The following is a 66,043-nucleotide window of genomic DNA, read 5'->3' on the forward strand; positions in this document are numbered from 1 at the left end:
GAAATTGTGCCATATCATTACCTCAAAATTTTTAAAAAATATTATTGCTTTATAATATTTTTAATATTTTTTATAGTTTATAATTTATATAAAATTTTTAGGTGATGATATGTCACAATTTTAGAGTACCACATCATCATACTTTTAACAGAACCCAAGTTTAGGGATCAATTTGAGAAAAAATTATCAAATACCGAGACTAATATGGACAAAAATTTCAAGGGCTAAATTTAAATTTTTTCCAAATTTAAAAACTAATTGTTAGTTTATCCTTATTTTTTTATTAAATTCACCAAATTCTTACATAAAATGGTGAAAGTACCATAGAAGCCTCCATACTAAGAGTAAGATTGAATTTTGCCCGTTTTACTTTAAAAAATGGATAAATTATCCCTTATACATTAAATCAAAAAACAAACTGATCATTTCTATTAAAAAATTCATCCATTTTTATTGTTAAAAATTAGCGTGGCTGACAAAATAACCAAACAATTTTACGTGGCATGCTATATGTACCTCATGATAATATACAGGAACTAATTTTTAACAATTAAAATGGATTAAATTTTTAACAGAATGACCAATTTGCATTTTAGTTAACATTCAAATATCAATTTATCTATTTTTTAAGTAAAAAAACAAAATACAGTCCGTTTCCTAATAAAAAAACTTTTGTAGTATATTTACCTATATAAAATATATAACATAATATTTTATTATAGTTATATTTTAAGAAGTCTATCATTAATACATAGATTCATCATAGATCCAATTATTGTTTGGAATTCAATGATCTCATGTTCTCTCTTCAAATCGCATCTCATTCCTTCCTACACTTATCTATCTATATACTCAAGTTCGCAATTTAAGATATATTTAAATAATTTGATTGACATCAATATTGTTGTCAGTATAGGAGGTCGTGAGTTTGAGTGCGTTGAAGTGGATTATCTTCCTATTTAAGAGTTGGGGAGGGGTTGTGGGTAATTCTAGGCATTGTATAAAAGGAACAAATATGATAAGAATCTATAATATGTATATATGCCAATTGAGTCTTAGTTTGATTGACATTGACATTGTTGCTAGTGTCAGAGGATGTGGGTTCGGGTGCGTTGAAGCACATTATTCTCCCATTTAAGGGTTGGGGAGGGGCTATGGATAGTTTTAGGCATTGTATAAAAAAAGAGTAGATATGTTGGGGATAAACCCAAATTCAACAACAAACAAGAATGAGAGTTATTAGAGTATAAGAGTATAAGATGGAGAAAAAATCTAAAAATAACCCTCAAATCTAGAAAAATACAAAGCTCTCTGGCTAAAACACAAAATTACCTTAAACTCTTTTCTTGTTGTGTTGTTAAATCTTAATCTCTAGGTTTGCTGGTTTGCTAAGAAATTCGTGAGCTAATATTATTAAAATATCTCTAGAGTTATTAGAGTTCGATTGAAAAAAAAAATCAGAGTTTAACTAAGAGAAAAAATATCAGAGTTTGATTGGAACACATCGCCACATCGTGACGTTATTTATCTACTCAACGGGACGTCACATGTCGCGTCATTAGGACGTCGGTTTTTTCTCGTAGAAACATCGTGTGTCGTGTCATGTCGTCGACACATTGACTCTTCCATGTCATGATGTTAACTCTGTTTCATCCAAAATATGAGACACACTCTACAAGATATAATAATAACTTATATTGAGATTAATGTTTAAAGAAAAAATATATTTATATATATAATAAAATTATTAATTATGAAACATCAAAGTTAGCAAGCTGCGTTTTTACCATTAAATAAAACCATCATCAATGCCTAAATATATATAAACTTTATAAAAATACTTGTGCTAATAGTTAATATCAACTTATACTCCCTACTCCCATTAAACCTTTGAATTTTTTTTTAAAGTCTATTCATAGAAAAATCAAATCTAATTAAGTCTTTAAACGTTAAAATTGTATCAAAAGAATTATTAAACTAATGATTTTTATTGTTGATCTTAACATAATTGTTAAAAACAGTGTTGTTTAAATTGAACTAGATTGATCGATTGGACCAAGTGGACTAAAAATCAATCAAGATATCGATCCAAAGAGAGGTGTAAAATTAATTGATTTATAAACTAATATGAAAATATTAAACTGGTAATTGAAGTGCCTGACAGATGAACATGCTATTAGAAGACTATTCCACAAATTACAAATATATGTAATGTAGCGATAAATGCACATTTATCCTATGAATGTCGACCAACAAACTCACAAATAAAATAAGAAAAAGAAAAGATTTGACTGAAATTGAATTAATTAATTAAACCAAAACAACCTATTAGAAGACAACTATCCACAAATTACGGCATGGCATTTACATTTTACATGCTACAAATAATGTTCTAACCTACCTTTTCAAACCTTTTTTTAATTTTAACTAGTATAATTTCCCCACCTTCTCCCGGGGAATTCCTTTTTATAATTTTTTTTCTTAATAATTAATATCAATAATTAAATATTAATAATCACTTATACTAAATAAATTAAATTGAAAACTATATTTTTCTATATAAATATCAAACTTTTTATTAAATCAATAGAAGAGATTGTATAAAACTGTGATTCCACGTCATCCATACACCTTTTCAATAGGAGAATAACAAATAAGATTTTTCCTCTTGATTATTAGTTTTTTTCTCCTGAAAAAATTCAAATCAAACTAAAAATGCTAAAAATCAGGAGAAAAAATCTAATTTGTTATTCTCTTATTAGAAAGAGATAGGGATGGCGTGGAATCACAGTTTCATACAATTCTTTCTCTGAAATCAAAGGACAAATGATTGTATTGAGAATAGATTGTTTTAGATCCAATTATGCTTATGGCATTTCGACTATGTTTTAAATTTAGAAATATCTATTCTTTAGTTTGATATATTTTGGTTCATCTACATAATATCATTAGTTTGTCAAAATAGTTGATATCATTAATTATTCTAATCCAATTGTTGAGGTCAATTTTTTTCTTTTAAAAAATACCCATTCCAACTTCATCCATATATATATATAGTGTTAGAAAGGTGCTTTTAAGAGAAATTCAAGAAATCATTTTAATCTATAAAGTTAACCATTGGACTAACTGATGTCATTATAAAAGTAGATGAACAAATTATGTCAAATTAAAATATAAAAACTAAATCCCAAATGTGAGTACAACAGAGAGATCGAAACTGCAATTCTACCATTATCTTATAACTTTGAAAAAAAAAAAAGTGATGCCATTAGTTAGTCCAAGTAATTAGCACCCTCAATATTTTTGATAGATGACGTAATTATTTTTTAATAAAGTATTTATTTCAACTCATTACACCGCCAAAATATTTTTTTGATAAAATAATTTTAAAAAAAAATTAATAAGAATAACTGAAAAGGTTAACTATTTAAATTAACTAACGTGGTTGTAGAAATAGAAAATTAAATTATGTGAAAGTAAAATGTAAAAATTAAATATGAAATGTAAGCATAGGGGATGAAAACTGAAATTTTACTATTTTAATTATAATGAAAAAAAAGAAGGTAAAGGTAGAAATTTCAAATTAAATTTTAAAGACTAAATGTATAGAATTTAATTGTAATTAATTAGCTTTTGCTTAGGAATAAAACAAAGCTTTGGGATTATTCAATTTCATTTTGAATCTTTCACGTGGTTGACTAAAATCGTAAACTCGAACTTACTTTCAATTTTATAATATATATTTTGTTAATTACAACATTTTTTCTATTTTTAAACTATTAGAGAATAAATTTTAATAAACTATTTAATTGATATTAGTTTGATCTCCGATTGGGGTTTAATGCAGTTTAAATTACAATTATAGAGAAAAAAAATTTTATTTCAATTTAACTATGTAAATTTTTAATATTTTAGTGTTTTAATTTCTTTTAAAAAAATTAAATTAAATTTATTTATTTTTATTCTTCTTATCTGTTTTATGGTCTATGTTTAGAGTTCGTAACTGCTCTTCCTCTCAACAATATTGTCTTTAAGGATCGAACTTGTATTTTCTCATTGAGCATTTTAATATATATAATGTTTTTCGATTGTTTAAATTAAATCAATTTCAGATAAGGTCAAGTTTGAGTTTTAAAGTTTCTTGGTCATTTTGAATAAAATCAATTTCAAAGGTCCCTTCAGGTTAAAGGGTTCAAGTTTGAGACTCTATTTTTTAGAGTCGAACCATTACCTATTCAGGTTCGCTCATTTTAGGTTACTTATTTAAGTCATTTCAAGTCTAGGTCAAATTTTATTTGAGTCATTTCAAATTCAGATCAATTTAATTTTGAATATGATGAGTTCGAGTTATTTCAAATTTGAATAAACTTTCATTCAAACCATTTCAATTTTGAATTGAATTAGTTCGAGTTATTAACTTTCCATAATCAAATCAAGTTAAAATTGTATATAAATTCACATTGATCGAGCCAAAATTTTAAGTACAGATTGATATTGAGTTTTCAAGTTTGAGTTCAGTTGAGTAAAAGTTCTCTAAAAATCCTTATACCAAAAATCAGACTATATTTTGTCATCTCTACTAAAAAAATGACAAATTAATTATTCTACAATAGATAAAAAAGTAAACTGGTTATTTTATTAAAAATTTCATCAATTTTACTGTTAAAAATTGATTCTATATATCATAATGAGTTATACAATTATTACATCAATTTTTAACATTAAAAATAGATAAAAATTTTAATTAAAATTATCGATTTAGTCTTTAATCTATCTTATAAAACTCATTTATTTATTTTTTAAATAAAAAATATAATTTAATTTTTAATACACAAACTTCAATAATACTATTACTTACGTACATTGTTTGTAGAATATTTGTTAGGAGAACAAAGGCCTAAAACGGAAAGCAAAGGGGAAAAAAGAGGGAAAAGGTCGGTGACGTGGGGGAGGCATCAGCAGCAGCAAAGGGTCACTCCCACGTGCCGCGTGGAGTGTGTCGGCTACGGTCAAATGCCGGTACCAATAATGCCACATGTATGCCTAATATTCCAAAACACTATTAATTGTTCTTCCAGTTTGAATGTTTGACCACCTTTTTGTTTTTTTGGTCTTATCTCACGGCCTCTTTCATCTGCTTCATCCTCCTCCGATATTACTTGTTTCTGCTTCCACACGCTCCCTTCTAGCGCGTTTGTCCCCTTTAATATTGTCATTAACAAGAGTTTATTTTTTCAACTAAAATTATTTTTTACACAAAAATCCAAACTACATTGTGTTAAGTACATCTAAACAAAATTACAAACATAATCAAATAAAATATAAATATTTTAATTAACTTTAATTTAATTTTTTTTAAAATATCCACTAGTTTTATAAATTATTGTAGTTTTTTTTCTTTTAATTAATTTTCTTTACGGACTATATATAAATATGTGTCAATTTTTGGTCGTACATAACAGTAGTACGAATTATATCTAATATATTTTTAAAAAATAATTTTTTTTCTTAATATAAATGTAAAGAGAGACAAAAAGAAAAAAATTGTTATTATATTGGGTAGTAAATGTTTCCATACTAGAAGCCACTTTTTGCTCTTCCAATTGGAAGGGTTTTTTTTTTTTTTGTCAACCCTCCTTTATAAAGTGACTATGAAGCCAAAGTACCATTCAAAGCTAAACACTCTTCCTATATATCATTTATATATACACATATTTCTGTATATATAGCTCAAAGAACATGAAATCAGATATGTAATGAAACCCTGAAATTACAAAAACCAAACACTTTGAGGCCCTTTGTTTTTCACTTTCCTTTGTTCCTAAAATTGTTGTTTAACCATGTCGGAACATGAATTTAGAGAGTTTTATTACCATGCAAGTACGATGTTCCACAACGATCATGTTGACGACATGTTTAGGGTTTCGTCATCAGCGTCGGTTGATCATCATCCTTCTTCGTATATGAGCTTCACGGATTGTTTACACAGTTCGGTTGACGAGTACGGTTCACTCGAAAAAGCCTTCGGTTTGTCGCCGTCATCTTCGGAAGTGTTTTCTTCTCCAATCGAAGGCTTGAATCAGACAACAAATCAACAAAGTAGTGAAGTTATGGCCATTACCCCTAATTCTTCTATTTCTTCTTCCTCAAGTGAGGCTGCTTATTGTGAAGAAGATTCAGAGAAAAATAACAAAGATAAGCAGCCAAAAGGGTCTGATGATGGAAGCAAAGAAAGCCCTAAGAAAGGGTAACTAACTAACCCTTTCTCCATTTATTTTTAGAATTTACAGACAGCATCAATGGAGTTTAACTGATGTTGTGTTTATTTGTTGTGTCTGAAAGGATGAAAGGGGCTAAAAAGAAAGACGAAAGAAAGCAAAAAGAACCACGATTTGCTTTCGTGACAAAAAGTGAAGTTGATCATCTAGAAGATGGGTATAGATGGAGAAAATATGGACAAAAAGCTGTGAAGAACAGTCCATATCCAAGGTTTGGTTTCTTTCTCTTTTCTTTAATTTCACAACCAAAAACAAACATTGAAACAAATCTTAGCAAATCACGTCTGAAAGTCAAACCTGTTTGAAGTCTTTGGTCTGTAATTGCATTATCTTTTCGCCCCCTTCTTTGACTATATGCCAAGATGCAGTCAACATATATGAAACTTTAGCTGTAAGTCATTAGTAACTTGATGGATTTGAATTATTGAATTAATTCCCTGTATATGTGACTTGCAGGAGCTACTATCGGTGCACTACACAGAAGTGTACAGTCAAGAAAAGGGTTGAGAGATCATTCCAGGATCCATCAACGGTGATCACAACATATGAGGGTCAACACAACCACCCACTCCCCACAACACTGAGAGGAAACGCAGCAGCACTGTTCCCGCCTTCCATGTTTGCGCCGGCGACGGCGCGGCCGAGCTTCCCGCATGAATTGTTTATGCAGATGGCGGCGCCTCATCAAATGAATAACCAGCAAGCTAATGGTGTAGCAGCAGCTTCGATGTTTGGAGAAAACTTTAGTCCTTATCATCACCAGTACCACCACCACCACCGTCAGGTTTCTGACTATGGGCTACTCCAAGACATGGTTCCTACCAGGTTCCTTAAACATGAACCATGAATATCCCATTCTTTCCGCTTCTTTTTTTACTCCTTGTGAGTGTACATATTTATATATATTTAACTGCTTTTATCGTTATCGTTTTCATCTAACTTATCTAGAGCCCAAGAATTATTCCTCAGTTATTGGTTTTGAAAAGGGCTAACATCGAGGACTAGATATGGGAGTGGGATTAAAGTTCTTCCTTTGTACTTGAAACTGGTGGTTCCATGTGTTCAGTGGACATGTTCGTATGCTTCTATGATAGGAAAAGAGGATCGAAGACTTGTAATATTAATGGATCATATTAGTTACATTTATGTTTGTTTATTCATATCATCATCCTTGATGTTATCATTAATGAAGAATGGGGGAATAGTTTCCTTTAGTTTTATTGACAAATTTTGTACAACAATGATATTAATGTTTTAAATAATATTCTTTTAAAACAATTATTAGCTACTTAAAAATCAATAGTAGAATATATCAAATATATTCTATAATCATCACAATAAATTTTGGGTAGTATCTAGTTTTAGTGACATAAAGGAGGAGGAGGATACAAAGGTTGATAAACATTAAGGAAAAGTAAAGCGTAGCTACTGCAGCAAAGGAAATTCGTAGCCTGTAATATGAACAATGTGAAATGGTGAATGGAGAATCAAATAACACGTTTAAACCGAAGATTAGGATTAACAAAGTTTTTACGTGGATGGGTTAGAATTATAATACCAGAGCCACTAAAGTAGCAGTCAGGGTCGACATGACGATCATAGATTTGGTAGTACGAATTCATGACTGTTGATCTTCTCTCCTGTACTCATTATTTGGTAGCAATCCGTCCATATTTATGAGGCATGGTTTTTGATGTAAAGTGATAAGGGGTAACTAAGTGCCATGCATAACGATACATTACTCCCTTAAACTCCCTTAAACTCGACACGTATTCTTAAAGTTATCACTACTGAAATCCCCTGAACTAACAAAGTGGACAGCTAACATTATGGATTTCAGGTTTTTGAAGTATTATATAACAATTTGTCCTCTACTTTATTAAAAAAAAGAAAAAAAAGAGAGTTATAATGTGACTTTTTGGAGATAGATTTATATACCTTAATAGTGTAATTGAGGGCTTTCAATAAGGCAAGCTGCACAGCAAAAATTTAACGACCTGAACCGCAAAAATACTTCACAAACCCGAAATCTGGAATGCTAGCTCGCCACACGCTAGCTCACCACCTCTAGCTCACCACCTCTGCTAGCTCGGGGGATCGCAACAGGAATAACCCTAAAGATACATATCGAACTTAAGGGGGTAAAGTGTTGCTATGCATGACATCTAATTGTCGCCTAACACGTCAAATCAGGAAATCGGGCCTTATAAATGTGGAAGGATTGCACCAAAGGAAGGGACAGGCGAGAGCATAATGGTTGATGAGAGTATCATGCTCCATATAATGGTTGCAGTTGAATCCCAAGGTTCTAACGCGATCACAGGCATAGTTAATGGTGGAGGCCAGTAATATAGTAGGGGGAGCCTCACATCTCATCTATATAAACTTCCACTTATATCACTAAGAATACTCCAAGACCCTATTTTATACACCGATACTATTCCAAACCTTCTTTTTCTCTTCTAAACTTCCTCATTTTTCCAGAAACACATCATGTAAGCCGTTTCCATTTTTCAACCTCACATGTTGGTAAACTTTCTTTTTCTTTTTCTATCTATTTGATACAAGTAATCTTAAACATGATTGTGATAAATTTTGATACATTTTAATACATTTTGAGATAATTTTGATGATATTTACTAGTTTTGATAACTTTTAAAATATTTGTTAATGTTGTTTGTAATAAGTTTCACGTAGTATATATAATTTTTGTATTTTTTTTTAAATTACAATTTATAATTAAATGATGAATTAATGTAAGTATTTAACAGAATAATTAATTCAACTTAAAATAATTAAATTGCTCATACATAATTTACTTAGGTGGGACTTGAACATATGTGCTTAAAGTTTCAAGACCTCGAATCTTAGCATTAGCTTTAATGGTTAAAAGTGTTCACCCCATTCTCTAAACGCAAAACAAATCTATGAGCATAACTTGTGCGATAATTTAATAATATGCGCGTGAAAATGTGAATTATACTCTTTTTTTATCATCTCGATCAAAACTTTCATTGATAATTTTATCTCTTAAACGGAAATTTTGACAATTTTTCTTAATAAATTTGAATAATATTGTACACTATTTTAATAATTTTGTATATAATTTGACAACATTGTTGCATCAAAACACCAAATAAAACATGTTTCAGTTTTTTATGATTTAAATAATTTTTTTTCTCAATCCACAAACAAGCACTATAAAGCAAAAATTAGTAAAAATTATATTTTATTCTATCATATAAATATCATATATGATAAAAACATAACTGTATTCATCATATATAAGCACACAAAGCACCTACTACAGAAATCAATCTCCTAAATGTAAATAAAATGTTGACACATTTATTACACGCTAAACCCAAAAACCTTCACACATGTAGAACATCTATTCCATTTCAGACCCTTCATGGATACTGGCAGTTTCCATAGCCTGTAAAAGGAAAAAAAAATACAATTACAAACAATGTCAAATGATAAATGGAGTATCAAAATAAAATTAGGTTCAAGAAAAGTTTTACTTGGATCGGATATAGTGATGAGACCAGAACCCTGGAAGTTACAGTTATGTTCTTGACGACCATTGGCCTGGTAATAAGAATTCATGACAGACGATGCATGGTTGATATAAGTGTTGGGATCATAGCATTCTCCACCTGGTTGTATCTGGCTGCAATTGAATCCAAGGATTCCAAGTTGTTCACAGGCATAGTTTATGTTGGAAACCAGTGCTTTATCATCAGTGGAAGGCTTTGCAACACACCATTTTTTGACCTGTTACATAACAATTTCATTACAAAAACTTGTGTATTTTTCTAATGAAAAAAGAATTGACTAATTTACCTGTCCATTGGCCAACTTCAGCAAGATCCCTGCATGAAAATGGTTGTTAATTATGATTAATGGGGAAGCCATTAGAAACAGTGAGAAAATGGGGAAAAAGATACATACCAGAGTTAAATGACAAAAGGAGGAGAAAATAGAGAAGGGGAAGTGAGACAGGTGATTTAACCATTGCTGTTTGTGTTGGAAGTAAAAATTGATTAAAAAGATAACTTGGACAAAAAGAAACGAAGATGAATGTCCAAATATATAACGGTGGATAATGCTAATTCCAGATAATTTGCTGCTTCCACGATATGAAAGACTAAAACATTCCTAGCACTAGCAAAGGTTTGTAAATGTCTTAAATGGGACAGTTTAACAGAGAAGTTGTAAGGCCAAAAGATGAAACAGCATAGGGTTTTTTAGTAAATGACTTTGTGAATTTGTCATAAAAAGGTTGTTTTTAAGTAATGATTATTGAAAATGCAAGTTTCAAACCCCAAAATTAATGATATATTAATCATAAAATGTAGGTTTCAAACCCCAAAATTAATTTCAGAGTTATGATACATTAATCATCTATAATCCAGAAACATAAAAACCGAGGAGCTGAACAGGTTTAGGACATGGTGAAATGATAAGGGAGTAAAATGTCTGAATCAAATATTGTCTCTGCTGCCATATTCCATCTAATTGAACATGTTAAATATTTAGAAGAAAATCAGAATTAAGTAAAATTTTTGGATTAGTGTTTTAATACTAAAGACTAGATTAGTTTTTTGGAGGAACAAAAACTGTGACATGTTAATGTTTTTCACTTATACCAGGTTGTCTTTAAATCAACAATATGATCATGGTTAAGTTGAAAATATTCAAGTTTTGGAAACTCTTTTTAGGAGAAGCTATTTTTGTTTGATTATGCTATAACTGCCAGACAGGACTTAATTTGTTTGTTTTTCTATTTTTCTATTAATGGTTAAGGAAAAGGTCTTTTTGGTCATATTTTGTATATTTTCCATTTAATTTCTTGCTTGATGATTAAGGAAGTACAAGAACGGCGTTATAATGCATGAGGACGTCTGTTGGTAAGCGTCGGGTGAGATTAAATTTATATATATATATACATATTAACGTATTTTATATATTTGTTTCAACAAAATAAGAATTTTATTTATGTTTATCAATATTTGTAAATGAAATTCATTTTAAATTTACTCATATTTTTTAAAAATAAATTATATTATTTTTAATTTTATATTTAATTATTTTATATTTTTTATTGAAATTTTAAATTAAGATAACTTAATATATTTTTAATGTTTATATTATAAAAATTATAACATTATATACATAATTTGTAAAAATAAAACAATATATTTCAAAAGTACATACTAATTCAGGTTTAGGCTAAATCTTGTCACAAACTTGACTCATATCTTAAACGTGCATAATTTTTAATCCAATTCCATTTATGAGATCACTTACTTTTGTCCAAACCTCTTATATTTCTAGTAGACTTTCAGACTTGAATGAATAGTTTAGCCCTTGAATAAGATGCACGGTGGTATCTTATATAAACATTATAGATTTCTTCAATAATTTAATTAAATTGGTACTCGTGAAAGCAAAAACAAGAATGTAAATATACAAGAAATATAATGATGCGAGGGACACCCAAATCCTACTCGTCACATATAAATAATGAAAATATGAATTAAGGATTTACAAAATGTTACACGTTAATAAATAGGAATTACAATATAACGAGACAAGATAAAAGATTGTTTGGTCCAACTTTGTTTCATTTCTTGCATATATATAATATAAATATATAATATATTAATGTGTATGATTTTAGAATATATAATTTATATATAGATAAAAAAAACAGTTATTTTGAAATTCCATTAAAGCCCAAAAAAACCCTATACAACTATCCATCTCCACTGTACACAATAAGAAAGTTTAAAGTGAGGGATAACATCCCAGTTGAGATAAAAGCAGATGGGATACATTGATATAGACAGGTTCTGTTGAGATATACACCTTGCAACTATACCATTACAAGTAAATTTTAACATTGCTTCAAGTATACCATATTCCATCTTCTTTATTGAAGCAAGCTGTTCTGAACAAGACATCAACTATTATTGGTGGCATAAAATACCACCGACCACCAACAAAACTATGTCCTGCCTTGTATTTCCACTTGAAAACTTCATGTTTCTTTCTTCACCAATAAATGAAGCTCAATGCTTCCTGCTCTAAAAATAGAGGGATTTTGTCGATTGAGTCTCAGTTTAATTAACATGAGCATTGTTATCAATGTAGGAGGACATGAGTTTGAGTGATTTGAAGCGCATTATCTTCTTATTTATGGGTTAGAGATGAGCTATCGGTAGTTCTAGATATTGTGTAAAAAATAACAGATATGATCAGAACCTATAATGAGATTATTCAAAAAATAATAATAGAAAGATTTCATAAACTTGGTTGAGTTGGATGTATGGTTATTTTGATTTGAAAATTTTGATTAAGGCTATTTATATTTGTAAATGATTAATCCTAAGTTTATTTAGGGTTTCTCATATTTTTATTTTTATTCTTTTAAAATATAATTATTTTTAATTAATATATAGTAATTATTTACTTTTTACTACCATTATATATATTGTATTTTATTAAAATTTTTAACATAAATTACTTAACATATTTTTAAATATTTTTATTTAATCTCATATGATATAAATTCCGTAATATATAAAGGAAAAACATATTCTAAATTTGAAAATGGGTAGCTTGGGTTTTGAATATTGAAACCCAATCCCGGCTCGTATTATAAACAAACCTAATTTTTTTACACAAACTCTCTCAAAATTTCAAGGTTCGAGTTGGGTGGATAGTTCAATACTTGAACATATCTACTACAAAATGTGGGTCATGGTTCTTTTAAATTAGGTTAAATTTTGCTACTGATCTTTATGTTATGTGTAAGTTGTAGATTTAGTCTTTGCACTTTAATTTTGTTATTTTTCTAGTCCTTACCAGCCTAACCAAATAGTAGTTGTTAGATTTTTTTAAGTGTAAAAATATTATCACATGTGAAATGTCATAACAGTTTTTTGTTTTTACATATTACTCACAAAAAATCAACTAATAAATTTAATAATTATTATTTGTGTCAAAATTGAAATTTTAAAATTTAAAAAGAATTGCTATTGTTTAATTCAGAACAAATTTTAAAATTAAAAAAAATAAAAACTAAAATTCATTTAGGTTCGGTTAACTCATTTGGCGACAAATTCATTTCAGTTTATTTAATTCTAGTGACTTATTTGGTTTAGTAGATTATTCATTATATAAAAATCAAATCGATTAAACTAATCAGATATACATCTTTAATGGTCATTGAGATGTTAACTAACGACGTTCACCATTACTCCGACATAATTAAAATACATTAAATATATTTCATATATAAAATGAGCTTTATTTTTATTATCCATATCAAAGTTCTTTTTATTAAATTATTTTAAGTAATACTTTTTTTATTGGTAATATTTTTAGAATTAGACCAATAGTTAGATCTGTTCGATCACTAATTTACTGGTTTGATTAATTTAATAAATAAATTCATAAAAAATTAAAAATAAAATACTTCTTTTAATCAATTTTTTAGTCGATCAATCAATTCATAATTCAACTGGTCGACTATCATTCTCTAAATTAATACTTTGATTGATTCTCAATTTAACCAATATATATATATATTAATTTGAAACTGTTGGTGTTGGATAGTAAAGTAGCATTGGCTATAGCAATGGTGTCAAAAGGGGGCACTTAGGATTCGAGGGTGTCGAACCATAACTGTGACTGGTCAGAAATTGCCTGTGACCCTTTCCATGACTCAATGAGGTCATTCCATCAATTCAAACCTCGAAATCATTATAGTTATCTGAGGCTATCTATATCTGAATTTCTATTGGTTCAAAACATTATGGAACTTTGATTTCTAACGTCTACTTGGCACATGCAACACCACGTATCAGTGTTGGATAATTTTGGGGGTTGAACGGTGAATTTTGTATTCAAAAAAAAATCTCCAGTGCTGTTTGTTGAACCAATGAGATTGTGCCACTCGTGAATCACATCGGATAACCCCTATCATATATACTTGGAACAGTCGCAACTACCTGTTTCAAATTCAGGACCACTTTGGCTTTGCGTTTCATTGCATGGGTCTGAAATTCTTGTTACGAGAAAAAGCTGTGTAATAAATAATGTTAATGTTTATGGAAAGGATTATGTTTATGTTTCATCTTGTTTCTTGATGAAGCCTAATGAATCATATAGTTTTCGACACTGATAATTAGACTACTCGTGGGTATTTTTAGAAACTATTAAGTCAATTACATAATTAAATTTTTGGGTTTTTAAAAATAAATTTCAAGTTTTCTTTATAAGGGTTAAAAGGACGAGACTTGGTATAAACTAGACCAACACCACTGACTAGTTGACATCAATTTAAAGTATTTTGATAGTGCCGCAAAACAAATTAAGCCAGATTTTTATTCGTAAGATATTTTACATTTATGTATTATCAACCACTCAAATCCTGTAATTTGTATTTTTATGCTGCCATGATTTCAGCATCAATAAACTTCACCAAAAGAAAGGAAAATCTATTTCATATGGCTCAAAGAAACTTCTTTCTATGAAAACTCCATCTATTTTTCCATGAAAATGAAAAGGAAGGGAGAGAGAAAATCAACATCAAGGGAGTTGTTTAATTTATCAAGTAATATTTGTGTGTATTAATTATAATCACGAAAAATATTGATTGAATCACAAGTGAAGATTTTATATTTAATTTATAATTGACAAAATTTTAAACTTTATTTTTGAATTATTTTTCATACAAAACAATCCATTTAACTGTTGTAGCATTGCTTCATTGTTCTAAACAAAACAAACAAAAAGGTTTCGAAATTTTTCAACAGTCGAATTTCCGTCACTATGGTGGCCAAGCCTATGATCCTTAAAAAATATTGGTAGCCTGTTAAGTGAAATTTTGTGGATTAAAGATTGCCAAGTGGACATGCATGGCCAACATCAAAATCTTGGAAGCTCCAATGAAATGAAAGATAGAGATATTACGTAGATAAGGAACCTTACTCTCACCTTCCTATATAATAAACGCATCGGATTGCCCCTTCAATCACTCACCCATCACCAACAAAATCAACTGCTTCACAATGGCCTCTACAACCATGGCTCTTTCTTCCCCATCATTCGCCGGTAAGGCAGTGAAGTTCTCCCCTTCCACCCCTGAAATCCAGGGAACTGGCCGTGTTTCCATGAGGAAAACCACCAAGCCTGTTCCTTCTGGTAGCCCATGGTACGGTCCTGACCGAGTTTTGTACTTGGGTCCACTTTCCGGTGAGCCACCATCTTACTTGACCGGTGAGTTCCCTGGTGACTATGGTTGGGACACTGCTGGACTCTCAGCTGATCCCGAGACCTTTGCTAGGAACCGTGAGCTCGAAGTCATTCACTGCAGATGGGCCATGTTGGGAGCTCTTGGGTGTGTTTTCCCTGAGCTGTTGGCTAGGAACGGTGTCAAGTTCGGTGAAGCTGTATGGTTCAAGGCCGGGTCTCAAATCTTCAGTGAGGGTGGACTTGACTACTTGGGTAACCCAAGCTTGATCCATGCTCAAAGCATTTTGGCCATCTGGGCTTGCCAAGTTATCTTGATGGGAGCCGTCGAGGGCTACCGTATTGCCGGTGGACCACTCGGTGAAGTGACTGACCCATTGTACCCAGGTGGCAGCTTTGACCCATTGGGTCTTGCTGATGACCCAGAGGCATTCGCTGAGCTCAAGGTGAAAGAGATCAAGAACGGTAGGTTGGCTATGTTCTCAATGTTCGGGTTCTTCGTTCAGGCCATCGTGACCGGAAAGGGACCATTGGAGAACTTGGCTGACCACCTTGCTGACCCAGTCAACAACAATGCTTGGGCCTATGCCACCAACTTTGTCCCCGGAAAGTGAACTTAGAGAGTGAGAAGGGATTTGTCTTGTTTATGTTTTTATTTGTTGGTGTGAATTTAAATTTGTTGCACAATCAATGAAAGTATAATGTGAATTTTGTGTGCTCAATTTTTTTGACTGTTCCAAGTCCATTTGTTTCAAAAATGAAAATGGTAAAAACAGGTGAAGCACATGACGCTATAGACAAAACGAAAAATAAAACTGTAAATTTCGACAAATTAAGTATAAATATATTCCCGAATAAACTTCTCAGCGTTCTATTTAGTATCTTGAGAACTAGACAATGTTACAGTGACCACTTACATATAAGTATAAGAAGTTACCCTGAGGAGAATGAAGGCAATGTATATATATATACACATAAAGCTTTATCAATGATATGAATGGTGTGACAAAATGTAACTATGAACTGGATAAAGGTGCAATGAATACCGAACTCACCAATGCAGGTTTAACGTTACTGACCTTCACTCATAACCAATGTCGACAAATCAGGGCTGCTTTCGATTGTTCTTTTGTACTTGTCCACTCAACCAAATGTAACTTAATTGTTACTCGCTTGTGCCCTTGCTCTTGAAATAGACTTGGCATAAAGTTCTTCGTATCGTGAAGCTGAAGAATCCCAGCTGAAATCTATATTCATGTTCTTCTGAACGAGTTGTTTCCAACTCTCTTTGTTGTTCTTGTAGAAATTAAATGCACGCTCCACGGCACCGTTTATTCCCTGTCAGGTTTTTAACATCATCCAAGGTTTAAGCATATGATAGAGAACCAAAACAATTAAGTTGGAATGTTGGCAAATCATGTTTCAAGAATTCCTAGAGTTACCTGTTCATCAGGAGTTGTAAATGTAAATCCGTTTCGAATTTGATGAGGTATTGTCTCCTCATTGACATCGAAAACGCTATAGAAGAAAGATTAGAAAAAAGTTAAGATTTATGATTTTACGGTCAAGTAACTTCATATTAGTGGATTTACTTGCATATAATTCGAGTAAAGTAGTTTACCTGTCATTTAGACCGCCAGTTTTTCTTGCAATGGGTACTGAACCATATCTCATTGCTATCATCTGGATGAAAAAAGAAAACAGACCTAGTAGTTATTTATTATTCAACAAGATTGCTCTAGCTGAAGTTTGGAGTTTGGAGCATACCTGTGTAAGGCCACAAGGTTCAAAAATAGATGGGATGATGAACATGTCAGATGCTGCGTAAATGGCATGAGAAAGAGACTCGTCATATTTTAATATTAGCCGAATGTGTTCGTGGTTTTGGAATTGGTTTGCTATACCCTCAAATTCCCTCTGAAAACAAATAAAAGAAAAAGAAAATGTAATAATTTAAATCTCAGTGTACTAAGTATGGAACAAGAAAAGGATCAACTTAAAATAAAACAAATAACTCCGCATGGACTGATATGCCTGAATGGAGTTTTTATTGTTTTTATAGCTTTCATTCATGCAAGCAGAAAGAAATCCGTTGTTCACACAGAGAAAACAGCAGTAGAGATTCACCTGAATGTGGGGAACTGGACTTGAACCAAGTAGTACAAACTGACCGCCCATCTCCAATGTTCGATATATGGCATGTTTAATCAGATGAACACCTTTCTGTGGCACCAATCTTGTTATGCAGCCTACCTATTCAATAATAAAAGACTTCGAGTAAGAATCTAGGCAGTATTCAGCTAAGAAATAATAAGAACCTCCTATAATGCTGTGTTATTGGAACCTAAAGGTGACCTTAAACTTACATTGTAACTCAAAAGCTTTCATAGAGAATATATATTACATCTTAGCAATGTTGATATAACAAATAAATACTTCGGAAATAAAATTACCAATGGCCGTTGATCATCAGCAGATGAAAGCCCTAGATTCCTTCTCATTGCAGCTTTATTTTCTGCTTTCCCTTGCATATCATTAGCACTATACTGCACTTTGAGAAAATTATCGGTGGCAGGATTCCATGCATCAGTATCGATCCCATTTAAGATTCCCATGAACTTTCTTGAGTGAGAATTCAGTGTTGAATGGAGGCCTTTTCCTCCCTGTAAAAGTTAGGGACATGATTTTGTAGTTCAACCTTAAAATTATAAAAGGAAGACCATGTTTTTGAAAGAAAAACTACAGAATATTCATACCTCAGCAGTTCGGACTTCTTGTGCATAAGTGGGTGATACTGTCGTCACTATGTTAGAGAACACAATTGCACCCTGAAAAGAAGGAAACTTAGAAAAAAGAACAGAAAGAAACTCTATTTGTTATAGGCTTATAGCCAAACCAGTGATTACAGCACCTTAACGGGATTGACACTGTCACGTGCTGTGTTATCCTGCATCCTATCAGGTCTATTTAACTCCTGGGCATCCAGACCACATGATGCCAATTCTGAAGCAGATGCAGTCCCTTGGTACTCAAAGTTATGGCATGTAAAACATATTCGAGCTGAATTTAAACCTTTTGGAGCATACAAGTCCCAGTAAAGTGGTGCCTGAAAATGTAGTCAGAAACACACCAGTCAACAGAACATTAAATCAAATGCCAAAAGAAACATGAGGCCAAAATGTCATACAACAAAAGCTGTCTGCCAATCATGGCAGTGAATTATATCTGGTTTCTTGCCAGCTTGAAGAAGAAACTCGAGTGCCGCGCGACTGAAAAATGAAAAACGCTTGAAATCATCATGCTCTCCATAATATTGACCTCTCCAGAAGAACTTGTTGGGATGATGAGGCTCAATAAAATAAACAGGAAGACCTGTGAATTTAATTGCACATTCAGAAAGCAAAGCTAATAGATAACACGCAACTAGAAAGGAAAGAAGAGATTCTCACCTTCAACAGTACCAACCCAAATTTTATTTTGAAATAGTTTGCCATCAAAATATGACTCTACAGTCACATCTAAGGCCTGTCAAAAAAATAAAATAAAATCATCAGAAGCATATATTGGCCTATGACCTTAGTGCATCTCAAATATGCAAACATACCCTTAAGTCATGAATGCCGTCATATTGCATACAATCATATTTTGGAAGAATAATCTCTACAAGGTGTCCTTTCTTCTGCAGTGTTTTACCAAGACCAGTCACAACATCTCCCAAACCACCAACCTGATTAAAAGTTATTGAATTAAGAGAACAGAGCAACAGAAAGAAATCCTCCAAACTAGTATGTAAGAATATGCAAGTGGAAAAATATTGTACAAGCTACATAGAAGCAAGAGTCAGAAAACAATTATTGAACATTCATTTCTCAGTACTAGGAATTCGGCGATCAATTTTGTAAACAGATAAAATAACCATTCTAGCAAAGAACTTGACATGTAGAGATATATTTAGTAATTATTAAAAGATCCAAAGGGTAGTAGCCTAGTTGCTAACAAATAGAGAAAAGAGAATGCAGAAACAAAATAATGTCACCATTGAGACATATCTGGTCACATAAAACAGCCAGCTACCCAGCCATCCAGGTTCAAACACAAGATCAAAAATATACACTTGCAAGCACCCAGGCAGCAATTTCCAGCGGCACAAAGGTACACAGGCATTGGTGATTATACACTATCAACTTCTTTCAAGCAGATTGAAACCATGTATAGTCTTTATGCATAATTCCAGTTAAGACTTCCCAAGGAGCTTCGCTCCTTGGAATTTAAGAGCAAAAGTGAAAGCTACACTAGGGGTGTTTGAAATAGATGAGGATGAATTTCTCAGCAAAATATGGAAAATAAAATGAAAACTTTAAGCTTGTTTGATCAAGGTAAGTAATAGGAAAAGGAAATCCAAGAAAACTGCTAAAAGGTCTGTCCATTGGTAAGGAAAGTTGTAAACTTGTACTTCATATAAAAAGCATGTGGATTAACAAGTAAAATGAAGATGTCTACTTCAATGAAATTTTAAAAGGAAGAATTTGTTTTCGACCTTTAACAAAAGAATCCAAGCCATGAAGTACAGCTTTAGATTAAACTAGACATCGCTCTACTGCTTAGTAATTGAATTCCAGAAGGAAAGAACAGCAGACTCTGTACATCTGTCAGCATTAGCTAATAAACACGAAATATTTAGTGAAAACAATGCAGTCTTCCATTATGATGAACTGAGAAACAACTCAAAGTGTAACTGGTAATGCATAAACAATCATAACTATTGTAGTATAATCATAGGAGAATCCATTGGTGAACATGGAAAACCACAGAGGATGTGGAAAAGAACTGTTGCAAGCAAGTATAGTGAGGCCACAAGATTAAAGAAAAAGTAAAACGCAATATATTAAGATGCTCCTCTATCTTACAGCTTTTTATTATAAAAAATGCAAACTATGCAAGGCATAGGAACCAGGAAAATATCAGCAAAACCTAGAAAGAAATTAACAATCTAATAAATACATTGTTCATTTTGACAGAGTCAATCAAATAAGAAGTCAGCAAATCTATGAGAATACAACATTAGATATGGACATGGGTTAAGGGTTTGAAGGTAAAAAAAGACTAGAAAGGATAAGGCCTCTTACAATGTATGTTCATTAAGATTAGCCAAGAAAGCAACAAATATGAGGGGCTAAGTCTTACCTTAGCAACTGGTGCCATCTCAGCGGCAATATGAACGATGTACAACCCTGGACTAAAGACAAAAAGATGGACAAGTTAAAAAAAAGCAGTAATGCAGTAAAATTAATTAGTTAAAGGTAAGCACCTAGTTTGTGAGGATGCCAGCCGGAGAAATGTAGATATAACTTCACGCTCATTCTTTTCTTTGCATGCAATATGTGCATCACGAATGCATTGCTCCTTCTTCCACACCAGTTCTCTCAAAAGCTTTGCATCACTGTTTGATATTTTCTTCTCAAGCACCCAACCATCAATAGTAAGCAATAAGCGGCTCCAAAATTCCCAAGGCACATCATCAACTAGTGCATCTGATGTCCTTTTCTTGCTTTCTTCTTTCAAACTATTAAGAGTATCCTGAAATGCCTCCAGAGATTCTTGATATAATTGGACAAAAGAATATATCTCTTGATCAGACTTTTGAAGACGCTCCTCTAGTAGTTTTATCTTTTTCTGTATGAGTTCATTATATTGTTGCATTTTGTCAGATGACACCTTAAGGACGTTAACCTCTTCAAGAGATTTTTCCAATTTATCAACCTTCTTTCGAAGATCCTGGTTTTGCTGTAACACTAAAGTGGCTTGATCAGCCTGTTTAGTTGCCGTATCGAACAACTGTTGCAAATTTTCTACCTTTTCCCATAGCTCCTGGTGTTCAACCTTTATAGTAGAAATATTTGAAGAGTCTTGCTGAGAAACCAATAGTTTAGACTCCAACTCCTTCACAGAGGACCCTAGAAAAGAGCATTCATTTTCCAATGTTGCCATGCGTTCATCAGTGTTCTTGACATTGCTAATCATAGACTTAAGTGCTTGGATATCATTTTTTAGGGCTAGATTCTCTGTCCTTAATGAATCAACATCCTTGTTAAGAGAATGATCATCATGTGTTGAAAGCACTTCCTCATTCGAAAATTTCTTTTGATTCTCATATGGTTCAAGCTCACCCCTGCCAGTTAACTCATTTCGCAACATCTTTAATTGACTTTCTAGGAACTCCACATGTATCTTTCCTTGAGAAGCAACTTTAATCCGTGCATCAGCCTCTGCCAATCTCATTTCCAAAATGTTAATTTCTCCTTGCAAAGTCTCCTTCTCATCAAGAACTTTATGAATATCTTCTAGCGCATGAACCCGTGCTTGATTGAGAACAAGGATATCTACATATTTAGAAACGAATGAATGTGATGATATGTATATATCTCGAGTTGTGTACAAAAATAAGATCTACATAGATATAAATTCAACAATTTCTTAACAGCAAGTTATCTTACTTCTCTCTGCATTTTTTATCATGCCTACCAGTTCCTCTAGTTGCATACTTGAGAGCTGCTCTCCATTTATGGCCTGCAAAAAAGAAAATAGCTATAATATTTTAAGTTTAAACCTTTAATTTATATAGTTCATCCTAAGAAAACATAAAATAATAAGTATATGACTAGGTATCTCTTATAGTTCCATAACTAACTGCTTCTCCCGAGACCTAATAAGTTCGGGACTCCAACCTAAAAAGAAATCATTTTTATCAAAACTCTGCAGTATATTGTACCAGATAAAGCATCAATAAAAAAATCAGATCACTGCTGAATGGAAATCTTAATTATTAGGGAGAACTCATAATTACTATAATTGCTGGACACAACAATTAAGCAATGGTAAAGGTGTTCAATTATTCTTCCACTTCACCATCATTCTGAAAAAGTTAAAAAAGATAAAACAAATCAAACTAAAATATCCAAACAGACAATAAAAATGTAACACCAAGCAACACAACCTTAGTCTAGATTCACTACAGACTTATTCTGCAAATGAAAGTACCAAAGCTTTTGTTACAGAAGGCAGCACGAGGCCGTTTATAATCTGTTCACTGGTACGCTCCACGCCTCCGTTAGTCTCAACAGCAGAGGCAGATAGAGTGCCCGAATTCTGTTCGGCGATATTCTCTACATCTATCACAGTGTTAACATCATCTTTTCCACTAGTTTCATGACTTACAAAAGGCTCCACATCTACACCATTTGGAAAAGAATTTTCAGGTTCAGATTCCTCATCCCTAATCGGCAGCAACTCTGCACTCGTTGGAATCCGCTCAGAAGGAGGTTTACTCATTCGTTGCCTTTTATGATTTGAACTACATAAATATCAATAAGAACATAAAATTTTAAAAAAAAAAAGAAAAAAAAAGAGTGGATTATAAGTTGTTCTATGATTTGGATTGATCATAATCAGTCAAACTCATTGACTACCCTAATCATTAGGTATAATTCGCATTCAAACATAGAACCATATGTCATTAGTTACTAATTCCTGCCATTAATCTGCACTAAGAAATCAAAATTCTAGCAAATAATGTCTAGCTTTTACTATATCTAGTTGAAACGAAGTTCTATTCAGTAAAAAATTTCACAAACTCGATCAAGGATAAAAACAAAATCGATCTTTCAAAAAATACCTGAGATTACGTTGCCGCATTTTACAATAAGCTGGGAGGAATTGACGCGAAGGCAAAAACAGCACCCTCATATATACATTCTTATGCTTATCAACAGTGTTTTTATAACTACTGTTATTCAAACAACTAAAGCCATGACTGAAAAAGCAAGCCGATAACTTTGCAGACATTTCTTTATTATGATGATTCTTTTTTCTTTCAAATGACTGAGAAAAGCTTGTTTTCCATTTTTCTATGCCGACGAATTTAAAAGATAAATGGGAGGGTAAGAATAACCGCTTTCTTTGGCATAACGATAGCTTCCTGCCTGAGAGGGAAAGCTTAGTATAAAAAAATGAAGATACTAAGTAATAAATATCTTAAAATGCTGATAATATCTCAGTGGAGGGAATGAAACTCCTTTTGATTGATGACTCCTTTTATTGTTAAGGTATGACTATTTTCGGTTACAACCTTATCTAAATCCAACATAATATATTTAAACATTTTCATTTTTCAGTAGAGGATTTTGAAAGTATATTTTAGATTATCTTTGGTGTAATATTAGAATTAATTTTTTATAATTTAAAAAAATTAAAATATCATATTTTTTAAATTAAAATATAATTGATATAATTATATTTTTATTATATAATTAAATTTGTGATGATAATTTAAGATAAATTTTAAATTTTAAATTGATTTAATCCATTTTAAAAATACAAGAACACCAATAAAATATTAGATATTAATATTTAATGTCCAATATACTAAAAAAGCTTTTAAACTATTATACTTTATTTAAATAAATCTTATTTTTTAGTTAAATAAACTCTTAACTCTTGTTTACTCATTAAAAATTTTTAATTTTAATATTAAAAAGTAAAAATATGTAAACATGTTTTAAAATTTTAAATTAATTTACATTTGATAATAATATTTTTTTTGGACCAAATTAATGTGTTCATCGCTCATAACAGTAACTCATCTATAATCTATATAAGAACACATGTTTAAAGAAATTTTTGAATTAACAAAAATATTATTTTTTATTAATTATATTAGTAATTTGATATTAAAATAATAATTTATCATTATGTGATAATAATAAAAGTAATATTAATTGAATTTTATAAATTGAATTCATTAGTTAAATTTTTAATATTTAATTTTTTAACACTTATTTTGTCAACATTTAATTTTTATCAAATTAATTAATATTACTTTTATTATTATCACATAATAATAAATTATTATTTTAATATAAAATTAATAATATAATTAAAAATAAAAATTTTTAAAAATTTTTCCAAACTCGCTTTTATTTAGATTATAGATTATAAATAGAGAATATGTTTTTGCTTATGTAAGTTTATTATTTACTTCTTTAATTTAATTTAGTTTTTGTTGTTTATTTAGTTTTTTATATAATTCATGTGAATTTGATGATTTAGAAAAAAAAATTACATGTCAAATTTTTATTGGCGGATTTAGCAATTCAATTAAGATGTTAACACCAGATATCATAATAAAACACATATTAATACTTCAAGTACTACAAAGTGCATGTACCACATTTGATATTTTATAAAAGTACAGGTACCAAAAGTGAAATTATCCCCTTTAAAAATGTTTAGTTACCTAAATGAAAAAGTTACCATGGTTTAAGGGCTTCTTTTCTATTTAGGCCTTCAAACTATCCCGCAAACTGTGGATTTGAAGGAAACGCAAAAAAAAAAAAAAAAGAAGTTAAAATCTTATTCTTTGTAAAATCCGTTTACTTTTTTATATTTTATTTTTATTTCCGCCAAAATCAGAAAATCTTCTTCTTAATGCACTAATATTCTCAATTTCCTCAAAAAAATCTTCTTCTTAATTCCAAATTTATTGATCCCTGGATTTCGAATCATACAATTTAAATTTCCTCTCTTAATCCTTGTTAATCTGTTTCAACAATCAACATTTTAAATCAAATCCTCTACTCTGATTTTTTTTCTTCTTATATATCACTTAGATCAAGAAATGGAGAAAAACACTAGCTGTTTTTTCTCCAATTCATCTCCAAATCTTGTAATCACTTGTTTCGTCGCCTTCATTACCATCATATTGGTTCGATTTCTCTATGTTATTTACCGAACCGGTAAGCCTCTAAACAAAAGAACTCCGCAGCAGACTCTCAGTACTCTCATTGTTTTAGGTTCAGGTACTCTTCAAATTTCGTTTATCTGTTTCCTTATTTGCCTTTAAACTTCACGATGTTTTATTTTGATCTTTGGATATTGATTTATCGATATAGGAGGACACACAGCGGAGATGATTAATCTTTTATTAGTTTTACAAAAGGATCGATTTACGCCGAGGTTTTATATCGCCGCCGCTACTGATAATATGAGTCTTCAGAAAGCTCGCGTGTTTGAGAATTCTTTGGTTGATTCGGTAAAATTGGCTACTTCAAATTTTAATTATGTTATTAATTGCTACTAGGATTCTTTTTAGTACTTTCTTTCATTGGATTTCAATTTGTTTAATGTGAATTTTTGTTCTTGAGTGTACGTTTTATATATTCCTTTGAATTATTATTAATTAATGATTTTGATATTCTTTTTAGTACTTTTCCCCTTTATGTGTCAATGTTGTTAATTTTCGATGTTATTTTTAAGGTAAATGTAGCTCTTTTTTATTGGAATGTTTGATGGCATCACAATTGAATGTGCATCACTCGTTCTAAATGATATCCTAATTGCAGACCCTCAAGTATGATCCACTGGACAGCCTAGACTAACAGTTTTTTTCATTGCCGATTTCGTGTGTTGGTAGTTACTTTTTGCAATCATTTCTATTAGCTTGTAAAATTTAAAGTTTTAAATGAGTTTTGACATTGAATGGAGGATGGTTCCATAGCTGTGCTTATCGTTAAGAAGTAGAACTATGTTTCATAATCATTTTGCTGTTTTGCTGGTCAAATAAGAGATTTACTTCTTAAACTTATTTCAACAATAGGGTGCCAAGGGAATCTCTGCAGAGTTTATGCAAATCTATAGAAGCAGGGAAGTTGGTCAATCATATGTAACTTCTGTCTGGACAACTTTAGTTGCTACGGCTCATGCATTGTGGCTAATGATTAAAATCAGACCTCAAGTGGTATTTTTCTGTTTCTGTTATGTCCATCCATTTTTTCCCCTTCCAATCTTGTTACTTTTATTAAAGAAAGATTCCAGAATCAAATTTCTAGTTATTAACTTGACTTTAATTGCAGATTCTTTGCAATGGACCTGGTACTTGTATTCCTCTATGTGTAATTGCTTTCATTTTCAAGGTTTGTCTGTTTTCCCTGGAAGCCATATTATTTTGTATTGCTTTCTCTCTGAGATATTACTGATGAAATTTTTCCAAAAGTTAAATGCATAAACATTTGTACATCTAGGAAAATTGGAGTTAGCCATTTTTCTTGGAAATTTTGCTTGCAGGTTGTTGGGATTAGATGGTCATCCATATTTTATGTTGAGAGCATTGCAAGAGTAAAAAGGCTCTCTTTAAGTGGTCTGTTGCTTTACAAGTTACAGATTGCAGATCAGTTCTTTGTGCAATGGCCACAACTGCAGAGAAAATACCCTCGAGCTCGTTATGTTGGTTGCCTGATGTAGTGAATTAAGTCTGCTGCTGATGGGTACTCTTACTTTAACTTCTAAGGTTTTTTTTTTTTTTTACTTAAATAGTGTATTCAGCAACATGGTCTGAAGTAGACCATGATATTTGGCCAAAAAGAAAAAGTGATAGAATGCGACACGATTCTTTTGAAAATTTGACTCTATTTACTACAGTTGCACATTAACAAAAGCATGTTATTTAATAATTCTAGCGTATCATTTCACTGCCCGAATATTAAGTCCTTAAATTTGTTGGCAAATAACTTCTGAGGCATAAGTTTCTAGTTCAACATTTCAAAAACCTCTGCATGTGTTTCTCAATTTAGAAGCTTTCTGATCAAGCCATTGCAAGCAGTGCATAATCCGAATGCATATTTCCTTTGGAGACTTCAGTGTGGCTTGCTGGACCAGTTCTGAAATATCAGGACATAGTTAGTAGAACTAGTGATTTGATTATAAAAGGAGTAAAATTTTGTGAAGGGAAAAGTTGATAGTGGAAGGTGTAAGAGTCCAATAGAATACACCAAAGCTATGCTGCTTGCTCATTGACTGTGCAAGCAACTTTTAGGTGCCTAGGTGGTGAGAGGCAGTAACAAGGAACGAAAATCAGGAAGCCTACAATTTGCGCAAGTGTAGTTACCCATATGCTTTTCCCACCTTTATCGTAGTATAGTCATCTCAAGAGTGTGGATGCTGACTGGTCAAAGATCACCGAAAGTGCATACATGATGATGAGATCCACTTATAGTTTCTGGGTTAAGGGCTCACCGGTTTCTTGCCATTCAGATGCTGAGGTGAGCTTTCTTCCTTGATTGCTTGTGAGATGGATTTGGAGGTGGTAGAAAAAGTTTTTAACCGTGACTATTAATTAAAATTGAGAAAGTGCAAATTCTTTTAGGTTCTAATTTGGTTGCTTAATATTATTTTGAAGATATGCAAATTAAAACGTTTCGTTTTGATGGATGATAATGGAAAGATAAATTATATGATTTTGCTTGACTGGAATTCAATATTGAACTAGTTTTAACTTTTAAATATTTTATTTGTCATAACAAGAAAAAAAATGCAGTCATTGTTTGCAATATTTACTGCTTCATGACAACAGATAAACTAACAAGCTTCATGCAATTAGTGAATTGATTTGACCATTTATTTTCTTTGGTACATCTTTATTAGCAGTAATTAAACTCTAGCATCATTATTTTCACTCATTGCTTTAAGAAGAGGAAGCTTTTTAAGCTTCATTATTGACATTTATGTTGGTGTGTTCACTCTTAGACTCTCGGTCATCAAGATAATGCTGGTAGACATGTGAAAGATAACAGCTAGAATCGGAATAACAGGCAATGCAACAGCACTTACAGAGTTCGAAAATAAAGAAGACACCTCAAAAGGCAGTGCTGTGCTTCCAATGGTGAAACCCTGCCATAGTATGCACATCCATACTAAAACCATGATATATGATGTCTTTCCTAGTTCATATTCTTCCATTTCTCCCTTTAGACTTTTCCATTCTCCGGTAACAAAAAGTCCCACCATGATTGCACTTGATGCGACTAGTGACAGATAAAACGATTCCCTTTTTATGACCTTCTGAAAGCAGAAATGCGTCAGAGAAAGGTACAACCCGTTTCCTGCTGATGCAACAATGGTGCATATGAACCCGAGCACGCTCTTCCCTCTTGAAACTCCATTTGGAGTTGACGAGTCTTCATGAGACACGAGAAGGATTAGAGAATTGATTACGGAAGGGGTAAACTTTTGTGAATTGAGAAAATAAGAGAAGAAAGCATTGAAAGCTAACTGTTATGCATAGATGAGTGAATATTTAGACACGGGAAGGTATCACAACCCCATCGAGTAAAGAAAGCAGTATGTTGCTACAAGTAGGCCAATGCAGACATAAATCGATGCGAGAACCAGGGCGGATGGTGGGGGAACTGTGCCAGAATTGGTTGCAGACGGAGTTTTTGAGAGACAAGAAGCAATAGTAAAGAATGAGAATAGGGAAAGCCTGCGAGTCGCATAAGTGTTGCTAGCCATTGGCTCTTTCCACTTTTCTCATAGTACAGTCTTCCCAACAACATAGCGATTGACTGGCCAGAAAGCACGAAGAGTACATACACACCTATCTGTAGCCAATGTTTATAGTTTTTGGGCGCTATTGACGACGGGTTTGTTGAAACCGTAGTTTGTTCCTTCGAGTCGGTTCTTCATTCTCCTGAACTGGTAAGAAAATTTCACAAAGGAATTCACTTATGATGCCTACATCGGTGTTTTTGTGGTAAAAGTATCGTGGAGGTTACTATGTTAAGAGATGAATTGTATTTTGCTCCTATTCAAAAAATGAGTAAATAAAGTATTATATATTATATATTATATTAAATAGTAAATTGATTCTGTTAAAAAATTTATTCATTTTCTTTGTTAAAAATTAGTCCCGGTACGTTAACATCATGTCCAATTTTTAATATAAAAAATTGATTATTACCGAACCGTACTAAATCGGTTCGGATTTCGATTTCTATATTGTTTTTGAGCTTTAAGCTTTTGGACTTTATTAAGGCAAAACTGTTTTTTGATTTAAACTTTTCAATTTTAATTAAATAAAATTATCTTTGTTTTTATGTTTCTTAGACACTATTTGACAATTAAATTATTTTTATTATACAAAAAGTCTCAATCAATATATTTATCGCAAAAATAGTTTGTAAAATCTATAATTATAAATGTTTATTAAAAATCTAATTAAACATTGATTTAATCACTCTCAATTTTTACTAAAAATAATCAAATGTTAAATTATTTGTATTTTATAACTTTTAATGTGTAATAACAGTAAAAAAACAACAATAATGATAGAAAAATAAGAATATGATACGTAGTAAGTAAAAAAAATTGATGAGCACTTGAATTCTTGGAAGTTATAAAATAAGCAATGAATTCATGAGATATTGACACTTGAATTTTTAAATGGTTTTTTTTGTTTTTAACTTTTCGATGTTCAGTGGAATAAATCAAAACTGAATCGAATTGATGTGGTTTAATGACATCATCTAACCAAAACTGAATTAAACTAAATTTTTTATTTGACTCGATTTCTCAGTTTGGTCGGTTTTGTTTGCTCAGCCCTATCAACATAAGATATACGTGACAAGCCTCGTGGCATTGTCTGGATATTCTATCAACATTATCAGTTTTTAACTGTATAAATGAGTGAATTTTTTTTACAGAAAAGACCAAATTGCTCTTTGATATAGCCATGAAGATTAATTTGTCCACTTTTTAAGTAGAGGGGACAAAATATAATTTGACTCCTAATACAATAACCTCCGTTATAACTTTATCGTGTTTTTTATTAACTTTATAAAAGGTTTAATTTTTCTCCAATTTTTATATTGATTGAATTTTTAAAATTTAATTCTTTTTAATTTTAATTCAAGAAATATTTTCTCTTTTATAATTTAAAATTTTAATTAATAACACTGTTAAATTGAAGTTGTGAATTGCAATTGCTGACACAAATTCAAATGAAGTAAATTTAACGAATGATGTGCTTAGCCTACATGCTACTCCAACTTTTCTTTTAAATGTTTATGTACAAAACCTATATTTAATATATGTTGAAACACAAATATAGGATATGACTTTTCAACTATCCTTCAAATATATAAAAATTACTTTTAAAAAATTTAAAATATCCATATCTAATGCTTATACAATGAGTAACATAGTAGCTATGTATGTGTATTTAACCAACCTGTGATTGGCTATGGCAGTGGCTTACTTCTCCCATGTTAAAAGACGAAGAAAGCTCCTCCAAGCAAGATCTAAATTATTGTGGAAAGGAAAGGGCAAAGAGACAAGATTATAAATAAGGTTTTTCTTTTTTTCTTTCTTTTTTTTCTTTGTAACATAAAATCAACACAATAGGACCCCAAAGAAAGTTGATTTATGCATTGTTTTAATGATAAAGAGATGCTCTAAATGATTTCGAGGTTAGAACTTATTTAAAAGTTTTAAATTTGAAAAGGAATCGAGTTTAGTCCGCGTCAAGGAACATTAACTTAAATACATATTGTATTTCCTTTAAAAGCGTATAATTAATTAGAGATTTTAGGTTTAGAATAAAGATGGTAAAAATAAATTTAAAATTGATGAGTTTGGAGTTAATCTGACTTGATAAGGTCGAGTTTTTTTGTTTTGAAATTTCGAGTAAGTCAAGCTAAGTTTAGTGTGAAACTACCTTGCTCAACTTAAAATATTTACGAAATTACTCTTCTATATTTTAATATTAATTAGATTAAAAAATTCTTAAAATTTATTGCTACTAATATCATTTTACCATATTTACTCCCATTTCATACTAGCTATTCTTCTCCTCTCTTTTTAATTTATTTTCTCAAGTTTCTCTTTCATTTTCATTCATTATTTTTTCTTTTGTGATGTAGTGTATATTTTTTTACTGAGTCAAATCCCCACTAAAAGAATGGTTCCAATGTGAAGTTGTGCCAATTTCTTTTTAAATATTTTACTTTAATTTAAGCTTGAGTGAAATTAAATGGTGTTTGGGTATACAATTAATTTTTGGGTTTAAAATGGGTTAAATTTTTTAAAATTAAAATTAAGTTGAAATCGGGGCATGATAATAAAGTATCAGGTCAGGGTCGAACAGGAAAAAATCCGATCCGCCCCACTATATATTAGAAATAAAAATTCAAATCCAAAACTTGCAATAAAATTTTGTCTTAATGTTTAATCAATATCTATTCTGGTTTGTTGTCCATATATGTTTTATAAATGTAATAATCAGTTTTTTTATATAATGTTAAAAACAATCCATAGGTCCTAATTCATAAATAGAAAGATAATACACTTCAACGCATTCAAACTCACGTCCTTCTATATTGACAATAATATCCATACCAATTGAATTAAAACTTAATCGGCATGTAATAACCGATTATTATATAAAAAATTATGTAAAAAAATGGTTGTGGGTTATTTTTGGTTTTAAATTGTTATACTAGAAATTTTATATAAAAATATAAAAATAGCTCATAATAAAATAATTAATATTATTAATTATTTTCATTAAAATGTTAATATAAAATTTTCTTTAAAACACCAATTTTCATCTCGTCATGTTAATATTAAACATATTTATGGGCCGTTGGGTCCGGGTCAATCCGATTAGTACGTTTAAGAGAATTAAGTAAGGCTATCAGTATCACACTTTTATAAATGTAATAATTTTGTTTTGGTATTGATAGTATCAGTATTTGTATTTTAGTATCTCCTTTCATTTATATAAATGTAGCCTAATTTTTAATTTCTTAATACCATATATTATATATAAATGTGAATATACATCAATTACATGCATATAAAATTTATATGCAAATATAAATTTTAAATTTATTAAATAAATTCAATAATTTAAATGATTATCGTTTACTTTTAAATGTAATTATAAAAATAAAAATAATTTAGATAATAAATATTAAAATTTGATTTAAAATATTTTGTAACAATAAATATAAGTTTGTATATAACTATATAGACCAATATTAATCATCGAAATACATTGAAATAGTTGAAATGCAACAAAATTTTTATTAGAATATAACTAAAACTACTTGGCAATGGTTTAGAAAGTGGTCCCCTTGGTTTAAATGGTTAAATTACTATGTTAATCCTTCTTAAAAATTATAATTTAATTTAAGTGTTTTAGTATAAAATTTATGCTTTTACCCCAAGTTTTTTTAGTTTTATTTTGGCCTCCCTAACACCAAATTCTCTCTCTATATATATTAACCCAAAATGAAAAATTTTCCATTAATTTTTTTAATTTTTAAAATTATATTTTTAACCCTTTAAATTTTATTTATTTACTTATGACCCTTGTAAAACAATTTAAAATGCTAAAATGGCATTACATATAACATAGGGATAGGGCGATAAAGTATGATGTAGGTCAAAAGTCCTTCACTTCTATTATAACATGATGATTGAAGTAGCAATGGTAAATTAAAACTAGTAGCTGTAAAAGCAAAATAGACATGTTTAGGCTACAATGTGTTTAAATCATTAAAGTTGGCATCTAATGATTATGGGTGCGTGGATAAAGCCTGGATACAAACTATCAGCTGGTGCCAACAGACCATCAAGTTTATCTGCTACCTGCAGGGTGGACTCTTTTTTGGTGGGTTGATATTCTACCTAAGCCTGATAATGGGCCCGATTAAATCAAATTAATACAAAATTTTAAGTTTAGATTTAGTTGAATCTGAAAAACATGTCAAAAATTTTATCTAAATTCAACTCAAATAAAAAATGTTAAACTCGAGCTCGGTCTCGTATTATTTTTATATAAAAATAAATTTTAAAAAATATAATATATAAAATACACTAAAAATGTTTCCTACAAAATTAAAAATACATTAAAAAATATTTATACTTAAATAATAATAAGATAGTTGCAACTTAACAGACAAATATCTTTAAAATAATAACAAAATTAATAATAAAATAAGAATTATATAATATCCAAATAATAATAATAAAATAATAGTAATATAATAGCAAAATGACAACATAACATTAAAATGATAGTAAAATAACAAAAAAAAATTCTAATATAAATTTGAGCTAGACTGGCCTAAATCAAAAAATCTTATTTGAAGCATAGCCTATTAAAAAATGTGTCTTATTTTTTGTCTAAATTTATTTATTGGACTTATATTTTTATCAAAATCTTCCTACTTTTTGACAGACCTTCAAGACAAGTCTCATTATCAGGTCTAATTCCTGCCGTCATCAACCATGCATCATAGCCAACTAGCCATGGCGAACCCTTTATTACCAGACCACGGGGAGGAAGAAATCGAACCATGACTTGAGAGCCACCGGCCAGTTTGGTCTCAAATGATCCAAGTAAATTAGCCCATTTCTCAATTCAACCCTTTTTCACGGGCCCCCCTTTTCTGTTTTCAAATTTCTTTCATTTTTCATAAATATTTTTAATATCTGTATTTGTATACAATTTTTTAAATATTCATACTTAAAAAATTAAAAAAATTATGTATTAAGAAATTACCATTTAGGGTCTATTTAGGTTTTTTTTATTTATTTCAAGTTATAATATAGCTATAGTATTTAATTTCATTATCATGACTATTTTTACACTACCTACATAAAACTAAAATTATTACTGACCCCTTTTAACTCACATTTATTTTATAAAAATCCTAAATTTTCAAGCTCGATTAATTTAGATCCATTATAAAAAAATCAACAAAGTTAATAAATAATAAAAAATAATATTAATTATGATAAATTTTAACTTGATTAGGCAAATAATAATATAATAACTAAAAAATAAAAAGGACAATATAAAAGCTACCAAAAAAAAAAAAGGAAGAAGCGTCGATTCCACGATACACAAAAATCGTCAAAAACCAGGTGAAGCCGGCCCCACACAGCTTCTTCCTCCCAATCACGCGTGCATCCAACCGTCACTTTCCCTTCCGCATTATACGGAAATGCCCTTAATCCAACGGCTCATAACTCTCCTCCTTTCACTCCCCCTAACTTCACTTATCCCTATAATAAATCCCAACCATTTTTTTTATAGGAAAAATTAATTGCTCACACACCCAACTTCGGTCTCTTAATTTCATCTGCAACTTCATTCAGCGCAAATCTAGGGATTTTTTTTTTCTTATAGCACCATATCCCCCTATCCCTTCTTATTTTTTGGCTGCTTCCTCTCCAATCCTAAGATTTATTTTGTAAGGATTTTAATCTTATTTTTTGCCAGATTTTTTTCCTTATTTTGAGCTATCATAATATTGTGGCTTAAGTAATATAGCTTTTTTTTGGCTAGTATATATGCTTCTTTCCGCGTTCTTTCTTTCATTTCCTTTGCAATTTATTTTTTAGTTTTACTGAGAAATTTACTATTTTTTTTTTAAAAAAATAATGTTTTCTTTTGATGGAAAGTGAGTTTCTTTTTTCTTTTTAAATTCAGCTATTTTTAATGTTTATTTTTCTTTTTGATTTCTCTTAGATTTGTATCAGCTACTAAATAGAACTTCATTCATTGCCTTTTTCCTTTATGATTCTTAGATCCACTGAGCTTGAATTATTATTGAGCCCTTTGTTTAGTTGATTTATTTTTATTGAAGATCCCTTGGTTTAACTGCTATTTCAATATTTTTAAATTGGTGCTAATTCTTTTTTTTTCTTTTGGTTGAAGGCTAGAATTTATTAATCACTTTGGGGGTTGAACTGAAGATAAACAAAATGCCGTGGTCTTTGGTTTATCGCGTTCGAATGGTTGTTTTCTTTCTTATCATACTGTAATTTATTTTGGGTAAGTTTTGTGAATCTAGAACTTCTATGAATTTTAATTCCACTTGTTATAATTCGGTTGGGGTGACGATTAATTGCTTATGTTGTAATTTTGCTGAATAAAAATGTAGTTTAAATCCTAATGTGCATTGTGTTTGTATGTCATATTTAATAAGGAATTATTATATTGTTATAGGTGAATTTCAATTGCATTTGGAATTGGAAGGGGATTCAATTCATTCAACTTAGCGTCGTTGGATATTAATAAAATTTTGGTTGGAGAGGTTTGAGAATGTACATTGCAGCAACCATAAAGAGATATCGTGCAGTTAAGGAAGTTGGGAAGATTAAAATGAGCATTGGTGTTATTGCATACTATCAATTAGTTCAAGTTTGTCAGGTAAATTTGTTTTTCTTACCTTTTTCAGATTTCTGTGTCGCTGTTGCAGTGAGTTCTTGGAAATGCATAAAAAAAAACTGTCTTAAATATATCCATGTGTGCCATGTCAACTGTGGTTTTATTACTAATTTTGTGGTCACGTGATTTTATTAAGTTGGTATGCCTCTTGGTTTTTAGTTTTTCAACTGACTGATTAGGAAACTATGTCTTCTTAATTCACCCAAGATATAATTAATGCACTATAACAATGTGCACGGACCAAGCACATTTGTGAACACTTATGCATACATATTCAGGTATCACAGTGAAGAAAAATAAGTTATTTGTAAATCTGAGCAATGCAAGACATTTTTCATTGACCTTTTTTTGTAAATCTGAGCAATTGTGAGCACAGTGAATCTGGACATGGAGAAAACTTGTAAACTTTTAACCATTTTAACGAGCTTCCTATGGATCTTTTCATTTAATCAAGTAATATCATATAGATTTGTTGGCAAAAGAATATTTTTGTTGTTCTCTGGACATAATCTCTGTGTGCATTTTGTTATAGTTCTAATTATTTTTTATTTTGCTATCACAGGCCGAGTATTTCCGTCAGTTGCTAAAACCAGTTACGTAGTCTAGTAGTTAGCAACTCTTGGAAATTGGGATCTGGGGGAGTCTTCCATTTGGTTGTTTTATACATAGGCTTTCAAAGAATGAAATATCTGATATTGTTGATGGGAAATTGGGGATAGACAGCTCTTGTCTTGTTTTGATGGCAATCCACTAGTTTTAGTCTGTAGTCTTTCCGTAATTATAGCTATAAACCTCCTTCCAACTTAAAAATAAATAATTTTAAGTTCAAAGCCAAGTTTTAAACTTCTCGTTAAGTAGAAAATCAGATGCAGAGTGACCAACAATTTTACCCCCAAAAAGCAGTGCCCATACTTGCAGATCAAGTGGGCAATAATTACATGCATATACCAGTTGCATCTGCTTTTGGACCAGTTTTTCCTCCATGTGCAAAACCCTTGCCGCCCCTCCATGGCATTGAGTTTCAACCCTCTGAGGTTTGTCCCAAGAACTTTGTTATTTTCAATCAGACTGATAATAGGAACCAAGTCTTGTTCAACCCGGCTATCACAAACAAGTTTCATGGTAATGGATTAAATGTTTTTGCAAATTACAATGATGGAAAATATGAGAGGAAAGATGTTTATGATGTGGGAGAAGAAACATCCTCTTTTCTGAAAGAGGATTCGGATGATATTGATGCACTCCTCAGCTCGGAAGAGGAAGAACAAGTCGAGTATGATGAGGAAGAGGTTAGCACAGCCCGGACCTTTGGAAATTATGAATTTGACACTGCTGATTCTCGCTCTGCTCATGGCTCGAAACCAAAAAAGAACAAGTCTTCCTCGTATACTCTGAAGTCTTCTGGTAATAGCAGCTGTTGTGACCCTGAAATTAAGCGACTGAAAATGAAGAAAATGGTGAAGGTTTTAAGGGGAATCGTTCCGGGTGCTGATGAGATGGATACTGTTGCTGTTCTCGATGGAGCTGTTAGGTACCTCAAGTCTCTCAAGGTTGAAGTACAGAAGCTCGGAGTTGGGAATTTCAAATATTAAGATTGAACCCAAATCATAGTAATGAAGTTCTCACCTTTGTATACCTCTCCATAACTGGCCTCTCTCTGATGGTTTGCAGCCTAGAAATAATGAAGACAGGTATTTAGAATCAATATTTGTGTTGTATGCATGAACTCTGGTTGTGTAATATGAATACCACCAAGTACCAAGTTTCTAGCTGCCTGTAATATCATTATGGGACAAGCAGTTGCTTTGAATGTTATTGTACTAGTAGTTTCTACTTTCAACTCTGTCTTATTTCTGTATTTTACGTACTTTATGTTTATTCTCAGTTATGAATAAATGTTACAAGATTACTTCTTGTTAAACCTGTCATGAGAGAATCAATTATATTTATGTAGTGCATGATCCGATTTGTCAGTCTTTGCTTTGTGATGAGATGTTATTGGGGGACATGAGTGTTCATTGTGATGCATGCAATTGCAGACTACTTTTTTCTCTCCCCACAATCCTTGTGACCGGTAGTAGGTACGTAGTGGTTTATAGTGGCGCACCGCCCTACCTTTTTGCCTGTTTTCTAGTTCCTGGCATGTATTGAGTTACTTATAAATGAAGCGAGTCCAAATAAACGAATTGTTGTTTATGTTCTTTTTTTTAAGTTAGTTGTGTTCGTTGTTAAGAATTTCAAAATTATTTTTGTAGTTGTTTATTTAAAAATACACATGTTGGTGAGTTTGTTTGTAAACATTAAACGGACATATTTACAAACATTAAATATATGTATTTGTAAACATGAATAAATAGTTGAACATGTACATGAATAATAACAAATAATATTTAAACATCTATATTTAAATTTTGGCAAAAAATATATATTTAGATGTAAAAATAATTAAGTATAAATTTTAATAACTATATTATGTATAAGTAAAATAAGCACATAAGTAATAATAATATTAAATCTATATTTAAATTTTGGCAAAAATATATATTTAGATGTAAAAATAATTAAGTATAAATTTTAATAACTATATTATGTATAAGTAAAATAAGCACATAAGTAATAATATTACTAATTATATAATAATCAAACAATAAATAATTTTTAAACAAACTTATTAATGGACATGATTGAATTGAACAAAAATTTGAATTATTCATTGAACTCTTTATTCCATATTATAAATCAAAAAGTGTTGGATGTAGTGGAAGATGTTTAAGGGATTTTAAAGGGAAAACATAAATTCAAACTTATTATTGAAAAAGATAGCAAAATCCTAAACATGGATTGTAAAATGTAAATTGTCTAGTGTATAAACGTAAATTGTCGATGTGTATGAGCATGTTGGATCAACTTGTATGGTGTAGTTGGATTTCCTTTGGCATCACTCATCATTTGTAACTAATTAGTTTTCAACATTCAATTGGTTTCCTCAGCTTTATATTATGTTTTATGGGAAGTGGTGGAGACTAGTGGAATAAAACAAGTGGAAACTGGAGGGAACTAACTCTTTCCTCTGACTTGAATATGACCAAAAGTAATGCCTACTAAATAAAAAAGGAGGCCCACGAAAGGTGCTAAGCATGTCCATTAAATTGGCAACCCACAAGACCCATGCCGCAGATCAGCCAATAGGGTTCCAACGATGCAAGGGTGGACACAGTTGACTCTCGGTGATTGTGAGGCTCCTTTTAGTGAAACAGGCTGGCTTATTTTTGCAGCAAGTGACGCCTAGAATCAACACCATAATCATTATATATGCCAACATAAATATAAAAAAGTGTACATATATGGGGTTGAGACAAGACATGAGAGGAGGACGAATAAAAGGAAGCTGCTAATGGTACCCTACAGAGTGTGGTGACTGCTAAAGTGGCAAATCAAATTGTCTTTACAATTGGACCAGCTATGGGAAGAAAATCATCTAGCATTCCGTTGCTATTTACATTCTCTAAAATGTCAAAACATGGCAATGGCAACCTTTCGGATGGTATTCCGACTGCCTTGTAAAGTCAGCAACTGTACCCTTTTGATCACTCTGCTCATTTCGGCAATCTGAACTCTTTATTTGATCTGGTTGTTCTGATTCCGAGCTCACATTGCCCGCTTAAGAAGATAACTGCACGTATTTTTGTATGAGAAGATCAATTATATAGGACTACCTCTTGATACCTGCACTCACGAAGTTCAAGTCACCTAGCAGTGGGGCGCAGTATAAAAGATGTTGCAGTTCATGCAATAATATCAACCGCATGCAAGTCACTATGGAAACACATCAAGAGGCGAAAGAGCAATGCTCCATGTATCGTTTTAAACTGGCCTTGTACAGAAACAAGAATCATTCTTCAGCAACAGTTGAATAAAAATATACCTAACTGATGTAAGATTTGGTGACTATTGAATATGTACCTATTGTTTCTCGAAACTGAAAGAACTTGACATCATCCAATCTTTACATTTCTAAATGGGGTAAAGCAACATTTAGTCCTGAACTTGGTAACTTTTCCCAACTTAGTCCTTGAACCTTTTTTGGTCTACATTGGTACTGGAACCTAACAACTTTTATAAAAATTTATAATTTTTTATAAAAAATTTAGGTGATGACGTGACGTAATCTCAGAATAGTCATACAGGGACCAAAATCGGAAAAAGTTGCAAGTTCCAAGAATAATGTGGACAAAAAAAAAGTTACCAAGTTGGAAAAGTGGCTAAGTTCATGGACTAAATGTTGCCTTATCCCTTTCTAAATATACATCAGCACAAGCTATCGGTTTTAATTCTCAGCTACCATTGACTCGATTAGCATTTGGGTAGTATTTGGTACAAACCAGTCCCTGATCATATCATATCAGAACCACTCCATGAGGTATATCTGATATAAAGATAATATAATGCTAAGAAATTCCTGGTACTGGTAGGTAGCAATAGCAAGATCGCATCCCTCATCTAAATACAAGTGAAAGTTGAACAATCAGGCTGACATCGAGAACAAAAATATGCATGAATAAGCAAATTCTGCATAATCCTAATGTATAAACAAATAAGACATGAACCTGATTCTGTGAGCTTGCAGAGGTAATCCAGGTCTGAGGACGGCAGATTTGAGCTGAACTATCAGTAATGAAAGTTACTGTCGTTGATTCTTGTTGTGTGTTAGCTATTGACATGGGCGGTAATTCTCTCATGACCCATAATACAAAAGCTGAGGGAACCGATGAACCTATAAAAGCAAAATGAAGATCACATTATAATCTCAACACCGTGACATACTTTTTTCCATAAGGCAGCCAAAAGCATGAAAAGATAGGACAGTAGAGCTTTTATGTTTCACTGTTTCAAATTCTGTTGTCAAGAAAGCATAATCATGGCTATTGCTAGATGAGGCAGAATATTCAGAAACATGAAAATGCACATAAAATATTTCTAATAAAGATTTGATGCTAGATATGGATCAAATAGTATAAAATGTTTAGGATATTCCATGCTCTAAATGCTGATTTCCATAAACGACAATTGGAAACCGTTATTAGTTTAATTAGGAGCAACCTTTGAAACTTAAGGGAGAGTTGAAGGAAATACCTATAAAATAATATAAAATAAGTAAAAGAGAAGTATAAACACCATCTATGTGCAGTTCATGCCAGTGATACAGCACCTGCAATCACAAAAACACGATTTAAGTTCAATAAGCTAGAAAATAAAACACGGTAAAAACAAACAGTAGAGAGCTGTGTACCGGAATATCAGTAAAAAGAGCCACTAAAGCACTTGATGTAAAACTTAGAACAGATACAATGGCCAAACCTGCAACCTACGTAAACCACATGAAATATTTAAGGCAAAGAAATAATTTAACTATAAAGCCACCGGATATTTGCATCAAAGGTAAACATAAAGGCAAAGGAATGGTAAATATTCTAACTTGAGAACAAAATGAGAAGAACAAAGAAAATGGCACGAAAAGTTGAAAACATGAAGGTTAGTATTACAATACCTTCCAGATCTCAGATGAAGCTCTTTCAGATCTAACATTCCTCATTTTCCGACATAATAGGAGCCCTGAGCATAAGAAAGAATAAAAACATGACTCTATTTAAGAGAGATGAAAATATGTAAGATAAAAGGACTCATCTATTCTGGTGACATTTAAGAAGTACAAACTAGTCAATTGGACTAACCAATAAAATTTTCAGACATTTAGGCCAGCCATAAGTCATATTATCCATCAAACTAGAATGCTGTTTTTGATACAATGCCTACTTCTACCCATAATACCTCTCCAACCCTTAAATCGGAGGAAAAAACGAGCTTAAGCATACTTGACCCCACATCCTCCTAATTGCTACAATGGCAACGGTGCCAACTGAGCTACAGCTTAATCAGCAAACTAGAATGCAGTTAGATACTATGGATGGGGGAGCTGACACATATGACTTCTAGTATTTGGTTCAAATATGAGGAACAATAAAGTCTGGTTAGCCTGATGTTAGGCATTTTTGCAATCACAAAGTTATCCCGATAGGGGAAAAAATTTCAAATAATATAAAAAGAAAATTAGAAATTTATGAAGAAAAAGAAAAGTATATATAAATGCTAATTGCTTACCATAACATGCTAATGCTCCACCTAGCAATAGTATTGCTGTAGCAAAAAGATCTACATAAACCTGCAGGAGATAGATAGTAATAAAAGAAATAAAGATCAGAAAGAAATTCCATAAGTACAAGTTTTCATTGTCTCTTTTAATTTTCTAAGCAATAAACTAAAAGGAAAAAAATTGCAAACACTTTCTCCACCAAAACCTTCTCTCTGACAATCAGACTTATTGATGGTACTCTAAGAAAACAAAAATAGCTCAAAAGAAAATAGCTTCTTAGACGTTCATACCCGGGACACGGTTGATGAATCAATAGGATTTTCTTCCATTCCAATCCAGATTAGCACGGCAAATGTCATCATAAGAAGAAATACAAGAAAAGTAACCTGGTCATAGAAAAACAGAATTAATGAGACCAAAAACATTAGGTAACAGCAAGAATAATAGAAACATTCAAAATAATTTCGCATGAAGACTGTGACAAGAAACAAAAGAAGAAAATATATCACTGTACCAGAATCACTATCTTTTGACGGCTTCCAACATGAATTAAACGGAAAGGATAACATGATCTGCGACTATCTGCAGGCGAAGACCTTGGTCTATTTAAAGAATTTTGTATTAAAGCTTCTAGAAATCCCTGTTCATCATCCTCTTCCTCTTCATCATCTGCCTGGTGACAGAGGTCGACCCTATAAAAAATCCGCCAGAGAGACATGGGGTATAGCTGATGAAGAAACACTAATTTTCACTCTGAAAGAAAATATGATAGTAACTAAAACTATCAAAGGATATTATCCTGACTTATGAAAACACTAAGCTTCAGTACCACTGCAATGGATGACCCAGGGAAAAGTAAAAAATAAAAATAAAATCTGTCCATTATATTAATTGGTCAAGACATCAAGCCACTAAAATCGATCTCCCTTTTCTTTTTTTCCATTAACAAAAGAACATATCTAGATTCTTGCAAATATCTCTGATTTTAGCGATCACATTTTCCTTATATCTGAAAAAGTTATCTAAGATACATGACCATATTTCATCCAAAGAAATGCAAATAAGTTAGTTAAAGAGAAGACATACCAGAATGACAAAAGTAGAAGAAATGTTGCAAATAATAGAATTCTGGGGAAGGCTGCAACAATATTTGCATCGGTTAGTGCTTAAACTAGTCAGCTCCAGTGAAAGAAATAAGTGTGGGATCTTGTTACAAGCATCTAGACATACCCATGGCTACAAAACCACAAGAGTAAGACCAGCATAGCCACCCTCGGCATGCAGCAACAAGACTCAAGACAAAATAAATGAAGTAACCTGCATGTAGGTGATCATTTGGCAGTTCAGTTTGAATGATTTAAATCATGCTATGCATGCAAGGTCAAAAGGATAACATGAGTGTAAAATATAAATTCTTACCAGTATTAGTAGTTCCAATCAGTATATGAAACACCTGTTATAGACATTCATTTGGGTCAAGAACAAACCAGTACACGTAGAAAAAGAAATCAACATAGTAACTTTTTTGTAACACGAATTAGAGAAGAAAAACAAGTAGGAAAGAAAAGGAGGAAAGGGGGGAAAAGCATTAACACATTAGTCATATATATATCTTTTGCTTTACATATATGCACACGAAAGCATGGACCTTAATAAACATCGTCTTGACCTCAACCCCGAGTTTATCTTCTGCCTCAACTGGACTATATGTAAGTTTGATTATTTCTTTTCTCCATTCCAAAATTTCCCAAATGGTACAGCACATTTGCTGATTGTCCCATACAAGGGTCAGATAATAGATTAACAATTTAACTTCATTTTTACTTAATTAGGTTCCTAGTTTTCAAACTTCGTCACTAAACAGCTTACAGCAAATTATTAGTAATTATTTAATGTTTTATGACACATTCCTTGGAGAATAAAAATATACAAGATTAAAATGAAGTACAGGAGTCCAACCGTGGATTTTCTGCCAGTGATTGAGGCATACACATCCATTCTTCTGGTATTTGAAGAAAGTGTAGAAATTACAAAAGCAACCAAGACAATTGTGAAAAAGTTTAATTCTAGGGAATGTTGGTCAAATAAATTTCTAATGCAACGCATGCTGTCAACTCTAGGGCCCGAGTTTTTGAGCTAATGCATGCTGCAACTGCAACTTAATTTTAACCTACCAGTTTCTCCAAGTTCAAGCAGTGTCAGAAGAGTCACCGACATTCCTTTGTTCGAACAATTCACCAAGCTCTGCCTTAAGGGGTCAGGTGACTCACAGATCAAATCGAGGTGCTAGTCCCCACTCAACTAGCTGGTCTGATGACATTCGTGTTAAACTAGCTAGCCTATGAATTAGTTTGCATTCAAATAGAATGATATTTTAACTAAAACGTCATAGAAAGCAACATAACACTTACTTTTTGGCGAGTCCATCCTAACTGTTTATTCCTTGAGCGGATCCGTGCTAGCTGACCAAGAAGTGGTGAGAGTAAACAGTTGTTACAAACAACAAACCAGAAAGAATGAATTGAAATAATATCCCCGTAATAATTGATAACATCAGACTAACAACATTCTGATGTACAATATTATCTTCTGTGATACTGTCTATGTAAAAGACATATTTATCAGCACATATTCATATCGCGGTCCAACATTGACACCAATACACCTACGCATGATGTCTATGGATGTTAAATTCACTGCTTTGACACAACATAAAATCAATATTGTGATCCAACACAGCAAACTGCAGACGATTATTTGTTTTTCATAGCAACAAAACAGTCTAAATATAGATTACAAGCTACATGAATATGATTCAAAGAAAAAGTAGCAGATAGAACATGTCGGAAGGGTAAAACTTGAATGCTATGTAATCTTGAAGGATGTCAAAATTACGGCAGCTCAAACCAGCAGTGTTCTTCTGAAACAAATATAGTTGCAAGCAAAAAGGTGGAGCCAAAAAACAAAAAGAGGGAGAATTGCAGCTAAGATATTGATGGAAATAGAAGTAAGGTTGCAAAAAACATCAAGATAGATGACAGGCAACAAAGTTAGGGAAAACTGAAAACCTCAGAATGAGGTCAATTCAATCTCTTTATAGTTTACATCGTTCTTTCAAACTCAGCTCACGGTAAAAAGAACCCGAGTCATCTAAGTACAGCTCACTCAACCAACAATTTTCAGATTCAAATTTAGCATACTGAACCCGAGGAAAACTTTAAGGTTGATCCTCCCTATTCGATAAGGATCAACCATTCATAGGACATATTACTCAAGAATTCCTAAGACCATGTGCATTTTGAGTCTAGAGAAATGTAACTTTCTCGATGTGCAAGCTATCCCTATCCACCTCTCATTTTCAGTATAATGATAAACAAGCAAACTGTTGCATCAAATTTGTAGTTCTGTGTTGGTTTCAAGGAAAAAGCTAACACAATACCAGTTACACAACAAAATAAGTAACAAAAAGGGTCTTAATTCATGTCTTTAAAATTATAAAATTAAAAACTCAATCTGTTACTTGAAAAAAAGACAATGTTCAACCAGTCATGCCAACAATCAAGTTCAACACCTTGAATTACTTTCCCAATACTAAACGCAATTGTATTAGCTAAAAATGGAAGTTATTTAACAATTAAATACACCATTACCCTCGTCTATCAAGTTACCAAATTTCTATAACAATCAAATGAACAAAAAAACAGACTAAGTTGTAATGCAAAACCCAGATCAAAACAATCCAAAAAAAATAACACATTGTTACCCACATTTCCCACATATTATAAAACCATCCACCATCAATTAAAAACTCGCTAAAAACATAAAAAAAAATCAAATTTTTAAACAAAAAAGGAACAAACCTGAGTAAAAGCAAGAATAGCAATAAGCACATCAAAGCAAGCAAAAACCAAGTTTAATCCAACTAATTCTTCTGGAAAACTACAAGACCACCCTTTTTCTTCAAACATTTGCGCCTCTCTATAACTTTTTTTTTAATCTTATTATTTATTCACTCTATTTTCTCTCTTTCTCTATTATTTTTTTCTAAGAGAAAGATTGAAAATACCCTAAAACACAATCTACCCTTTTGAACCCAAAAAGTATATGACATGAAAGACTCAATCTTTCAGAGTAGCTTTCATGTAAGATCTCTTGTGGGTGTTTTTCTCTTCTTCTTTTTCCAGGAAAATAAAAACCCAATCAACAAAATTTATTAATTTTAGTATTTATTATTATGTATTATCGTGGGAGGGTAAATTGGAGAATTTGGATTGAAAACTGTGGAAAAAAAGATACGGTGTTTTGTCAGAGAGCAAACACGCGGGTGGCTTTCAAGGCGTTGAGAAAATACTAATAATCAAATCCCTAATTAGAATGCGAGAGTGCGTTAGTGACCCCTTTTTGACCTAAAAAGATTTGACCTTTCTTAGTCCCCTAAAATGACATTTTTAATTTACTTTCCCTTTCTTCTTCTTCTTTATTTTCCTTATTTTATATTAAAATAACAAGGAGTTTTGTGGAATTCCAAAAAAATTAATATATGAAATATTTTTTAATTTAATTGTTTTATTACAATTTGATTTTTTTTAATTCTTTTAATATCAATTTTTTAACTAGTTTTATTAATGATTTTTTAAATATGTAAACACGTGAGATATACATATTGATACCTTTTATAAAAAATAGGGTAAACTTAAAAAATAATCATTTTAGTTTGTCTCAGATTATATTTTAGTCACTTATATTTGAAATGTTATAGTTTAGTCACTTGTGTTATCATTTTGTTACAAAGTGGTCACTCTGTCGTTAAACTCCGTTACCTCTCTAGTGGCAATCTTACGTGGCAATCCAAATGGGTTTTAAATGCCAACTTGGATATCTAACTGGGATGAGAATAGTTTTTTCAAACAAAATAGAAAATAAAACTAAAAGAAAAAGTAGATGAACGGTTTTTTTTCTAGTTCAAGGTGTAATTAATTTAAAATTTTCCAGTTTAAGTTGGCATTTAAAACCCATTTGGACTATCACGTAGGATTCCCGTTAGGGAGATAACGAAATTTAACAGCAAAGTGACCACTTTGTAACAAAACGATAACGTAAGTGACTAAAACGTAACATTTCAAACATAAGTGACTAAAATGTAATATGAGGCAAACAAAAGTGACTATTTTGATAGTTTACCCTAAAAAAATAGAGTAATGTTTTAAAAATTAGATCAATGGTTTGATTAAATTTGTCAAACCATCAATTTAATCATCGGTTCAGTAATAATTAAATAAATAATTAAAAATTCATAAGAATTATTAAAAAATTATAAACTAGTTCAATCATTGGTTTTCTTTATTTCGATTTTCAATTTTTTATCGATTCTGAATTATTTACTCAGAAAGCTAGTTTAACATTTCTGTTCGGACGATATATCAACCAATTCTCAGTCCAACCGATAAGTTCGATCTAATTCCAACAACATTGGTAAAGAGACTAAAAATAATCAAATTATAGTAGATAGACTCAATTGATAAAAATACATTGTCCAAGGACCTTATACAAAATTTGATCTTAATTCTTTTAATATTTCTTGAGTAGGTGTTTTCTTTTTCTTAGAAATTGAGTAGGTGTTATTTCACTGTTAATGCTAACTAAGTATAAGATATTTATTTTTTATTAAGATTATATTAATATAAATTTATTCAATAATTATAATACACAAATATTTATCTTTTCTTTTAGAGTTTTGTGGGTATTTTTTTAAAAAATCCTTTCATAATTTATTGATTAGGTGTTATTTCACTCTTAATGCTACCTCTACCTCGGTAGCAGATTTTGTAGGTAATTTAGATGATATTAGTATAAATTTATTCAATAATTATACCCACAAATATTTATTTTGTTCATGTAACAATTTTATAATTATTAAATATAGTATATTTTTCTCTTTCTTATGCTAATAATTAATTAATGTATGTGTGCCACGAACTGTTGCAAACGGATTAATGTGAAATTATTGACCACTATTTATTGAATATACCTAGAATTAGAATGGTTCTATTTTTGGAATTAAAAAAAAAACCCTTCATTATCTTAAGGAACAAATCACATGCCAAAAAAAAAACAGTATGTCCATGTGCTGCACTGTAAGACATGCAATTCAGATGCAAAATTAATTAATAAAAAACCTAATCGGTTGAGTATTAGTTTATTTGATAATGATATTATTGTTATTATAAGAGATTTTAGGTTTGAACATACTGAAATGCATTATAAGAATTGAAGCCGATTGTATAAAAAATAAAAACTAATAATCACAATGCTACACTAAGCTAATCTCCAAAAGTTGAAGCCGTTTGGGAATTTTTTAAAATTTAATTTATTCCGCACGGATTTAAATTTGATATTTATATTTAATACAAATGATGAATTGATAAAATTAAATTCAAAATTACAAAAAAAATTATAGATGTCCAATTTATTAATCTCTTTTTTATTTATTAAGATATTTTATTTTACTTAATTTTTAAATATTATCTTAATCCCCTTTCTCTTTGTTTATTCTTGGGTTATTTCATAAGCTTTTTTAATATATATTTTAAAGGCTATTTTGTTTACAGTCCAAAAATCAAAATTCAACTCTCGGTATTGATATTCCCTCATCTATACTGTAATTGGAAAAAGAAACCATTTGGCCTCGTATATTTGTGATTAACTATTTCTTACATAGGCATTGCAGGCTCCGAGTTGTTAATATTGGTATTCTACAAATTAAGAGTTAAGACAAAGGCTTTGTCTTCTTTACAGAACCTGTATGTGTTTCTATTTGGAACTAAAGCCTCATGCCAGCTTCACCAAAAATTACTATGTGTCAATGTTACCAGCTAATGAATAAAAAGTTTGGAGTTTTCTCTTTTCAGACGATTATGTTCATAGTTTATGTATATGGAAATAAGCATCTTATGCAAGGAAATGATCTTGTGTTTCTACTTTTTAATGGGCTATTTGTTGATAGATAAAATTTCTACTTTTTAATGGGCTACTTTTTAATGGACTATTCACGAGTAGTGTAGGGATAAAAATAACAGGGCTCGATCAATTGTAGTATCCCGGAAAAGGCGAGAGGGAGAACCATACAACATGTTTGACAATTACACTCTTTGAACACTCAGGAGCATACAACTGGAGACAGGTTGCAAGAGAGGGATCCTTGAGTCCACGTATTATAATCTTAAAAAATACGCCAATTTCATGGCGACACAGGACATATGTGTAGGCTTGTGTTTATCTTAAGGATGCCATCGAAGAAGTTGTCAAATGATGATAGCTTAAGCAATTTGCGAGACAATCTGCTCTCCAACGGGACAAAATCCATTATGTCGGAAAAGACGGGATAAAATAACAAGAAAAAATGCATGTCAAGAGGACAATCGATATGATAGTTGGCGCCATTGATGAGTGGGTCACCTTCAAGTTCAAGAGTAAGACTCAACTAAGGAGTGTCATGTAATTAACTCCTCCGTGAAGAAAATGTGGTAACAAAAAAGATGTTTACTTTACTACGCAAGGTTGTATCATTCATTAATTCCCTTTGATCTTGGTCAATTGATTTTTAATCAAATAGCTGGGCATGCAAATATCAAGAATACAATGGTAGCTTTGCCTTTTTCATCCCTCATGAAGCAAAAGTCTGAGGTCTATGAGCCAATGTTACCTGAGTTGAAATACTCCTCGGAATGGAAGAAGGAGAAGCATGTTGCAGTTGTTACTGAAATGGACGTTCTTGCTAATGATACTAAAGATGATGATGAGCCAGCACCGGTTGTTGCTTTAGTTGCAACTAGCTCAACATCTGCTAGAACTTTGAGAACTTCACAAGTTAGACTGATATAAAATTTGGATGAACAGACAGTCTCCCTTGATGAGAATATTCAGTATCATGAGTTCCAACTAAAACTTCTCTAACGACGAATGACTCGTGCTCAACACATTACAAGATTTGTTTGTTTTATGACCGTGATTCCTTTGCATTTTTTAGCCAAAAAGAGGGAGATAGAGATTATAATTGGTTGCCGGTTCTGGTATTGTTGGTCTCACATTGATAGTTGATTTCATAGTTAAAATTCAAAGTAGAATAGATGGGTTAAGGAGAAGTGTCGAGTTGACTTACCTTGTTTGATGTGTTACTATATTTTTGTTCAACAATGCCAAAGGGAGGGATTGTTAGTGTTAGTTATAACTATTAGATGCAACGCTAGTTGTAATTTAAGGAATATCTGGCAAGTTATTGTAACTTATCTTATCTGATTGACATGTTTTAATGAGAATTGTTTAAACTTTTAATTGATGATCTGTGAGGGATTTTAGTAGATCATTACTGAAGATAATTTAAGCAAGAACCAAGTGAAGTAAGGAATGCATCAAGACTTTCAATATAATCGAAATTAGATCCTGCTAATATACTTTTTTATTGAAGACTTATTTGGTGGTTACTTTTGTGAGATTAGAAATTCATATTGGTTGTAATTTAACAATACACATTGCACTTATTTATGGTTGGCTTATTTAGGTTATTATGTACATGAAAGAGATCACTTCTATTTGTTTGTTAAGGAACTCTTTTTAGTGCATAATTTGTTTAAGTAAACTTGATCGTCTTATAATTAAATTTTTAGGGGATAAAACTTTGTGAGAGAGTGACCTAGTTTGAACTTTGAAGTATAGGAGCAAGGTTGCAATTTGATGAGTAGGTTAAAACTTAAATTATCTTTTTTACTTGTTAATTTATAGCGGATTACTCTTTGAACAAGACTTTAGAAAAGTAAAAAGTTTCCGAATTCCTTAAACGATTTTATATTGTCCATCTCTATTTTTTAAGCAATAGTAAATTCATCTATTTGCAACTAAAAGAATATCTAACAAATCAATAAATTTACGGTGTAGATAAATGTATGTGTTTTAATTTGGAAGTAGACCTTGTCTCAACTTCTCCAAACTCTAATTATTACGTGTTAAGATTAGATTTAATTCTAAATTTCAATTTTTTACTTTAAGAAAATTGATTTTTTCTATTTTAAATTGTTATAATTGGGTTTTCGTATTTTACAAAAATAGAAAATGTCCTCATATTGCAAACCTAAAAATCAGTCGTTGAGGAATTATGTGCAAATAATTAACAAAAAAAAAATAAAAATGAATTCAACAATTTATATACAATAAATTAGTCAAAGTAACAAATCAATCCCATGCATTTACCGACCATTGGGCTAACTTCTCAGATTTCGTAAAGCATGAAGACCAAATTTTGGTTAAATTAAAGTAGATGCATTATTTCTCAATTTTCGCAAAATAAAGAGATAAAATTCAAAATGTTAAAATATACTCCAAGTCAATCTACTCTTCATACCCTCTAATTTTATTTCCGGGAATTTAATCTATTTACTTTTTAGATTTCAAAATTCAAGTCCAATAGTTATCACCATTAATTTTTTTTGTTAAATTCAAAGGTTTGACATTTTGAACTAAACAAATAATCACTTGGTAGCTATGTAACAATAAAAATAATGATGCAATGAGCCTAAATTTAACATAATGGTTTGAACAATATTAACAATTAAACTTAATTTTTTAAATCTAAAAAATAGAGGGACTAAATTCCTTGAAATAGGGGGACTAAATTCTAAATATATGAAGGATACATGTACCTACATCATATTTAACCAATTCAAAATTAAACCGTCAACAAAAGAACAAAAGTTGGAAAGTTTTCTTTATATGGAAATAAGCATCTTATGAAGGTATAATCTTTTGTACCAAGTTTCTAATGGACTATCTGTTGATATATATATTAGATATAAATTATGGACGTACAGTCATCTCCGAAATTCTGAATTTAGAAGGAGATCAAATTATATGGGAAGGTGATAACTACATTTCCTAGTAAGACAATTATCATAGGACCAAATCTTCCCTGTCCCTGCAAATGCAATGCACCAATGTTCCATGTATAAGAAGATGCCATTGCCAGGGTTTAAGAGCACCGCCAAACCTGCAATAATTAGAGCAGCCAAGTTGGGTTCCATTTTGCCATTACATCAAATGAACATGCAACAAATACAGCTTCAACAAAATCAGCAGTGGTGTAAAGATCAAGAATAGCTCCCCATGAAGCATAAACCCCATGAAACCAGGTAATAAACTAACCATTAATTATAAAGTTTTTTTTTTAATCTTTTTTCGCGTTAAAACATACTAAAGTGAGAATTTTGTAGTGTCGATGAGGCATTTGTGCTTCATACTTAAGCTAACATTGGCAAAGAGATAAAAGGAGACCTACATGAGTATCAGTATCAAATCAATAGACTTTTTTTTTTTTGTTAACTTAACTATTAGCTTGGTTATTAATTAAATACCACTCAAATATGACGTAGAGTATATACAAGTCATGATAGTCAAATCATAAATATGAGCGTAACTATTGAATCAACAGCTTGGATTTAACGAGTTAGAAAAGATAAGCCATCCTAAATTTTATTAAGGTTAAATTATTATTTGGGGCTTGAACTTGATAACTTTTTTTATATTAGGGCTTGAATTTTTTTATTCAAGTTAAGTCCTGAACTTGTCAATTGTTACCATATTGGGCCTTAAACTTTAAGGTTTTCAAAGACTAATTTGGATAATAAAAAAAGCTCAAGTCTCAATGTTGGGATAATTGCCAAGTTCAGGGCATAACTTGGACTAAAAAAAAGTTCAAACCCACATATAAGAAAAGTTGTTAAATTCAAGCCCCAAAAAATGATTTAACCCAATTTTATTGTCACTATTTTTTCTTAACACGTCAATTTTAAGTTGTTCATGCAGTAACTACATGTATGTTTACAAATTGATCATCATGTTTTAAATATACTCCATCAACCAGACCATTAGCTTGATTGTTAAGTCAAATGCAAACTCAAATCAGACGTGTAGAATATTTAAAACACCATAATCAAATTATAAACACATGTGTACTTATTGGGTTGGCAACTTGAATCTAAGGTGTTTAAAAAAATTAACCATCATAATTGTCACTTTTTTTAACACATTAAGTTCAAGGTGTTCATACGGTAACTACATACATGTTTACAATTTAATCCTTGTGTTTTTAAATAGATTGAGATCCATGTTCATTATTTTTGTGTCCATTATTAAGCAATATAAGTTTAATCACTATTAATCAGTATAACATTCACAACTTAATAATGGATACTTCACATTTAAATGGTGATAATTAGTGTATTGAAAATTTATTAATTGAAAAAGTACTAGGTTGAGTTTTAAATTGTTGAAATAAAATCCATTATTTTTTTTATCAATTACTTTTCAATATAGTAGTCATCACCAATCATGTGTGTAGGGCTCAGAAATAAATATGTAAGTCATATTTACAAGTGATAATTAAACTTGTATTAAATAGTAATGGATAAAAAATAATGGAGAGGAGCTTGACCCGTTTTTAATATAATTTACCTCATATTTAAATCAACATTTAATATTTAAATTAATAATTAAATTAATGTAAAAATTAAATTAATACAATACTTATATTTTGAAAACTCGATTAGAATAAATTAAAAACATCGGGTGCTAATTCAATATGGAATAGTGTGTTATTGGTGACACATAACCAAGGCCAATAAGCTCAATTAGGAGGGTAGTCAAGGCATAATTTTTTAATAAATGTTTTGGAGCATTATTTTAGAGATTAATTTATCTGATTTAATTGAGTTTTTAAAATATCATTGTGGAACCAATTAGGTTTTTCTGTCAACTTAACCATTAGTTTGATTGTCAAATTAAATGTTAGCTCAAATCTATAGTTGAGCATATTTATAAACACGTGTGTATTGTATGAACAACTTGAATCTAAGTTATTTAGAAAAAAGAATAGCCAATTCTAAATTCTATTTTCACTGTTTATTTTTTTAACATGTCTAATTCAATTTGTTTATGAGATAAATATGTACATACATGTTTAGAATTTGATTCCCGTGTTTTAAATATACTTAACATCATATTCAATTTAATATTTAACGACTAATTTGACTACTAAACTAACAAAATATACCTACCAAATTTAATTAAAATATTTTAAAGAGGGATGGTTTAAATACATTTAATGCAATTAACCATAAATATATATTAGTCTTTTAGGATGTTTGGGGATGAAGGTTTTGTTGGTTAATTTATATCCACCAACAACACTTTTATCTCAAAAAATTGAAAAGGCTAATATAATATTCCTTTTTAACCTTACATAAAGAGGGCTAGTTTAAATATGTTTAATGCAATTAAGATGGATGATTAATCTTTCATGTAGGCTTTTCTTGATAGCATCTCTTCTTTTCTTTTAAAGTTTTATTAATTGATAATACTCCTGTGTTTATTGTGTTTAATTTTGATAGATTATTAAATGATATATCACTAATTTTAAGTTTATTATTTAATTTTTAATTGAGTGCAAAAATAAAATTAAAAAAATTAAAAAGGGTCGAAAATGTGGGCTATTCTAAAAGTTTTGGGCCAAAAAACAAAATTGATAAACAATGATTTATTTTTGAGATTTATTAGTAAAAATAACATTTTTATTTTTTTAGTAAAATAATATTTTAATTTCCTATTATTTTATTTTAGGATAATACTTTTAATTTCTAGTATTTTATTTTTATTTTATTTTAGTTTTAAATAACTCCTCTTAGATTAATGAGTTTAAGTAGAGCCTTTATATTATATATATATATATATGTGCACGCGCGCGCGCGCGCTCGCGCGCGCTCTGGGGGGGCAGAAGAAGGGGGTGCCCCTGTGCTCTGAATTCAATTTCTTCGTTCTGTTTTTGGTTTTCTTTGTCCTGAGCAACATTGCTCATTTTCCTTTCAATTTTATTTTATTTTATTTTTTAGTTTTAATTAATATTTGTTAAAATCTTCATTGAATAGGCTTATTTTCATTAGTAGCTAAATTTCCATCTAATTTTAGGTCGATAAATAACTCGAACAAACTCACTTAAAATTTTTTATTATAGTATTTATTGTTTCTCCGTTTTAGGAGATAGACATTATCGTCTCACAAAATTGTTTTGGCACTAAGTTAAAAGAGTTTGTTGGTTTGGTGTTGATAGACATACAGTTGGAAGTACCAAATCGACCATCTATCATATTCGGTCTACCGAAGAACACATTGGCGTGTCAAATTAAGTAGTTAGCTGGATCCATAAAGGGAAATAACAATCTTGTAACACCCCTTACTCGTATTCATCGCCGGAATAGGGTAGGAGACATTACTGAAGTTTACCGAATTAATTTTCCGTTAATACGAGTAAAATACTATTTATTTACTAAAACATGTCATGGTGTCCTTTAGATGGGCCTCCAAAGCCCGAAACATACTTCGAGACCATACTAGAATTAAATCGAAACCATAGGGGATTTTTCACAAAATCCCAAAGTTTTTTTTTTTGCTCAATATAACCTCTTTATAAATATTTAACCTTCCCTGCAATTTTTAAAACCGAGACCAATCCAACCAACCAATTCATTTCAATCAATTTAATACAAAATTATACTTCTATTATAATTATACTTGTAAAGGCCCAATTTTGGCCCAACTTAAACCAACCCTAACCAAACCCAATTTAGCCCAACAGACTAAAACCCTAAGCCCAGCCCAAACCTAAACAATTTTCAGCAAAAAAGAGAGGAGAAGAACCCTAGCCGCCGCCCCACCTTGGCCCGCCACTACCAGTTGTCTGCCACCAGCACACCCACTTGCCTCCACCACTCTATGCCTGCAAAAGAAGACAAAAAAGGACAGCAAAGAAAAATACCAAAAAATGAAATTCTTTGTATTTTTTTCTTTGGATTTTGGGCTATATAAAAGCCCTATGTTCATTGTGCCAAAAAGAAAAAAAGAAAAAGGGGGGAGGAGAATCGATTGTATTTTAGAGGGGGGGATTTTACAAAGATTGAAAAAGAGACAAACACAAAAATCTCTCCGAACTTCGAATACAAAAAAAAATCAATAAAAAGGTTTGCATTTTTTCTTTTTCTCTCTTCTTTCGATTTTTTTTTCTTTGTTTTTTTTCCTTCTTTCTATATACATATACATATATATATTGTTGACACCATTTTTTTTTGATAAAACGGGGTCGACTTGGATTTTGAAAAAAAAGAATGAAAATGGGAGTCGCCACCAATCCTTTTTTTTTGATAAGGTGTGATCGGGTCACCTCAAAAAGTGGTTGTTTTTAATAAATGATTTAATTTTATTAAAACAACGATTTTGGTCTACGAAATTCAGAAAAATGAGTTCGGGAGTCGGTTACGCACGAGGAAGGATTAGCACCCTCGATACGCCCAAAATTGGTACCTAGTTGATTAATTAGTGTCTTAGTGTCGAAAATTGAAAATTTGAAGAGTTTTTAAAAGTACGATCCTTAAAAGAAACTCTGATAACGTGAATTGAAATATAAGATTCTCTTGTTCCGAAGGAATATCACATCCAGCACGTTAGGACACGATACTCTAAACCATCGAAACTAAGATCACTTTATAGTTTAATGAAACCATACTTTGAAGCTTTAAAAGGATATTTGACTATTTAGTCGAACGAGAAATCGAAACCCAGCACGTTAGGGCACGTTTTCTCGATTTTCCAAACGCGAAATATTGCATTATTTAGAACTTTACCTTTTTTGAATAATTGCGAGTACAATACTCGAACGAGATGCATTTGTTTTATTTAGGACAAAATACAATGATTTATTATTGGAATGTACAAAATCGAGCGTAGCTTTGAAGTGATGAAATGAAATTAAATGATAACGGAACATGACATAACAATTTATGAATAAAATGATACATCAATGCATGACAAATATACATGGATACAAATAAGCAAATTATAGTACGCACAACGACAATGAACACATAATATATCTAATTTAAATACCAACATAACTAATCAAAGGAAAATAAAACAAAATATAATATATATATATAAATATATATACAACAATCTAAAGTAAATAGTAATCCAAGAACAATAAATAATAAAAGGTTCGAATGACCAATATACAAGAAAACTTAAAATAAATGAATATAAAAAAATTTAAAATAAATAATATTATATATATAAGAAAAAAGTATAAACAACTAAAAAATGTACATACATACGAAAATTTAAAAGAAAAGAAAAGAAAAGATATATATATAATAGTTTACAATAAATAATAAATAAAAACTTAAACAAACAAAGATAAAAGAGTTTTTTGTTTTTTTTTAAATAACAATAATAAACAAATAAATTGAATGGACCCAGGACCGAATTGAAATTAAAACGAAATTAAATGACATAATTGAAAAAAAAAAAGTCGGGGCATGATCTAAACGCGCGCAGAGATACAGGGTCAAAAGGGAAATATTCCCATGCCATCTGAAACGGCATCGTTTCAGGGTATATCTGCGCATGGTCTATGGACCAAACAGAACCGTAAGCAAAACTTAAGGCCAAAATTGAAAACTAAACGGAACTACATTGAATGCGCCTAAAAGATGAAGGGACTTATTTCGCAAATATCCCCTTTAGGGAAAACGCGCGGATCCCCCTTGACGGGTCGGGTCGCGCACACGGATGGCCCTATACGGCGCCGTTTTGGGGCCACTGAAACAGGCCCTAAACGACGCCGTTTTGCATCACTTATAAAAAAACAATTTTTTTGTTTTGAAACCCATTCTGCCATTCAAAAGAAAAAAAATAAAAGAAACTCTCTCACATACTCTCAACTCCTCCCTTCTTTCAAACGCCGGTCATGGGATTCCGGCCGATTGCCGCCGTGTAGCACCACCGTGCACGGTGGCCGGCATAGCACAAAAGAGGCGTTTCGGTCTCACTTCGAAGCTCCCACGAAGGTCAAACACCCTTGGCCCGAAAGCCAATAAAAAAGGACTCCCAAACCCACCTTTCAAGGCCGATTCCGACGACGGAGAGATCTCCGACGACGCGGCCGACGGTGTTTCAGGTAAGTTTCTTCCCTTCTCTTTTTATTTGTTTTCGTAAATAAATAAAAAAAATTAAAAAAAAACTAGATCTAAAAAAACACAAAAAAAAAACGAAATATCACCTTCTCTGATTCAAAATCTATCTTTTTATTACTATGGTCTCCCCCCTTCTTTACAATGACCATAGGGCTTTTATATAGCCCAAAATCCAAAGAGAAAAAAAAATACAAAGAATTTCATTTTTTGGTGTTTTTCTTTGCTGTCCTTTTTTGTCTTCTTTTGCAGGCATAGAGTGGTGGAGGCAAGTGGGTGTACTGGTGGCAGACAACTGGTAGTGGTGGGCCAAGGTGGGGCGGCGGCTAGGGTTCTTCTCCTCTCTTTTTTGCTGAAAATTGTTTAGGTTTGGGCTGGGCTTAGGGTTTTAGTCTGTTGGGCTAAATTGGGTTTGGTTAGGGTTGGTTTAAGTTGGGCCAAAATTGGACCTTTACATATATTATTAAAAAAATAAAAAAGTTACCTTTTGAACTTCCGGCCACCATGTGCGGTGGCCGGCGACGGTGGCGGCGCGACCGGTGGGGTGGCCGATGTCCGGCAAAGGGGGCTCTTCCTCTCTTTTTACGGACACAAGAGCAATAAAAATATAAACTTTGAATCGGAGAAGTAATTTTCGTTTCTTTATTTTTGTGTGTTTTTACATCTAGTTTGATTTCTTTTTATTTCTTTCTACTTACGAAAATAAAAACAAAAGAAATAAGGAGAGGAGAAACTCACCGGAGTTGGCCGTGACCGTGCCGCCGGGGTTTCTCTTCCATCGTCGGCCGTCGGTCTTGGTGGCGTGGTGGCACTCAAGGTGTTAAGAAACCCAAGTATTGGGTGTTTGAAAAAATGGTGGTTTGAAAAAAGGCAGAGCCTTTTTCCTCTAGCAAATTCAAAAAGTGAAAAAATGAAAATATAAAAACATTTTTGGTCTTTTTTTTTTAATCATGGACGGCGCATTAGTGGGGAATCTTGCACATGCTTGTCCTTAATGGGTAATTTATGCATTTAGTCCCTCCAACTTGCGTTGAGGTGCAACACAACTTTTTATTTCTTTTAGATTTGGGCTGCAAATTTTGATTCTGTTTCAATCAGGTCCTTTGACCATGTGCGGTCATTTGCATTGAAACGCTGCACTCTGGGACTGGGGCATATTGCCTGATCAGTCCTCCAGCCTTTAGGCGCATTCCATTTCAGCCCCGAATCGCCTCTTTTACTTATTTGCGAATTTAAACCCCAAATTTTAGTTTAGTTTTCCATTTAATCCTTTATTTGTTATTTTAGTTATTTTATCATTAAATTAATTATTTTAATATTATTATTACTATTATATTACATTATTATTATTACTACTACTATTATTATTATTATTTCCTCATTTTGAAATATATATACATATATTTTTTTTTATAAATTTATGTACATACACCTTTTTTATAACGTATATACTTATATTACACATATATATATACATATTATTTTATAATCTATATACCTATATATGTAAATATTGATGCTTTTATTCTTTTATAATCCATATGCATATCTTTTGTTTATTTTCTTCATTTATTTATTTATTTGTATGTCCGTTATTATTACTTATTATGCTTTAGAATCCTTTTCTTCATTTATTGCTCGTTATTGTACATATGTGATTAATTTTATTTACATACATATGACTTTTTATTTGTTCATCTTTTGTTTTTATCTGTATTATTTTGCTTACATCATCATCATTGAACTTAAATAATTGAGATTACTCTTTTAAAAATGATAAAAAACTCATTATCGAGAATTCAATATGTTGTGTCCTAACGCATTGGATGTGACACGTTGTTTTCTCGAAAAGAGGATTTTTCGAAATAAATGTAATATTCAATGTTTAATATTTTAAGAAATTGTTCCCTAACGTATTGGGTTGTGATTTCTTCATTTGATTTAAACAATTGAATATTCTTTTAGATTTTATTATACGAATCTTTTCAAATTCAAGCTTTAAACGATATCGGGAATTAAAATGGGATTGTGTCCTAACTTATTGGTCGTGATCTCCTTTTTAACCCAAGATAGTTAAATATCTTTTAAATAAGTATTTTTACGTATTGGGAATTCGAGACATTGTGTCCTAACTTACTGGATATGATTCTCTTTCTCGGATAACGTGAAATATATCCCTTTTTTTCTGGAAATTTTTAACATTTTAATACATGGATCGTATTTTTTTAAAAAAATTCTTCGAGTTTTTAATTTTCAACATTAAGACACTAACTAATTAACTAGGTACCAATTTTGGGCGTATCGAGGGTGCTAATCCTTCCTTGTGCGTAACCGACTCCCGAACTCATTTTTCTGAATTTCGTAGACCAAAATCGTTGTTTTAATAAAATTAAATCATTTATTAAAAACAACCACTTTTTGAGGTGACCCGATCACACCTCATCAAAAAAAGGATTGGTGGCGACTCCCGTTTTCATTCTTTTTTTCAAAATCCAAGTCGACCCCGTTTTATCAAAAAAATGGTGTCGACAATACTATTTAACATACTCATCATTCTTTACTTTAATGTATAGTCATTAAACAAGTCTTAATATTTATATAATCACCAAGCCTTATACATGCCATATAAATCAAAAAGGAAATTTACAAAAGCTACCGGAGATAATCTGGATAGTGTGATCCTCTGTGTTGATCCGATCCTCCGTATACTTTCACGTCAATCTACAAGAGACATTGAATACACTCAAGTAAGCTTTTAAAAAGCTTAGTAAGTTCACAGGGATAAAACATAAATCTTACTAAATATTTATACACTTATACTATATACACAATTATTAAGTTCACCTGTCAATCACAGTCATTGGTGAGTTCCCTGTATAAACTAACTACCACTTACCCATTTCCATTAATTCTTTTGGGCCCATTTGTCATATATCATTCTTTAACCAAATTAGGGAATGGTAACGGAAAATTGAGTACTTCACTTTCACTTTGCCATAGTATAACTATGGTCTTGCATATGATCACTTATCACTTTTTAAAATCATAGTCCTGCCACGGTCTTACACTGATCACATTTATCACTTGTCATTGATCAGATAAGTGTAGCTAAAGCTACCACTTATCACTTATCACTTGTCACTGATAAGATAAGAGTAGCTAAGCTACCACTTATCATTTGTCACTTATCACTGATCAGATAAGTGTAGCTGAGGCTACCACTTATCACTTGTCACTGATCAGAAGTACTCAAATCCGACATTCCACTCAATTTGATCATTTATTCGATTTTCAGGTTGTTATTTTATTTTCTATTCATCAATAAATATATTTCATCATACATTATATAATTCATAAAATTAACATATAATCATTAAACTTCGACCATATGAACTTACCTGGGTCGATTTGTAAAATTTGTGAAAATTCAGGGACTAATCAGCTACTTTTTATTTTCCTCGACTTGCTTCGGGTTCTCGATTTGCAGTAAAAATATGAAAAACTAGCTTAAGAAAACCCTTTTATGGTGTTTTTGCTGATGAGAATGCAGAAAAATAATGAGAATTCTAGATAATTCCACTTTAGTCCTAGTTTATTAAGTAATTTTTTGCAATATTCCAATTTTGCCCTTAATTCATCAATTTTCCTGCTGATTTCATGCACCTTGCCGTCCAACCCAAATAGACCTGGGGTCTATTTGCCTTTTAAACCCTCTTTCTTTTATCATTTAAGCTATTTAATCATTTCCCATAATTTTACATTTGTTACAATTTAATCCTTTTTATTCAATTAACTATCGAAACTTTAAAATTTCTTGACGAAACTTTAATACTAACTTATTAACACTCCATAAATATTTATAAAAATATTTATGGCTCGTTTTAAAAATTTTCAAACTTTCGATATCTCGTTTCCGATTCTAATTTAATTTTTTTATTTCTAGTACACTATTCGCTATTTCAAAAAATTTCCTAACTTCACACTTAACTTATATTCACTAAATTATTAATATTTTCTACTCATTTGCCGGATTTAGTGATCTCGAATCACTATTTCGACACCACTGAAAATTCAGGCTATTACAATTCTCCCCCTCTTAAGAAATTTCGTCCTCGAAATTTGTTACCTGAAAATAGGTTCGGATATTGTGATCTCATTGATTCCTCTGTTTCCCAGGTTGCCTCCTCCACACCATGTCGATGCCACAACACTTTTACTAACGGTACCTGTTTGTTCCTTAACTCTTTAATTTCCCAAGCTAGAATTTTCACCGGTTCTTCTGAATAAGTCATGTCGGGTTGGACCTCTATTTCCGTATGAGGAATTATATGTGATGGATCTGATCTGTACCGTCTCAACATAGACACATGAAACACGTTATGAATCTTTTCAAGTTCCGAGGGCAAAGCCAATCTATAAGCTACCGGACCGATTCTTTCAATGATTTCATACGGCCCAATAAATCGTGGGCTGAGTTTTCCCTTTCTACCGAACCGCAAAACTTTCTTCCACGGTGACACTTTCAAGAATACACGATCACCTACATTAAACTCTATATCTCTTCTCTTTAAATCTGCATATGATTTTTGTCGATCGGAGGCAGCTTTTAAACAATCTCGAATAATACGAACTTTTTCTTCGGTTTCCCGAATCAAGTCCACTCCCATTAGTTTCCGTTCACTTAATTCAGACTAATATAATGGAGTTCTACACTTTCTTCCATACAGAGCTTCAAATGGTGCCATTTTAATACTAGTTTGATAACTATTATTATAAGCAAATTCGACTAAAGGTAAATACCTTTCCCAGCTGCCGCCAAACTCAAGTACACAACACCTTAACATATCTTCTAAAATCTGAATCACTCGCTCTGACTGCCCGTCTGTCTGAGGATGAAAAGATGTGCTGAAATTTAATTTAGTGCCCAAAGCCTCCTGTAATTTATTCCAAAATCTCGAAGTAAATATCGGATCCCGATCCGAAATAATAGATACTGGAACTCCATGTAATCTCACAATCTCAAAAATATACAATTCCGCTAACTTCTCCAATGAAAAATTTGATCTGACTGGAATAAAATGTGCCGACTTTGTCAATCTATCAACGATAACCCAGATTGAATCTTTCTTTTTCGGAGTCACAGGCAATCCTGATACAAAATCCATCATAATGTGTTCCCACTTTCATTCAGGAATCATAATAGGTTGCAATAAACCCGTTGGTACTTGATGCTCTGCTTTCACTTGCTGACAGATTAGACATTTTGCAACAAATTCACAAATCTCTCGTTTCATACCAGGCCACCAGTACATTCTTTTTAAATCGCAATACATTTTTGTACTACCCGGATGAATAGAATACTTACTATTATGAGCTTCGGCAAGAATATCATTTTTCAATTCTGAATTATTCGGAACACAAATTCTATTACGATAACGCAACATACCACCATCATCAACGCTATATTCTGAACTCAAATTATCCTGAACCGTTTGTCGTTTCAGCACTAGTTTCGGATCATCACTCTGTAATTCACGGATCCGTTGAAGGAATGTAGATTTTACTTTCAATTCTGCTAATACTGAATCATCTTCATTAACAGACAAATGAACATTCATTGCTCGAAGTGCAAACAATGATGATTTTCGGCTAAGTGCATCAGCGACCACATTAGCTTTTCCTGGGTGATAATCAATAACAAGATCATAATCTTTCAATAGTTCGAGCCACCGTCTCTATCTCAAGTTTAGCTCTTTCTGTGTCATCAAATATTTCAAACTTTTGTGATCGGTATACACATAATATTTTTCCCCATATAAATAATGTCTCCAGATTTTTAAAGCAAACACAATCGCGGCCAACTCCAAATTATGGGTAGGGTAATTTTTCTCGTGTGGTTTTAATTGTCGAGAAGCATATGCCACTACTTTCCCTGACTGCATTAAAACACAACTCAAACCATTTAAAGATGCATCACTATACACAACATATGGTATACCTGATTCTGGTTGAGTTAACACGGGAGCTTCTATCAACATTTTCTTCAACTGGTCAAAACTTTGTTGGCACTTTTCAGACCATACAAATTCAACATTCTTCTGAAGTAGTCGAGTCATCGGCAAGGCAATCATTGAAAAATTTTTAACAAATCGGCGGTAGTATCCCGCTAATCCTAAGAAACTCCGCACTTCTGTTACGTTCTTTGGTGTTTTCCAATTCACCACTGCTGACACTTTACTTGGATCTACTTGAATTCCTTCAGCTGAAACAATATGACCCAGAAATCCAACCTCCTGTAGCCAAAATTCACACTTGCTGAACTTTGCATACAACTGCTTCTCTCTCAAGGTCTGCAACACACTTTTCAAGTGTTGTGCATGATTAGGCTCGGTCTTCGAATAGATCAGTATATCATCAATAAATACAACCACGAATCTATCCAAATAAGGTTGAAAAATTTGATTCATCAAGTCCATAAATGCAGCAAGAGCATTAGTTAAACCAAATGGCATTACCAGAAACTCGTAATGACCATACCGAGTTCTGAATGCAGTTTTTGGCACGTCACATTCTTTAACTTTCAGCTGATAATACCCAGATCGAATATCTATTTTTGAAAACACAGCAGCACCTTTCAACTGATCGAACAAATCATCAATGCGGGCAAAGGATATTTGTTCTTGATTGTAACCTTATTTAACTGTCTGTAATCTATACACAATCTCAACGAGCCATCTTTCTTTTTCATAAACAAAAAAGGTGCACCCCAAGGAGATGTACTCGGTCTAATAAACCCCTTATCTAACAATTCTTGTAACTGAGTCTTCAACTCTTTTAATTCTGTCGGTGTCATTCTGTATGGTGTTACAGATATTGGAGCTGTTCCCGGGATCACATCAATCACAAACTCAACTTCACGATCTGGTGGTAAACCCGGCAATTCCTCAGGAAACACATCAGTAAATTCATTAACAATTGGCAACTATTTCAACTTTGATTCAGAATCCCGAATATCAAGAATGTAAGCTAAATATGCTTCATTACCCTTCCGTATTAGCTTCTGAGCTGAAAAGGCTGAATAATTCGGACATTATCTTTCATATTTCCAAACTCAGCCGAAATCATTTCTCCTGTCTGATTTTTCAAATCAATCCGTTTCTCTCGACAGTTCACTACAGCGTCATGTTTTGTTAACCAATCCATTCCCAGAATAATATCAAATTCCCGAAAGGGTAACAACATCAAATTAGCAGGGAATTCACAGCCTTTCACTTTCAGTGGACAATTACGACATATTAAATTAACCATCACACTTTGACCTAATGGATTAGTGACTTGTATATCATAATTAGTGGACTCAACAGATAATTTCTTTTCAGATGCTAGCATAGTGCAAATATATGAATGAGTAGACCTAGGGTATATTAATGCATAAACAGTAACATCATAAAGATAGAAAATACCAGCAATTACATCAGGAGCCGTAGCCTCTTCCCTTGCTCGAATGGCATAGGTACGTGCTGGTGCTCTATTCTCTGATTGACTAACTGGTTCTCTTATACTCGAACGGGTAGCCCCTGTAGCACTGCTCTGGCCCGAACGTCTACTTCTTTGGGGAGTGGTTCTCTGTATCTCTTTCTGATCCACTTTATCTTTTTGCAGCTGGGGGCAATCTCGAATAGGATGATCAGTAGCCCCACATTTATAACAAGCCCCCATCTTAGTCCTGCATTCACCAAAATGATGTCTTCCACAATATTGACACTTAGGCCGGGGAGTATTCTGAACACTGCTCACACTTGCTGCAGGTCTATCAAATACCTTGAAATCAGATTGTCTTGATCTACCTCTACCCAATCTTCCCGGCACGGATGTAGTTCGACTAATTTCTTCTCTAGATTTCTTCACCGGCAAATCTGAAAATGACTTAGAAGCACCTTTTTTAAATGACTCTTTATTTTTCCGATCTCTTTGCATTTTTCTGTTATATACTTCTTCAAGCTTTTGAGCACGGTCTGACAGAACAACGAACTCTCGTATTTCATTAACCCCAATCATCATTCTAATCTCATCATTTAACCCTTCTTCAAATCTGATACACATTTCTTCTTCAGTAGGTACAATGTCTCGAGCATATTTGCTGAGGTAGACAAATTCTCTTTCGTATTCGGCCACTGACTTATTTCCCTGCCGTAGATCAAGAAATTCTCTCTTTTTC

General features: G+C 31.6%; 8 protein-coding genes and 1 pseudogene across 15 annotated transcripts; 4 read left to right on the forward strand and 5 right to left on the reverse strand.

Moving 5' to 3' along the window:
* Nucleotides 1–5,812: 5,812 nt before the first annotated feature.
* On the forward strand, nt 5,813–7,499 carry LOC107935885 (probable WRKY transcription factor 28). The gene is given in 3 exon segments (NM_001327393.1): nt 5,813–6,247; nt 6,343–6,489; nt 6,735–7,499. Coding segments are annotated over 3 exon segments (945 nt in total). The 5' UTR covers nt 5,813–5,840; the 3' UTR covers nt 7,126–7,499.
* A 1,991-nt stretch (nt 7,500–9,490) lies between these two features.
* LOC107935902 (major pollen allergen Ole e 10) lies at nt 9,491–10,376 on the reverse strand. The gene is made up of 4 exons (XM_016868527.2): nt 10,233–10,376; nt 10,125–10,153; nt 9,803–10,055; nt 9,491–9,714 (listed from the first exon to the last, which is right to left on the reverse strand). The coding sequence occupies exons 1-4, from the start codon at nt 10,294–10,296 to the stop codon at nt 9,689–9,691; spliced, it is 372 nt and encodes a 123-aa protein (XP_016724016.1). The 5' UTR covers nt 10,297–10,376; the 3' UTR covers nt 9,491–9,688.
* A 4,696-nt stretch (nt 10,377–15,072) lies between these two features.
* On the forward strand, nt 15,073–16,261 carry LOC107935914 (chlorophyll a-b binding protein of LHCII type 1). Its single transcript, XM_016868544.2, has one exon. The coding sequence runs from the start codon at nt 15,362–15,364 to the stop codon at nt 16,154–16,156; it is 795 nt and encodes a 264-aa protein (XP_016724033.1). The 5' UTR covers nt 15,073–15,361; the 3' UTR covers nt 16,157–16,261.
* A 91-nt stretch (nt 16,262–16,352) lies between these two features.
* LOC107935913 (probable starch synthase 4, chloroplastic/amyloplastic) lies at nt 16,353–23,665 on the reverse strand. The gene is made up of 16 exons (XM_016868542.2): nt 23,215–23,665; nt 22,581–22,893; nt 22,037–22,109; nt 20,851–21,922; nt 20,727–20,778; nt 19,147–19,269; nt 18,992–19,067; nt 18,730–18,914; nt 18,454–18,648; nt 18,299–18,370; nt 17,996–18,205; nt 17,670–17,795; nt 17,310–17,459; nt 17,164–17,225; nt 16,985–17,060; nt 16,353–16,880 (listed from the first exon to the last, which is right to left on the reverse strand). Exons 1-16 carry the CDS (start codon nt 23,382–23,384, stop codon nt 16,701–16,703), a joined length of 3,135 nt encoding a protein of 1,044 aa, XP_016724031.2. The 5' UTR covers nt 23,385–23,665; the 3' UTR covers nt 16,353–16,700.
* A 1,240-nt stretch (nt 23,666–24,905) lies between these two features.
* LOC107935879 (UDP-N-acetylglucosamine transferase subunit ALG14 homolog) lies at nt 24,906–29,219 on the forward strand. Of its 4 annotated transcripts, none has more exons than XM_016868509.2 (6): nt 24,906–25,396; nt 25,490–25,629; nt 26,194–26,334; nt 26,450–26,509; nt 26,661–26,860; nt 28,119–29,219. In XM_016868509.2, the coding sequence occupies exons 1-5, from the start codon at nt 25,216–25,218 to the stop codon at nt 26,835–26,837; spliced, it is 699 nt and encodes a 232-aa protein (XP_016723998.1). In that variant the 5' UTR covers nt 24,906–25,215; the 3' UTR covers nt 26,838–26,860; nt 28,119–29,219. The 4 variants fall into 4 exon arrangements, 3 of the variants coding, with proteins under 3 accessions (XP_016723998.1, XP_016723997.1, XP_040935538.1); XR_005903680.1 differs by having other exon boundaries at nt 24,919–25,396; nt 26,661–27,634; XM_041079604.1 differs by having other exon boundaries at nt 24,919–25,396; nt 27,409–29,219.
* On the reverse strand, nt 28,075–33,735 carry LOC107935900 (probable purine permease 8; annotated as a pseudogene).
* Nucleotides 33,736–34,410: 675 nt separating this feature from the next.
* On the forward strand, nt 34,411–37,534 carry LOC107935909 (transcription factor bHLH144). Of its 3 annotated transcripts, none has more exons than XM_016868536.2 (4): nt 34,411–34,633; nt 35,101–35,217; nt 35,392–35,595; nt 36,176–37,534. In XM_016868536.2, exon 4 carries the CDS (start codon nt 36,480–36,482, stop codon nt 37,203–37,205), a length of 726 nt encoding a protein of 241 aa, XP_016724025.1. In that variant the 5' UTR covers nt 34,411–34,633; nt 35,101–35,217; nt 35,392–35,595; nt 36,176–36,479; the 3' UTR covers nt 37,206–37,534. The 3 variants fall into 3 exon arrangements, with proteins under 3 accessions (XP_016724025.1, XP_016724026.1, XP_040935539.1); XM_016868537.2 differs by having other exon boundaries at nt 35,106–35,217; XM_041079605.1 differs by lacking the exon at nt 34,411–34,633 and adding an exon at nt 34,728–34,843.
* A 1,370-nt stretch (nt 37,535–38,904) lies between these two features.
* LOC107935916 (tobamovirus multiplication protein 1) lies at nt 38,905–46,100 on the reverse strand. Of its 3 annotated transcripts, none has more exons than XM_016868547.2 (13): nt 45,625–46,100; nt 44,176–44,226; nt 43,184–43,217; nt 42,995–43,081; nt 42,851–42,902; nt 42,279–42,456; nt 42,055–42,150; nt 41,773–41,833; nt 41,162–41,226; nt 40,904–40,978; nt 40,747–40,822; nt 40,221–40,387; nt 38,905–39,286 (listed from the first exon to the last, which is right to left on the reverse strand). In XM_016868547.2, the coding sequence occupies exons 1-13, from the start codon at nt 45,730–45,732 to the stop codon at nt 39,275–39,277; spliced, it is 1,062 nt and encodes a 353-aa protein (XP_016724036.1). In that variant the 5' UTR covers nt 45,733–46,100; the 3' UTR covers nt 38,905–39,274. The 3 variants fall into 3 exon arrangements, with proteins under 3 accessions (XP_016724036.1, XP_016724035.1, XP_016724034.1); XM_016868546.2 differs by having other exon boundaries at nt 38,905–39,339; XM_016868545.2 differs by having other exon boundaries at nt 38,905–40,113.
* Nucleotides 46,101–55,377: 9,277 nt separating this feature from the next.
* On the reverse strand, nt 55,378–59,015 carry LOC121208517 (uncharacterized). Its single transcript, XM_041079378.1, has 4 exons — nt 58,987–59,015; nt 58,564–58,711; nt 58,310–58,403; nt 55,378–55,580 (listed from the first exon to the last, which is right to left on the reverse strand). Exons 1-4 carry the CDS (start codon nt 59,013–59,015, stop codon nt 55,531–55,533), a joined length of 321 nt encoding a protein of 106 aa, XP_040935312.1. The 3' UTR covers nt 55,378–55,530.
* Nucleotides 59,016–66,043: the final 7,028 nt, after the last annotated feature.

This window comes from Gossypium hirsutum, chromosome A10, assembly GCF_007990345.1.
Source record: "Gossypium hirsutum isolate 1008001.06 chromosome A10, Gossypium_hirsutum_v2.1, whole genome shotgun sequence".
NCBI classification, from domain to species: Eukaryota; Viridiplantae; Streptophyta; class Magnoliopsida; order Malvales; family Malvaceae; genus Gossypium; species Gossypium hirsutum.

Excerpts from the sequence above, each read along its gene's own strand:
- LOC107935916 (XM_016868545.2), bottom strand. The coding sequence starts at position 45,732 with ATGTTTGAAGAAAAAGGGTGGTCTTGTAGTTTTCCAGAAGAATTAGTT. Across the intron at positions 42,151-42,278 it reads GTCAAAAGATAGTGATTCTG|GTTACTTTTCTTGTATTTCT; the intron begins GTACAGTGATAT and ends TTCTATGACCAG. Across the intron at positions 41,227-41,772 it reads TGGAGCATTAGCATGTTATG|GGCTCCTATTATGTCGGAAA; the intron begins GTAAGCAATTAG and ends TCTTATGCTCAG.
- LOC121208517 (XM_041079378.1), bottom strand. The coding sequence starts at position 59,015 with ATGCGCCTAAAGGCTGGAGGACTGATCAG. Across the intron at positions 58,712-58,986 it reads AAGGCTGGAGGACTGATCAG|AGGAAAAAGGCTCTGCCTTT; the intron begins GCAATATGCCCC and ends TGAATTTGCTAG. Across the intron at positions 58,404-58,563 it reads CACGGTCACGGCCAACTCCG|AGAGGAAGAGCCCCCTTTGC; the intron begins GTGAGTTTCTCC and ends GTCCGTAAAAAG.
- LOC107935902 (XM_016868527.2), bottom strand. The coding sequence starts at position 10,296 with ATGGTTAAATCACCTGTCTCACTTCCCCTTCTCTATTTTCTCCTCCTT. Across the intron at positions 10,154-10,232 it reads CCTTTTGTCATTTAACTCTG|GGATCTTGCTGAAGTTGGCC; the intron begins GTATGTATCTTT and ends ATTTTCATGCAG. Across the intron at positions 10,056-10,124 it reads TGAAGTTGGCCAATGGACAG|GTCAAAAAATGGTGTGTTGC; the intron begins GTAAATTAGTCA and ends GTTATGTAACAG.
- LOC107935909 (XM_016868536.2), top strand. The coding sequence starts at position 36,480 with ATGCAGAGTGACCAACAATTTTACCCCCAAAAAGCAGTGCCCATACTT.
- LOC107935879 (XM_016868508.2), top strand. The coding sequence starts at position 25,216 with ATGGAGAAAAACACTAGCTGTTTTTTCTCCAATTCATCTCCAAATCTT. Across the intron at positions 26,335-26,449 it reads TTAAAATCAGACCTCAAGTG|ATTCTTTGCAATGGACCTGG; the intron begins GTATTTTTCTGT and ends CTTTAATTGCAG. Across the intron at positions 26,510-26,660 it reads TAATTGCTTTCATTTTCAAG|GTTGTTGGGATTAGATGGTC; the intron begins GTTTGTCTGTTT and ends TTTTGCTTGCAG.
- LOC107935913 (XM_016868542.2), bottom strand. The coding sequence starts at position 23,384 with ATGTCTGCAAAGTTATCGGCTTGCTTTTTCAGTCATGGCTTTAGTTGT. Across the intron at positions 22,894-23,214 it reads ATGCGGCAACGTAATCTCAG|TTCAAATCATAAAAGGCAAC; the intron begins GTATTTTTTGAA and ends ATATTTATGTAG. Across the intron at positions 18,206-18,298 it reads AAGAAGTCCGAACTGCTGAG|GGAGGAAAAGGCCTCCATTC; the intron begins GTATGAATATTC and ends TAACTTTTACAG.
- LOC107935914 (XM_016868544.2), top strand. The coding sequence starts at position 15,362 with ATGGCCTCTACAACCATGGCTCTTTCTTCCCCATCATTCGCCGGTAAG.